A 72,089-nucleotide genomic window follows, 5' to 3' on the forward strand; every position below is an offset into this window, starting at 1 on the left:
CTTGTTGTCTCAGCTGCAGAGACAAGACAATAGATGCTATGTACTTGGTTCCATTTGTTGTAAGGTTCTTGTGGAAATTTACATCTTGGCCTTGTGAATGCTACACTTAGGAACTCTGCCTTAGACTTCACAATATAGTAAAAATTGGTTCTTCTGTTTAGGACGCATTCAGTAGAGAAATATATTCCCTCCACCAAATTCCTGATCTGGTTTGTCCATTTGTTAGAGTGTTAAACTTGAACTCATATTATTACTTATCCTTATTTTGCTTTGTAAGTTCTATTAGTTTCATTTCTATATCAATGACAAGGAGCAATGTTGAAAAAAGAGCCCTCATTGCAATTTACAATTCTGGGTGAAAATCTAGCATAGTGGAGTCACAGCATCAAAGCATGAGAGAGATGGGCACATGACATCCACAACAAAGAGCAGAGAACAATGGATGCATACATGATAGCATGCTCCACATAGCTAGCTTTCCCTGCTCTTTTGGCGTTTAGGAACCTCTGCCTCAGGAATAATCTACTCACACTGAACTAGGACTTCCTTCATTGATTAAAAATCAAGAACATCCAGCCACAGACATGTTCCATCTAATTTAATTGAAGACTTTATGAGGTGATTCTAGGTTTTCATGACTGTGAAAACTTATCAGCACATAGGACATACACACAAGAAACATTTTTTTTATTCCCATCTTCTCTTAACATATCATATTCTCCTAGCCTGAATTAAAGTGCTAAGAAATAATCACTTCTGTGGTTGACTCTTGGTTGACTTACTCTAATTGAATGAGTTTAATTGCAACATGAAAGCATTCATATACAGGAGCAATCCTTATTCTTCAATCTGCATATAAACCTCAATATATAAGACCCTATAACCTGTTTTCAGTTTCGGTTACACTGGAAGATAGAAGAGAAAGCCATAGCTATTAAAGGACCTATTGTTAAAGGAACTGATTTAGTGAATAGTTTGGAAAGGGGTTGGGTTTTCTGGAAGCTATGATTGTGTTCTGTAGATGATTAGGTGAGCTGAATCTAGAAAAATACTCCCAAAGCTGAAAGAAAGCAAAGGTGGAGGAAAAGTGAAATGTGCTTAAATGGAATGCATTTAGTAATCTTAATTTTATTTTATTTTATTTTATTTTATTTTGGTTTTATAAGACCGGGTTTCTCTGTGTAGCCCTGGCTGTAATCTTAAATCTTAAACATGCATAGTCTAAAAGATGGAACAAGGTGAGTGACAGACTGTTGTCTTCAAAGAAAGTGAATTATCATATCTTTTATTTTTTTAATCTGAATATACGTGGAACAGAAAAGGATGGTTTCTTCTTCTCAGGTCCTAGCTAAAACTCCATTCCTTATTCTGTGTTCGTATATATATATATATATATATATATATATATATATATATATATATATATGTATGTATATATATGTATGTATACATATATATATATGTATGTATACATATAAACGGCTAATATTCCAGGGTATGAAACAGAAATTTTGCTAATTCTATCTAAAAGAGGCCATGCCCTGTTCATGATATGAAGGAATATATAAACTCTTTCTGTCCTAAACAGGTAACATTTTTTTTTTTTTTGGTTCTAAGATCAAAGAATAAGCAGTTCATCATTTTAGTAAGCTTAGTGATGAGAGATGGTTTCCTTCACAAATTTTTGAATAAGAAATTGCTGAACTCTGAGGAGATGGAAAAAGCAAAATTTGAAAAGGCCATTGTTAAGGTCTTTCAGAAAGGCATGAGTTTTCTACAGGGTCATAGATATGGATCTACTTGCAGTCTTCTACACGTTGCATCCAGGTGTACCAGCATATTCATTTGTTGAAGATGCTTTCATTTTTCCATTGTATATTTTTGGTTTCTTTATTAAATCAAATATTTATAGGTGTGTTGATCTACATCTAGGTCTTTGATTAGATTCTATTGGCTAATTTGGCTCTCTGTCTACCAATTCCATGTAGTTTTTATTACAATTGTTCTGTAGGATAGCTTGAAATCAAGGATGGTGATCCCTCTGAAGGTTCTGTTATTATACAGGATTGTCTTAGCTGTTCTGGGTTTTTTGTTTTTCTATAAGGAGTTGAGTATTGTCCTTCCAAGGTCTGAGAAGAATTTATTGGAATATTGATGGATACTGAGTTGAATCTGTAAATTACTTTTAGTAAGATGGCCATTTTTACTATGTTAATTTGACAGATCTCTGAGCATGGGCAATCTTTCCATCTTCTGATATATTTTTTACCACTGAACCTAATATAAGAGAAAGTGAGGAATAGCCTTTATCACATTGGTAGAGGAAACAACATCCTATACAGAATATGGATAGCACAGATATCCAAGTGGAACAAAAATCAATAAATGGTACCTCTTGAAACTGAAATTCTCCTGTAAGACAAATGATACCATTTATAGGACAAAATAGCAGCCTAGAGAATGAGAAAAACGTCTACAAACTCTACTTCCAACACAGGGCTAATAATCAAAATATATAAAGAACTCAAAAACCAGCCAACAAAAAACTAAATAATCCAAGTAAAATAAGGTACAGATCTTAAAAGAGAATTCTCAAAAGAGAATTTCAAATACCTGAGGAACACTCAAAGGAATGTTTAACATCTGTAGCCATCAGGAAAATGTAAATCAAAACTACTCGAAGATTCATTCATATACTTGTCAATAACACAAGTGATAGCTCAAGCTGATGAGGGTTTGGAGAAAGGGGAACATTCCTCCATGAGTTTGTACTCATAAGAAAGCAAATTTATACAGCCAATATGAAAATCAATATGGCAGTTCCTCAGAATGTTGGGAATAAATCTACTTTAAAACCTGCTATACCACTCTTAGGCATATACCAAAAGGACATTCCACCCTACCACAAAGACACTTATTTAGCTTGGTTCCAAGCTTTATTCATAGTAGCCAGAAATTCAAAACAACCTTGATATCCCTCAGCCAAAGACTCTCACCTATAATTGTTCCTGTCTGAAAGAACTAAAAGGATGGAAATGGAGAGGAGCCTGAGGAAAAGAAGGTCCAGTGACAGGCCCAAAGTGAGATTCAGCTCAATGGGAAGTCCCAAGGCCTGACATTATTTCTGAGGTTATAGAGTGTTCCCAAAAAGTGACCTAGCACAACTGCACTCTGGAAAACCCAACAAGCAGCTGAAAAAGTCAGATGCAGATAGTTGCACCAAACCAATGGACAGAAGCAGCTGATCCCTGTTGGTGAATTAGGAAAGGCTGAAAGAAACTGAGGAGAAGAGTGACACTATAGGAGGACCTGCAGTCTCAATTAATCTGGACCCTCCAAGAACTCACAAACACTGGATCACCAAAAAAACAGCATATACCAGGTTATATGAGGCCCCCAACACACACAGTGGAGGACTGCCGGGTATGTGTTCATTCAGAGATGATGCACCTAACCATCAAGAAATTGGAGGCCCCAGGGAGTTTAGAGGTCAGGTGGGGTGGGGGTGGGAACATCCACATGGGGTTGGGAAGAGGTATGGGAGGGGAGGTATGCGATGTGGACAGTCACAGGGTAGATGGGGAGGGGTGGAATACAATAGAGTGTAAAAAAAAATTAATTAATTAATTAAAAAAAAGAAAATATGGTAAATTTACAAAAAGGAGTATTATGCTGCTCTTAAAGATAATAACATTATGAAATCCACTAGGTACATGGATAGAGCTAGTAAAATTATATCAAGTAAGGTAACCCAGACCTAGAAGACAAACATGTGCTCACTTATATGGGGATATTGGCTGTTAGATAGAAGATAATCATGTTATAATCCACAGACCCAGAGATGGTAAGTACCACAGAGGCACAAGATGGGACCCATAGTTCTCCAATGGAAGACGAAATAGGATAGATTTTAAGGGTGGACTGTGGATAGTTGAGGATTAAATCAGGAGATATAGGGCAATGGAATTAAAGGGAAAGAACATGAGAGATGATTGGAATTGCAGGGTATTTTGGAGGTGATGTAGAAATGGTTATCACACACACACACACACACACACATATCACTGCAATTCTAGTTATTTTGTTGCTGTCCTGTGTCATGGAGATCCTCTCAATTATTGAGGCTATTATTGTTTCTCTGTTTCTAATAATTTTTGATTCTTCTATATATTATTTTTAATGTTTCACATTATTACTCCAAACAAGGTAAACCAGTATCTGTATAGTTTGTAGGTGACTGAGAAACACTTGTTAGTCCTCTACTCTAGGGACAGCATACAATGACAGGACTGCCTGTAGTAGGCTGGGATGGAAGCATCTCAGTAGCCCAGGGCAGGTCCTTGTACAAAAGGATGGCATCTGGGAACCTGAGAAGCAGGAGACACATCCCTCCAGGGGACTCGCCATCTGAAATAAGGGTCTGCCTGCAGTAGGCCCGGATTGAGACATCTCAGTAGTCCATGGCAGCTCTATGTGAAAAACAGTTGTTTCTAGTTTTCCTAACCTTAGCCCTGGACAATGGCTATGAATACTTCATTTGTAGGTGACTGTTTTTCAGTTGTTTTTGGTGTGCATATTTATTCTATTATATCTGACTTTCTTCTTTCGCCTTCTGCTCTAGTGAATTCTGTGAAACTAGATGTTCCTTGATGTAGTGATTCTTTTTTGCTTGTTTGTTTGTTTGTTTGTTTTTTAGGGACTCAACCACCAACCAAGGAGTACACATGGTGGGACTGATTGTTCTGGCAGCATGTGTATAGTAGAGGATTGCAAAGTCAAGCATCAATGGGAGAAGAGGCCCTTGGCCCTGTGAAGGTTCTGTGCCCCAGTGTAGGGGAATGCCTATACTGTAGGAGCCAATAAGTGAGAGAGGATGAGGTGGCAAGCAGGGGGAGGGGGGAGTCAACAGGGGAACAGATGTTTGTTCTTGTTTTTGGGAGATTTTTTTGGTCTTTTTTTTTTTTTGAGGGGAAACTGGGAAAGGAGAAATCATATGACATATAACTAAAGATGTAATGATTCTTAAACAATTTAAACATTGAAGCATGGGGCAGAGCACAGCACAGACCTAATGGCCCAGGTGCATGCTGTGTGTTCTCATCTTGAAAACAATGTAATAACAACACAATGGCAGTTCCAGATTAATGCTTGACTTGCAAAGAAAGTTTGAAGAAATTATTAGAAAATGAAATAGAGCCAACATTAGGACACCAAGAAAGGAAAAACACTATTGAAGTTATGAATGAAGTTGTACAATATTTGAGAGTGATTCCTGGATAAGCAAGTATAGAATATGTAAAACCTTACATTAGTAAAACTGAGTCAAAACACTGGACTCTTAGGAGAGCCAATGTGTGCAATGTGAAGAAGCAGAAAGCTCGCAGAACTATTGAGTTAAGGGTTAACTTGATTCTTTCTGGCCACTGCCTGGCATCTTTGCCCATGTCATTTATCATTAGATTTTCACAAGAAAATGCAAGTAACTGCCCTCAGAGCTCTGAGCTCTGATGTATAATAAGTTAAAGTTTAAATAATGATAAGTTTACAATTATTATTATTTTGACTATAGGCCTGGAAATAGTGATCCTTAAAACTTTGGGGAACAACTGTAATTCTTGATTCTTTGTGGGATTTGGGTATTCTTTTTAATTTGATTTGGCAATGGTTATACATTATCTTTTTTAAAATCTGCTTTTGAAATATCAATAAAAGACTGGGGCAAGAAAAAGGTTAGAGAGCATGTACGAAGAGCAGGTAGTGAGCATGCAGAGAGGGAGTGAGGAGTGTGTGAGGTAAATATGTGGAGAGCAAACGAAGAGTGTGAGACAGAGAGCATGAGAGGAGCACATGAAGAGTGACTGAAGAGAGAATGTGAGGTGTGTATGGAGAGTGTGTGTGTGAGTGAAAGGAGAGTGCTTGTGGTGTGTGTGTGATAGATGTGTGTGAAGAGTGTGTGTGAGAGTGAAAGAGGAACACACAGAGGTGTGTATGAGAGTGAGACTTCAAGAAAAGAAAAGTGCACAGAAGAAAAGTAGAGTGTGCAGAAGAATGTAGAGTGTGTGCACCCTTGAGCAGCAAGCAAATGAGCAAGGAAGAAACAGAGCAGAGAATGAGAGAATTTTTATTAGATCTTTTCTTTATTTACATGTCAAATGATATCTCCTTTCTGGTTTCCATTCCAAAAATAAAAATAAAAAAATAAAATAAAATTTAAAAAACCCTGTTCCCTCCCCCCTCCGCCCTCCCCCTACTCAACGATCCACCCTCTCCAGCTTCCTGGCCCTAGCCGTGAAAAATTGCTTGTCAGCTTGTACCCAAAAAAGTAGTCTCTGTATATTTATTGTATGCCTTCCAGATATCCCTGCTTCCAGTTGAGAACTCTGAACCTGTGTAGAGGCTGGACCCCGGGCACCTCTAGTTTGTCTTTGCTCCTTGTTCAGGCTTCTCTTACAATCTTAAAGACATAGCAACTCTCCACTTTGATATTTTTAGGCAGTATGAGCTACAGCCTGTACAGTCTTACACACACACACACACACACACACACACACACACACACACACACACACACAGAGATACTCTGATATAATGTTTCAGATCTGGGACTACAATATGTATTAAATACTTTACTATAGTTAACAAACCTTCCTTACTTGGAATGCAACAGAGTAGACTCAAGGAATCCATTGTCAGAAGTAGATAGTCTTCAAAATATGTGATTATAAATATATTGACACTGCCTTTCATCTCCAAATGTGAAGGTGCTAGTGATGCTGCAAGCTCTCTGGGGAATACAAACAAGCAGAGATATACAGAATGGTGACTGATCAAGACTCCACATCCTTCCTAGGAGGAAAATTAGCATAATTTTACTTAGGCTGACATCTATTTGCCTATATATTGATATATTCTAAAGTATTATCTTCTAGAAAATTCAGGAGAGGTTCTAACTCATTAACTCCAGCCAATTTCATTTTTTTCTGGCATGGAGTATCATATATAGTATATGGATAGTACTAGAAATGAAGACCAAGGCATTTACTGGAGTTTTCAGTTACTAGACTTCTGGTGAGCTCTTTATGGAGCTGAAATAAAATTCCGTGTGTTTCCTATTATATTGAGCTTCCTCACTATGATGGTTTGTATATGCTTGGCTCAAAGAGTGGCACTATTAGGAGGTGTGTCCTTGGTGGAATAGGTGCATCACTGTGGGCCTGGGATTAAGAACCTCATCCTAGCTGTTTGGGAAGTCAGTATTCTGATAGCATCCTTCAGATGAAGGTATAGAACTCTCAGGTCTTCCTGCACCATGTGTGCCTGGATGCCTCAATTTTCCTTCCTTGATGATAATGGACTGAACCTCTGAACCCGTAAGCCAATCACAATTAAATGTTGTCCTTATAAGAGTTGCCTTGGTCATGGTGTCTGTTCAGAGCAGTAAAACCCTAACTAAGACACTCACCGTAAGTCTCAGTATGAATATAGTTTGAAGCCTAATACAATAGTGAGTAGTTTCAATATTTTGTTCCATGGAGGAAGGTTGTTTCATTTACAGTGAATTTGTACTTGTCTTGGAAATATTATATAGTATGTTGAAAGTTTTACTAATGACAATGAATTCTTTGAGAATGATCTGATATCATTTCTAGGATCAAGAGTTCTGTCTAGGTTCAATGCAGGACAATCATAGGCTATGTGACCATGTGAAGTTTTCCCACCCTAATTTGTCATGTGTAAAATGGCATTAACAGCACAATTCACATGCAGTCCTTCAAAGAATTATAAGACCTTGTAAAGGCCTATCCCATTGCTCAATAGCAGCAGAATCAAAACCAGTGAACTTTGCTTCCAAATCTACTGCGTTTATTGCTCTTAGTATCTGTAGGGACACAGAATCATGAGATTGCATTATAGAAAATCTAGAAAATTTGCATTATAACCCCTGTTGCAAAGATGGCAATTGATTCTCCCCTAACATCATGAACACTACAAAACTTATAATTACTCAAATGAGCTTATAAAACACATGTTTATTACAAATAAGTGCAGAGAGGATTAAAGAGGCTTTGGAGGGGCCTCATGCTCAGCAAAGCTATGAAAGCAAATGAGGTCTTCAGGGTTCCAGCCATGTGCACTGGGCAGCCACTCTTCAACACTAATGGTAATGACTGTGCATTCAAGAACAAGATCAAAGCAGGAGCAACTAACCTCATCCATCCAACCTAATTCATTCTCTGTAGTTCATAAACTCTTAGTTAACCCTAGTCAAGATATGTGTAATGTAAATGAAATCTAAACTTTTAAGAGAGAGAACAGTTAAAATAACTGCCTTAGTTACTTAATTCACAACTTCCTTAATCAAGGAAGTTTTCTTTCATAAATATGTCAGAGTTCCATTTGCAAGTAGAGCCTTCCTTTTGAAATGAATATTTTGACCTTGGGCACTGAACTCTGGGGCCAGTCCCACAGCCCCCAGAGGCTCTACTCCCAGGATCTCTAGCATGCCCAGGATCTTAGGATCAGGGGAGAGTAGAACACATCTATTCCAACAGCACCAGAGGTAAGTGTGACCAGCAGGATCCAGGGAAACAAGAACCCCACTCAACTAGCAAATTGGGTTCCTTCCCATATACCCTGGTTTACCTTAGCACAAACTTGGCAGCCGGTCCCACAACTGTCAGTGGAGGCTCCACTCCCATGCACTATAGGACACCCAGGATCACAGGATCACAGAATCACAGGATCCCAGGAGCTTGGTCATACCAGGATCTCAGGGTTTCAGAGGCAGCTTGCCTCCCAGGAACTCTGACACACCTAGAATCACAGGATCACAGAGACAGCTGGATTCTAAGGAGTTCTGATTCAAACAGGATTATAGGAAGGACAGGCTCCAGTCAGATGTAGCAATGGCAGGGAGCACTAGAGATAATCAGATGGTGGGAGACAAGCATAAGAACATAAGCATCAGAAACCAAGGTTACTTGGCATCATCAGAACCCAGTTCTTCCACCACAGCAAGCCATGGATAACCTAGCACATCAGAAAATCAAGACTCTGATTTAAAATCACATCTCATGATCATGATACAGGACTTTAAGAAGGACATAAATAACTCCCTTAAAGAAATACAGGAGAACAGAGGTAAATAGGTAGAAGCCCTTAAAGAGGAAACACAAAAGTCTCTTAAAGAATTACAGGAAAACACAACCAAAGAGGTAAAGAAAATGAACAAAGTCATACAGGATCTAAAAATAGAAATAGATACAATAAAGAAATCACAAAGGGAGACAACCTTGGAGTTAGAAAACCTAGGAAAGAGATCAGGAGTCATAGGTGCATGCACCACAAACAGAATACAAGAGATAGAAGAGAGAATCTCAGGGGAAGAAGATATTATAGAAAACATTGACACACCAGCCAAAGAAAATGCAAATTGCAAAAAGATCCTAACCCAAAATATCCAGGAAATCCAGGACACAATGAGAAGACCAAACCTAAGGATAATAGATATAGAAGAGAGTGAAGATTTCCAACTTAAAGGGCCAGTAAATACCTTCAACAAAATTATAGAAGAAAACTTCCCTAACCTACAAATAGTGATGCCCATAAACATACAAGAAGGCTATAGAACTCCAAATAAACTGGACCAGAAAAGAAATTCCTCTCATCATGTAATAGTCAAAATACCATATGCAAAAAATGGATAAAGAATATTAAAAGCAGTATGGGAAAAAGGGTCAAGTAACAAATAAGGAAGGATACTTCATACTGGTTAAAGAAAAAAAAATCTATGGAAATGAACTCTCAGCCCAGCAGTGGTGGTACATGCCTTTAATCCCAGCACTTGTGAGGTAGAGGCAGGTGGATTTCTGAGTTCAAGGACAGTCTGGTCTACAGAGTGAGTTCCAGGACATCCAGGGCTATACAGAGAAAATCTGTCTCAAAAAAAAAAAAACAAAAACACAAAACAAACAACAAAAAAAGATGACCTCTCAATTCTGAACATCTATGCTTCAAATGCAAGGACACCCACACTCATAAAAGAAACGTTACTGAAGCTCAAATCACACATCACACCCCACAAAATAATAGAGAATTTAACATACTGATCTCAATCAATGAACAGACCACGGAAAGAGAAACTTAACAGAGACACAGTGAAACTAACAGAAGTTATGAACCAAATTGATCTAACAGATATTTACAGAACATTTCTTCCTAAAGCAAAAGGATATACCTTCTTTTCAGAACCTCATGGATACCTTTTCCAAAATTGACCATATAATTGGCCACAAAACAGGCCTCAAGAGATACAAGAAGATGGAAATAATTCCTTGCATCAGATCCTACTACAAAGATTTATACCCAACTAATTTGGAAAATCTGGATGAAATGGACAATTTTTAGGCATATACAAGGTGCCAAAGTTAAAACAGGATCAGATAAACCATCTAAATAGTCCCATAATTCTTAAAGAAATAGAAACAGTCATTAATAGTCTCCAAACCAAAAAAAAAAAAAAAAGTCCAGGACAAGATGAGTTTAGTAGAGAATTCTATCAGACCTTTAAAGAAGACCTAATATCAATATTCTTTAAACTCTTCCACAAATTAGAAATAGAAGGTACACTACTTAATTCATTCTATGAAGCCACAATTACACTTAAACCTAAACCACACAAAAACCAAAGAAAGAGAACTTCAGACCTATCTCTCTTATGAACAACTGAATCCAAAAACACATCAAAATGATCATTCTCCATGATCAAGTAGGCTTCATCCCAGGGATGCAGGGGTGGTTCAATATAAGAAAAAAACCATCAATGTAATCCACTTCATAAACAAAGTAAAATAAAAAAAACCACATGAACACTTCATTAGATGCAGAAAAGGCATTTGACAAAATTCAGCATCCCTTTATGTTAAAAGTTTTGGAAGATCAGGAATTCGTGGCCCATATCTAAACATACTAAAAGCAATATACAGCAAACCAGTAGCCAACATCAAAGTGAATGGAGAGAAACATAAAGCAATCCCACAAAATCAGGGATTAGACAAAGCTGCCCACAATCTTCCTACCTATTCATCATAGTATTTGAAGTCCTAGTCAGACCAATTAGACAACAAAAAGACTTCAAAAGGATACATATTGGAAAGAAAGGAGTCAAAATATCACTATTTGCAGATGATATGATAGTATACTTAAGTGACCCCAAAACTGATAACTACTAAACTGAGAACTCCTAAAGCTAATAACCAACTTCAGCAAAGTGTCTGAATATAAAGTTAACTCAAACAAATCAGTAGCCTTCATCTACTCAAAGCATAAACAGGCCGAGAATGAAATTAGGGGAATGGCACCCTTCACAATAGTTACAAATATTACATACATTGGTGTGACTCTATCCAAGCAAGTGTAAGATCTGTGTGACAACAACTTCAAGTCTCTGAAGAAAAAAAATCAAAGATCTCAGAAGATGTAAATATACCCCATGGTCATGGACTGACAGGATTAATATCTTAAAAAATGGTCATCTTGCTGAAAGCCGCAGCTTGAGGTCAAGGATGGTGATTGAAAGCTTCGATGCAATCTCCATCAAAATTCTAACTCAATTCTTTACAGACTTGGAAAGAGCAATTTGCAAATTCATTTAGAATAACAAAAAACCCAATATTGAAAAACATTCTCAATAGTAATAACTTCTGGAGGAATCACCATCCCTGACCTCAAGCTGTATTACAGAGCAATAGTGATTAAAAACTGCATGGTATTGGTACAGAGACAGGCAGGTGGATCAATGGAATAGAACTGAAGACCCAGGAATGAACCCACACACCAATGGTCACTTGATCTTTGACAAAGGAGCTAAAACCATTCAGTGGAAAAAAGACAGCATTTTCAACAAATGGTGCTGGCTCAACTGGTGGTCAACATGTGGAAAAATGCAAATCAACTCATTCTTATCTCCTTGTACAAAGCTTAAGTACAAGTGGATCAAGGACATCCACATCAAACCAGATAAAGTGAAACTTACAAAGGAGAAAGTGGGAAGAGCCTTGAACACATAGGCACAGGGGAAAATTCCTGAAGAGAACACCAATTGTCTTATGCAGTAAGACCAAGAATCGACAAATGGGACCTCATAAAATTGCAAAGCTTCTGTAAGGCAAAAGACACTGTCAAAAGGACAAAAAGGCAACCGACATATTGGGAAAAGATCTTTACCAATTCTACATCCAATAGAGGGCTAACATCCAATGTATACAAAGAACTCAAGAAGTTAGACTCAAGAGAACCAAATAACCCTATTAAAAATGGGGTACAGACCTAAACAAAGAATTCTCAACTGAAGAATATCGAATGGCCAAGAAGCATCTAAAAAAATGTTCAGCATCCTTAGTCATCAGGGAAATGCAAATTAAAACAACCCCAAGATTCTACTTCACACCTGTCAGAATGGCTAAAATCAAAAACTCAGGTGACAGCTGATGCTGACGAGGATGTGGAGACAGAGGAACATTCCTCCAATGCTGGTGGGATTGCAAGCTGGTACAACCACTCTGGAAATCAGTTTGGAGGTTCCTCAGAAAATTGGACATAGTACTACCTGAGGATCCAGCTATACCACTCCTGGGCATAATATATACCCTGAAGATGCTACAATATGTAATAAGGACACATGCTCCACTATGTTCAAAGATGCCTTATTTATAATAGCCAGGATCTGGAAAGAACCTGTCCTTCAACAGAAGAATGGATACAGAAAACATGGTACATTTGCACAATGGAGTACTACTCAGCTACTAAAAACAATGAATTCATGAAATACTTAGGCAAATGGATAGAACTAGAAAATATCATCCTGAGTGAGGCAACCCAATCACAAAATAAGACACATGGTATACAATCACTGATAAGTAGATATTAGCCCAAAAGTTCCACATAACCAGGTTACAATTTATAGACCACATGAAGCTCAATAAGAAGGAAGACCGAAGTGTGGGTGCTTTGGTCCTTCTTAGAAGGAGAACAAAATACTCGTAGGAGCAAATATGGAAATAAAGTGTTGAGCTGAGACTGAACGAAAGGCCACTCAGAGACTGTCTCATTTGGGGATTCATCCCATATGCAGACCATACCCAGACACTCTTGTGGATGCCAAGAAGTGCATGCTGACAGGAGCCTGATAGGCTGTCTCCTGAGAGGCTCTGCCAGAGCCTTACAAATACATAGGCGGATGTTCGCAGCCAGCCATTGGACTGAGCATGGGATTCCAATAGAGTAAGAGAAAGGAGAGAAGGAGTTGAAGGGGTTTGAAACCCTATAGAAAGAACAACAATATCAACTAATCAGACCCCCAGAACTCCCAGGGACTAAGCCATCAACAAATGGCTCTAGCTGCCTACTTTCCAGAGGATGGCCTTCTCATGCATCAGTGGGAGGAGAGATCCTTGGTCCTATGAAAGCTCCATAGATGCCCCAGTTGGGGAATCAAGAGTGGGGATGTAGGAGTGGGTGGGTGGATAGAGGAATACCCTCATAGAAGCAGGGGGAGGGAGGATGTGATAGGGTGTCTCAGGGAAAGGGGATAACATTTAAAATGTAATATTGAAAATATTCAATAAAAAAGAACATCTTAACACAAAAGTACAAAATAATTTTAAATAGAAAAGAAAAGGAAAAAAGAAATGAATATTTCAAGTAGCTTCATTTAATAGATATTAAACATGCTCCTAGATAGTATTTTCCTGTTGCCAGCTTACCTGCCACATTTGTTACTTTTACCAATTTTATGACAAATAACTTAAAAGAACAAATGAAGAAACACAAAAGTTACTTTCACTCACAGTAAAGGTGGAACACAATCATCTTGGAAGGGAGGCAGGAACATCAGAACATGAGACATATTACATTCAATGTCATATTACATTCAATGTCAGAGAGCAGCAATTATTGAATTACAGCAACTCTACTTGTTACCACCCTTTTGATTTCTTCTGGGTTTCCATGAACATGATGGCTACACCTTCTCCCTGAAAAGGCATACCTTCCTTTCTCAACTAAACTACTTCTCAAACAGCTTCAAAGACACATGAAGGTCTCCTATAGTATTTAAAAAGCCAGTCAGATTAACAAGAGTATCTGCACATCCAATGTCCTTGTGGGATAAAGGAATTCTCATTGTAAGTCTCTAGTGTACTAGAGACTCTAGATTTTGCATCAAAATCTGACTTCTCTCGTTAGAATACTTTCCTTGACCTCACCCTGATATCTCATATTTTTGTCAGGTGTCCCTTCTTCATAGCCACCTGCACAGACACTGAAATCTTGAGTTCTCACTCCTCTCAGGCTAGCTGTAGAAGAGCCTCTCCTATGTGTCAAAAATCAGTATCTTTTCCAATATCCCTCATACTAGAAGCATATCAACTACTGTCCAAAATACCTGTTCTTCTTATCAAATCTTAACTTTCTATTTGTTAAATTCATGTTAATTTTCATAGTTGTCTGTGGTTTGGGTATAAAGGAAACATTTTTATTAAGCACACCTAAAAACAGAGTAAAGGGCTTCTATATCTAATCTAAGCACTTTCAGGATTTATGGAGGGCTTGGTTTGGACCTTTGCACCCTAAGATTGTGGAAAAGCAAGGTTACTTGATTTCCTTATTTCGTAGTAAACATTTACAAGGCTATCTCAAAGTGAAGAGGCTTTTTGTCTTTTGCCTGTGTCAACTTAATATAAAACTATCCAGGACAACACCCCAACTCATAATTCAAGGTGTTGTAAATTGTTTCTTTCTTCCAGTGTATACCCCAGCGTCACAACCTTCCCTTTACCACCTGACCCAGCATTGCCCAGCTTGTGTGTTGCCATGGTTTTCCCCTAATAACTGCTCAGTGGAATTGTGTTTTCTAAATCCCTGTCTTCCTTCCTAGACTAGAGTTTCTACTGTGAGTGAGAAGCCTGGGTGTCTCTCTCGAAGCTTCAGCTTTATTGTTGCAGATATAGCTTGTAACAGATAAAGCCAGAATTGAAGACCATTCCTTTCTTTTGTCAAGAATTTAAATTTAAATAAAGCTTATATTCCTTGAATATGTATGTTACAGGAAACAAAACAAAGAAGCCAAGAACTAGGCATCTAGTCACAATGGTGAGGGAAAATTCCAGAAAACAAATTATGTCTGGATGTGAATAAAAACCTCCTGGGAGGTTTTGTGTCTGCTGAGCTGGACAGACAGATTGGAATTGCTGTACTGTAGAAAGGTTGGAATTTTGTAGGTGCAGATGGTAACTACTTCATCTTAGACTAGTGTTAGCCTTATAGAACAGCCATTCCTTGTTCCACTCTATATCTGAAGTAACACCTTGCGATAATAACTTCTTAGAAACTAATAACATAGAAGAACTTGCGATTTAACCAATCAGAAAGCTAAGACTGTCATCAAGGTGATACTTTATGACTAGAGCAAAGCTTTCCCCCACATCAATGAGTCTGTTTTTTAAACTTGCTAATGCATTTTATACTTGCCTTGATTTGTATCTTGCTTTGTTCTCCAAAACTAGAAAACCTTGATGAAACTGTTTCCATGTTGGAACTTGGAATTTGGGGAAACCTAAGTCTGTGTTCTTGAGTGTTGGTCTTCAAAGAGTAAACTATTTATTACCTTTAAGGTAAGACCTATGGTTTTGTTGTTGTTTGGTTTTGTTTTTTTTATGACACAAGCAGTTCATCTTGATGTATCCTTATCGACCCTACCTACACCCTTTGACCTCTCTCCCTCAGCAGGCACCCTTGATTCTTCAAGGGCCTCCTCTTCCAGGGAAGCAAGTAGTTTGACATCAGACACACACCTCTGCTTCTGCTCCTGCGAGTCCAGTCCTGCTGTTTGTCTAACTCTGCAACGGAAGAGGAACAGAAGCTTCAGCCTACTTCTACTGTCCTGCCTCATACGCTTTTTTTCCACTACTCCTTACTTAATTCCAGCCCCCAACTCTAACACGCACCCCTGCTAGTCCAGAGGCCTCACAAGCCAGAAAACAGTATAGTGACTACAGATCTTCTCTTCTCCGTCTGTTCTCCCAGCTCTGATCCCAGAGTCTCAGGCCCGGCCCTGGAGCAGAAACACCTGTGGCAGCCTTCCCTGCCTACTCGTTCCTCTCCTGTCAATCCCACAGTTCCTCTGCCTTCTCTTCCCGGACTTGTTTGGTCACAGCTCGTTTCTTTCTTGATGACTAAGACTCACTCCCTTCCTTTCCTGAGCTCTTCCAAGGGTTGAGGAAAGATCATTTCCATGGTTGACTCCTTGCCAGACCTGAGCATTTAAACCTAAGTTTAATTAGGGAAAGAAACATGCGCACACAGCAATTGTGGTTATTTCTCAATCTGCCTTCACGCCCTGTTGGAAAGGAACTAACTATATGCTTTCGGTTTCAGAAGCTCTGCAGTGTAGAAGAGAAACGCCATGGCTGGTGAGTTTTCTCGACTATTAAAGGTGCTCATTTGGAGAGTAAGTCACTTGGAAAGGGACTTGCTTCTTTGAAAGCCCATCATTAGTTTCTGGAGTTATTTAGGTGAGCTGAATCTGGGCAAAGTGAAGACTGTAGAAGTCTGAGCAGAGGATGCTTAATCTCTGGCTAGAGTCAGAAAGGAAATGGTGCTTTACTTGTATTCTGCCATTGTTGCCATCATTTAAGCAGTCTTAACTATTAAGTGTACCTAGTCAGTCAGAGGGAACTGGATGTGTGACAGAGATGGTGGCAAAAGAAAATGATTTATGCTTCTTTAGTTCTAACAGAAAGACGTGTGTCTCACGCTATATGCTTTTGTGTAATGGTGAAGGTCAAATGTGCAGCAGAGATAGAAAAAAAACGAGCAGGGAAACAACGTATGTGAAAGGGACATTTTGCTGATTCACTCTGAAAGAGAGTATGCTATCTTTACTACATGAAAGGAACATTCAACTGTTTTCTTGACTTGAGAATTCTGTGTCTTAAACAGACAAGATCCTGAGGGGAAAGAGGAAGCAATTTATCAACTCCGTGAGTGTAGGGACAGTAAATGGATTGCTGGATGAACTTTTAGAGAAGAGAGTGCTGAGCCAGGAAGAAATGGATAAAATAAAGCTTGCAAACGTTACTGTTATGGACAAGGCACGGGACCTGTGCGATCATGTCACTAAAAAGGGGCCCCAGGCAAGCCAAATCTTTATCACTTACATTTGTAATGAAGACTGCTACCTGGCAGGAATTCTGGAGCTTCAATCAGGTAAGAGCCTGAATCTTAGACCAAGTTAGAGTCTATGTATTTGGGTAACCAACGTCTGATTGATATATTTCTTATGTGGTTTGAAGACATCCCTCTCACCTTCAACTCCAGACTCCCATTTTTGTGTCAGTGTCTCTGTTGTGTCTCATGGCTCCTTTATTCCTATTCCTTCTGCCTTGTCTCCTGTGGCACACATTGTCCTCAGTGTCACCAAGGATGACCTTGCTATGGTGAATTAATTTTCTTTGTCTCTCTTCAGGTCCATCGGCTGAAACTTTTGCTGCTACAGAAGATTCTAAGGGAGGATACCCTTCCTCCTCAGGTACACGTACTTGTAGAGGAATAATACCCGCTGGACCCTCATCTCTTTCGCCATTATCTTCAAAGGGCTGAACTGAGGTTGGGGTGCTATGAGTAACTCACATTTTCCTCTTCTTATTCTCTGTTTATCTTGCTTGAACAAAGCAGTTGTTCTGTATTCATACAAAACTTTCTGAGTCTGTGTCCAAGTCTCTCTAGTTAGGTACCAAACCTTACCATTCAAGTGCCCAATGCATATATTCCCACTTTTTCTGGACACTTTATCTGAACACCCCACAAAGATACACTTGTTATTTTTTTCCCCATGCCACTTCTTAGCAGTTTTCTTAGTCAATGCTGTCATCACTGGCAGTTTTTCAAATCTGAAACTCAAAAATGCAGTCTAGCCACTTCTTTCCCCTTCCACCTACTTTCAGTCTGTGGCTAGGTTTTAATGAGTTCCTCTTTCAAGTATTCTAACACCTTATCACACACCTGTTATCATAGCACATAGTAGCTGCCAATCATGAATCTCTACAGTTATCTACGTCAGCTATAATTTTCTTGTTCACTAGAAGAAAAATGGTTATCATATGCCAATTGTATGCCAGACATTATTCTATAGGGTGTTCAAGAATAATATGTATAGCAATATTTATTTAAAACTATCACTGAGTTAAAGCTACCAGCTTTTAAGACCTAGTAACAATAATGCAAACTCTTTATAAGATAACATTGAATGCAGTAAGAAAGTCAATATTCACATTTGTTCTTACATGTTAGAAGACTGTTTCATATTCATGATGATTATAAAATAGTCATTCTCAATGAACAAGGATCTCTCTTCCATGCCAGACATCTTCCACAACTATTTGTGGTGTGTCCCAAATGACAAAACACCTATTTAAGTGGTCTGCTCTGAAATTTCCCCTCTACATTATGGAAGCTGAGGCAGTCAGCACACACCACACCCCTTGTTAATAATGTGATTTTTGAACAGGTTCATTTATTTCTTAAAAAATAACTACAACTGTATATCACAAGAGCAGCTTTCTACCATAGTTCTGAAATAATTCATTGAGAAAACAATTCTTTCTCCCCATGTCAGAAAGTCAAGTATTTTTTTTAAATCAATTATCCAACTGGCTCTATTAATGGTGATTAATCCATGTGTTTTCTCAGATATTTCATCTGATGTGACATTCCCATTTAACTGAATACTTGACTGCATTAATTAAAAATCTCTAATGTAAATAAAATTTGCTTAGTTTGTTGTTGCTTTAGACATATTTGTGCAGAAGCAAGACATCTTTACCAACTAATAAATATTTTCACATTTTTTCCAGTGTGCTAATTCTAAGTAGTGTGTACTCTTTTCTACAACCCATTTTTGTGACTTTGTTCAACTTGCTAAATACACAACAATTTATCTAAATGCCTTTTATAATTAGTTAAAATCTGCCCATTTTGTTTGTGTAATTACTGTTCTCCAGATACCTCGGTAAATTATTTCTATTTTAAAATATATCAAGTTTATAGCAAATCATTTATAAGTCTATCACCTTGTTTGATGATACTGAACTTGGAATCCAATAAAAACCTTTAGAGCTAATAACATAAATGATTGTAAAATCACTTTTTCAGAGATAGATGCAGTCAATAATGATTGATATGAATTCTCAAAATTTGTATAATAATTTTATCACTTACCATGCTATTCTACCTCGCTTTCCTTCTAGTTCATGTATTCAATATTGTTCCTTCTTTGGTTAGTGTGCAAACACAATGGAAAGTGATGCTGGGGCTGAGGATCATCTGTAAAAAGAACTTGATGCCTACTATTGTGTATAATGTTTTACACATTAGGTAAACATATTTTTTAAATTATTACTGTAATCATATAAGAAATATTTTCTACCCACCTCCACCACTTAAAATTTTTACTAGTCTCAAATACTTTCTAAAATAAATATTAAACATTAAAAATACTCCTTGCTTTGTTTTTATCTAAAATATTTATCAAAATACTAATCCCAAGGTAGATCCCCCATCACATCACTAGGGATCTCTTTGGATTGGAATGATCTCTATCTTGTTCTACAATGGGGTAATGAGCTCATGGTTACCCTCACTCATCTTCACATGTAGCTAAGGCTGTAAGAGACTAGATTTGAGACCACTAGAGTAGAATGCACTCATGTTCATTTTTCTTCTCTTACAGAAACAATGAAAGAACAGAACAAAGAAGGTGCCACATTTTCAGGACTGAGTGGGAACCTCAAGTTTTGCCCTTTAGAAAAAGCCGAGAAATTATGGAGTGAAAATCCTTCAGAGGTACTGTGCTCTAGAATCCAGGATGCAACAAGCTGAAGAATTCTGAGGCCATCCTGGAGGGCGGTAATTCTGTGTCATAGACAAGTTCATTGCAATGTCGCAAATTTAGAGATTAGGAACCTAAGTCATGTATGGATCCATTGTTAGGTCTACAGTCAATGAAACACCCACAATAAATAAATAAATAAATAAAACAAAAAACACTCTTACAATTTAAAGGTCATAGCTACCAACTCCCCTTCATTTTTTAAAATTTAACTTTCAAAATTAAGGTCAGATGCTGAGAGTCCACCTGGGGTTTTCTAGACTCCATCAGCTCTCATGAATAAAGATTCAATTTCCTCCCTAGACTTGATCTAACTTTAACAAGGTTGGTTTCTTGAAAGGATTAAAAGAAAGGAATTAGGAACTGTTATATCCACAGAAAGTAGATAATGAATTAAACAAGGATGTTCATTCAATCTTTTCATACAGATTTATCCAATAATGAAAACAACCAATCGTACACGTCTTGCCCTCATTATCTGCAACACAGAGTTTCAACATCTTTCTCAGAGGAAAGGAGCTGATGTTGACCTCAGAGAAATGAAGTTGCTGCTGCAGGATCTGGGCTATACTGTGAAAGTGAAAGAAAATCTCACAGCTCTGGTAAAACTTCCTAAGCTATAGAAACAGTATCCATGTCTTTCTTCCCCTTAGGTAATGCTATAAAAGATGTTACAAAAGCTAAAGACTGAAGTCTTGCTAGTTCTCTACTGTGATATTCTCTGATGACTAGCCACATAATATTATACATGCCTGTCAAATGCAAACATGGTTTAGCCAAAGTCCCATGTAACATCCAATTGCAAAAAGTTTCTATCAGCTCAATAATTTCAGGATGATTTCCTATAGTTTATAGCCTTGCTTTATATAAAATTGAAAATTAGAAATTTTCATTTCCATGTCACTGATTTTTATGTATTTATTCAAGGACTCCTTTTACTGTCCCTAGAGAAGTCACAATGTAAAATCACTGGTCTTGTCTCTTACAGGAGATGATGAAAGAGGTGAAAGAATTTGCTGCCTGCCCAGAGCACAAGACTTCTGACAGTACTTTCCTTGTATTCATGTCTCATGGTATCCAAGAGGGAATATGTGGGACCACATACTCTGATGAAGTTGCAGATATTTTAAAGGTTGACACAGTCTTTCAAATGATGAACACTTTGAAGTGCCCAAGCATGAAAGACAAGCCCAAGGTGATCATTATCCAGGCATGTCGTGGAGGTGAGTGCTCATGGTTTAAAATAACAGGGCATTCCCATTGAGACTTTATCATTTATAGATAGACATTACTGTTTGGTGTTTGGGTGTTGATTCCTAAATATCAAACATCTATTTTACCACTCACATACTCTGTGGATTTTAGTTCAAATTGGTAAATATTTGCTTCATTTTCCACTAAAGAACATCATTATTAATAATCAATATACATATTGATCTTTGGGTACTGTTGGAAAAATTATTAAGGGAAAAAGGAATTGATGAGACATGTCTTATAACAAATATTTTATATACATGTGTATATTTATATTCATAAACATACATACATAGATATAAATAAAAGACTAATATGCTTAGAAATAGGGTTTCAAAGAACTTTCAAGACAGCAATAATTCCCTTGGAAATTGTTAGTAATCTGAAATCAGTTTTGATTTTCCAGAGAAACAAGGAGTGGTATTGTTAAAAGATTCAGTAGGGGACTCTGAAAAGGAATTCTTAACGGATGCAGTTTTTGAAGATGATGGCATTAAGAAGGCCCATATAGAGAAAGACTTTATTGCCTTCTGCTCTTCAACACCAGGTAAGGGTTTTTATACAGGTCATTTTTGTCTCTGTTACTGTTAGAAAGATGGACTCTATACTTAACATTATGTAAGACTTTTGAGACCACTTTTAAACTTCATATCCAGTCCCCCTTATCCACACAGACTAGACATACATGTCTGTTTCCTGAATTAGTAAACTCTTCATGCTGCATAATATATCTCTAAGAACTATGAAAGATAACATAGAATTAAATAGATGAACATCCTCCCTAAAGTTCCATAGAATCTTAAAGGTGCACATCATTGAGCTAACTCAGAACACCATTGTACACAGTCAAGTGTTTACAGAATCCTGATGATAGGGATTTAGTGACAGGAAGATTGATCACTTAACCTGAGATACTCAGAGCCTAGGAAAACCTGGACTTTCATTTGTAATCCCAGTGTTCCTATAAGTAGTTGGGAGTGTAGATGCAGGGCAATCTTTTGAAATCATACAGGCCAGTTAGCTTATGTTACATATTAGCAGACAAGTAAGTTTTAGTGTGAGAGTTTTATACATTAAAACAAATATTTGGAAGTAATACAAATATATGCTACCAGGTTAATATTCAGATTACATTCTTGCATTTGCATTTATTACATCTAGTAGTAAGTCTAATTGTTTCATCATGCTGAAATATCTTCAAATTTCTCACCAACATATAGAAATATACTGTCATTGAGGCAAGAATTGAATAAGGTGATATTTGTGAAATATTAAAGAATTCTTAAAACATTCACATTAAGTTATTCTTATTATTAAAGTTTTGGTTTGAATTCTAACTTACTATGTTAAGGATTAATTAAAACTCACTTGATCCTTTTATTTCTTGAATTTTCCATTTTTTGAGGCCTAAATTCTTTTACTCAAATATATCCTTAAGGCCTCACATCTAACTAAATAGCTTACAAATTATATTACTGACTATAGTTACACCTACCAGATATGGCCTACTCCTACACTTACTGAATTTTTTATAGCTGGCAGAATATAAAATAGAGTATAAGCTCTATAATGTGTCCACCTAGAGTGGAAAGGTTAGATCTGTATCAAGGGTTAGTTTTATCCTAAGATTTGGAATGTACTTTATTCACAGATAATGTGTCTTGGAGACATCCTGTCCGGGGCTCTCTATTCATTGAGTCACTCATCAAACACATAAAAGAATATGCCTGGTCTTGTGACTTGGAGGACATTTTCAGGAAGGTGAGGCTCTGCATTCTTTATCAATTCTACTTCCTTGGTCTTTAGCTCCTCAAACTGCTTCTAATGGAAAAGTTCTTGGCATGTTTTCTTTCAAAAGGAATATTTATTTATTTATTGGTTAGTCAACAATCCATACATGGTGTCAATGTTTTATAATCAGGAGCCTTAATAGCCTTTATAGCCATCTCCTGAGAGGCTCTGACAGTATCTGACTAACACAGATGTAGAGGCTCACAGCCATTCATCGATCTGAGTACAGGGTCCCCAGTGAAGGAATTAGAGAAAGGACCAATGGAGCTGAGGGGTTTGCAGCCCCTTAGGAGGAACAACAATATGAACTAACTAGTACCCTCGGAGCTCCCAGAGTCTCAACCACCAACCAAGGACTGCACATGGAGGGGTCTGATTGTTCAGGCAGCATGTGTATGGTAGAGGATTGCAAAGTCGATCATAAATAGGAGGAGAGGACCTCGGCCCTTTTAAGGTTCTGAGCCCCAGTGTAGGGGAATGCCAGGGCCAGAAAGTGGGAGAGGGTGGGGTGGCAGGCATGGGGAAGGGGAGGAAACAGGGATTTGGTTTTGTTGCTTTGTTTGTTTCTTTGTTTTTTGGAGGGGAAACTGGGAATGGAGAAATTCACATGTAAATAAAGAAAATATCTAAAATAAAAAAAAAGAAATGATCATATATATTAACCTATATTCTTACATTGGTAGAATATGGAGTAGTATCTAATATCCCTGGGCCCATCATATTTGTCAACTACAGAAAGAGAATTTAGTAATCTGGTGAATATTCTCATAACTTTGGTTTTTATAAATGCCATGGGTTTTTGTTTCATTATTTATTGTCATGCTAGTCAATGCAGTCTTTGTCCATCTTGAGTCAAGATCCTACTCTCTGAAAATTATGCCCATAAACCTTTCTTTTACTTCTAGGTTCGATTTTCATTCGAACAACCAGAATCTAGGCTACAGATGCCCACGACTGAAAGGGTGACCCTGACAAAACGTTTCTACCTCTTCCCCGGACATTAGACTAAGTATATCATACCAATGTCTTTATACGCTTGTGTGTGTATACATATATGTATGTGTAAATGTATGTGCATGTGTGCTTGTGTGCTTGTGTGCTTGTGAGCATGTGTGTGTATGTGTGTGTGTGTGTGTGTGTGTGTGTGTGTGTGTGTGTGTACAGTAAGAGAAATATTGGATGAAGACCACTGAAGAGTAACAAAACTGAACCTGGCCCAAGTTTCTATGTCTGGTGTAATGTGCAGAGAAAACAGGGATAGACTGAAGGGATACCATGTTTTCAGTTGTCTACAAAGCACTTTGATTCTTCTTAACATTCTCAGATTTTTGTGCTTGGTCCTTTCTCAGAGTTGGCTGTTATGAGAAAAAAATTTGAGAGGCCTATGCTCTATATGTCTATATTTTATCTCAGTAGGATCTTCTCTGTTGTCAGTGTGTATACCAACATTGCAGTGTGCTACTATGTTCTGCACAGATCTCAGCAGAATGCTTATGTTTTTGTAATTTCTCTTTCCTATAGGAATCCAGGAGTTCATTCTTATGTTCATATGCTGGGCATCATGCCAATAAGAAGCCAATAATTCCCTAAATGATGCAATAAATCTCAAAACAAAACAAAACAGAAAAGCTATCCTGTTTGTTGTTGCTGTTGCTATTTGATTTTCCTTTATTTTACTTGATTTTCAGAACACAGAAGAGTAACTTATGTCTTTATTATTGAATTTATTTATTGAAAATTTTACACATGTATAAAATGCATTCTGACTACTATAACCTCATACCCTCTCTAGTATTCTTCTATTCCTCAAGTATTCTTCTCTGTGCAATTCCTATTTCAAACACTTAGTTTGTTTTTGTTTTTGTTTTCATTTATGAGAACCACTGAGTTTAACCAGAATTCCCAGTGTAACCGTGGGAATGGAGTATCTACTGGAGCCTGGTAGATACCTTCCTGGAAACACAACTGAAGACAGTTAACTATCTCTCTCCCAGAATCCCTCAGTAACCAGATCATCAGCAGAGTTCTTAGACTTGATTCTTAAATGCAGAACTGGCTGAGCACCATTATTTCTTTAATAATATCATTTGCTTATCTTTTCTATTGTCATATAGACACCACAGGTTTCTGAATTCCAAGAATTTAGTGCTCAGCAGAAGAGATGAATAAAATATAACTGGGACAATGATAGCCACAATAATTAATGGAACCTCAAAATGGAGTATTATTTTTCTGGAAGCTTTGACCAGAACAAAACAATTTCTATGTGCTATTATGCTTCACGGATTCAAAAAATCGTGGATCAAAGAATATTGACTTAGCCCAAAAACCTTAAAATTTCACATTCTGATTGAGACTATAAAACAGTCAGTGCCACCAACAACCAGGGAACAGTTACCAGACAAGCATGACACTGAGCAGATGGGCGATAGTGGCATTGCTTTATGCATTCTGTCAGCAGTATTTGCTGAGTGCAGGAGGAACTGAAGAAGGACACTTCCACATGAGCCTTTCTAATCCTGCCTATTTAATCCAACATTCCCCAAAGCCTCAAAGTTTAACACACCACAGCGTTTGTCTTTTCCCTTCTCTAATGATTCCCCTGATATACCTCTCTCCCTAGATCACGTGATCATGCATTCATTCTATTGCAGCTGGCAACTGCTGCCCCTACGATCAGTCTTTGTTCAGAGGCTACCAGCCAGTATAATAATCAATTACTCTCAGCAAAAATGCATACATCAATTTGTCTTGCACAGTTAATGAAATGCATCCAGGGTGGACAAAAGGGTTGCTCTGAACTATGTCTAATAAAAGACTAAATCTGTAGGAATACATATAAAAAGGCTAAACTGCCCTGATCAACACACGGAAATAGAAAACAATTGCTTAATTCTCCAGTAGAAATGAATCTGTTAAATTTCATTGACTTATTACTTTTGTTTTAGAAAGCACAGGTCGAGTTACTGAGAAGCCAGAGGAGGAAAAAAAGAACTGTGTCTTAATTGCAGCCTTGAAGAATAGAAAAAATGCAAAGGCGAACACCTTTAAAAGTATTTTTTTTTTCTACTTTTGCAGCCGATGTAGTTCTGTTTGTTTGTTCCCAAGAGGAAGGACTAGAGTTCAGGAAAAGGGAGGCCAGTTTTGTGAGTTACAGGGGATTTCCCCACAGCAGTTGATAGTTTCTGAGCAGCACTGTCAACATCTCCTGGAAGTCCCCGCCTCTTTAAGCTAAGGAAATGCCCAGTAACTTTCGTTTTACTCTGAAGCTGTCTGTACAGTGTGAAAGAACTGAGGCTTTTTCTCATGGCTGGTGAGTCTGGGGGCTCTTCCTGAATAAGGATTATGACTTGTGTCCTAGATTTTAGTTTATCCATAGCTTTGGGAAAGCAGAGAATTTTTTAAAAAGTGTGGGGACAGAGCAGAGCAGTGGCATAGAAGCCCGAGTACTGCTGGGAACTACTGTGTATTTGGAATTGTGGACATGCTGATATATATATATATATATGCAACTTCATCCCTTATTTTCCTTTTTGGAAATTAAAGAGGAGGGTAAAGGTAGAAAAACACACATGAGACAACTCTAAAAGTCTGTAATGAACTCTAAAACTGTTATATTTTCCTGAGATGGTGATTGACACATATTTGAAGTCACCACCTATTTTCCAAGCCTAGAGTTACTCTCTTGTTCCATTTTAAATGATTCCATTTTTCTTGTTAGCTCTCTGCTTCTGCTAAAATCAACTGTGTTGTAACTTATTCATGAATTCCTATCATAATGTTTTGACTCATGTCTTCCTTTCCAGGTCTTAGCCTTCTGTTCTATCCTTGGCATTCCTTTCAAATCATGCACCCTTACACTCACTCGGAAGCTGAAAAGGCACAGGACTGAAAATTCACTTGGTGTTTTGGTAGCAAGTGTTCAAGTGCATCTTATCATTTCTTTGGCTTTATTCTCAAAATGTGTATGTGAGGATGGACAATTTCTGGGGTTTTTAAATGTTATAATTAATGGAGTCATTAAGAAGATTTCAGGTCACTACTCTGCCCTCACCCTGATGAGTTAAATCTTAAAAAGACTTCAGACATCTAGTGACAATTTTGCAGCTTGTTTAGAAAAGATTTATACATAGATTCCTATGTTTAGAATTTTCAGGAAATTAGTTCTCGTTCTCAGTTTTGACATTTTAGATATCTATTATTATAGTTTCTTACTCAGGAACATAGATGGTTAGCTATTTCATTCATATATATACACATATACATATATATGTGTATATATATAATATTTTCCTGAGATGGTGATATATATATATATGTATGTATATGTATATATATATTTGTGTGTGTGTGTATAAATATATGTAGATAAAGGATACACATAGAGATGTAGTATCGACATTTCAGAAGGATTTTCCTATCTGAAATGCTGCACTTGTCTATGTTTCTGTAGTTCAATTAAAACTTGATTCAGCTTCAAACAAAAACCCAAGGTCTTTATCCTGCACAGATTCTTTCTACTGTGTTTTTCTACTACTTCGATTCTCCCTGGAGTGTAGTTCTTTCCATGTGTCTCATCTTCCAGTGTTTAACTTTAAGCTGTAGGATGGCTTATCTCTCATGATGTCAGTAAGGTATTTGTTGAGGACAGGGGTTAGGTTGTTCATAGAATTTTCTTGCAGCACATAACACACACATCTTCTCACCAGAGAAAGGAAAACAGAACAGACCAAAGTAAAAATTACACCAAAATAAAATGCGTGAATTTGAGTTTTTATTGAGCTTACTTACAAGAAGCAGGGATGACTCAAATGCAGCTTGAGTCACCAAAAAGCTCATGTCATCATGGGTGATAGCTCTTGAAAGCAGCAACTCTGGATCTTTGCACTGCTTGCAGGACATTGCAGTCTGAGGAGCTCTTCTCTTTTGTTCTCCTGGGCAGATCTCTTTCCACTCCAGGAGATGTTTATTCTTACTGGAAGCCTTTGAGGATCTTCCAAGTTTCCATTCCCTCAGATATGTGACAGTTTGTTTAATCCCTTTAAAACTTCCCATTCCTTCCAGATGGAATGTTTCAATTAAGAGTAAAACTGCCATATGACAAATGGTGTAGTCACTAAGTTAAATTCACACCCATGACTGGCTGTCTCTTCAGCAGGCATGCCATCTTCTGATTGGTTATGAGATTGTAATAACAGATAATTAAATAATAGGAATGAGGAACTGAATGGTATTAGACAAAACTAAGCATAGTATTCTTATCCATATAAACATTCATAACATATTTAACATTATTATACTGCTAGGGACTAAAACTACAGACTGAATAAATTTCATCTTCTAACTTTCCCTTTTGATTTCATTATTACTGCAAACCTACCTAGCAAATAACTATTGTAGTAGCAAAATAGTCTATGATTATTGTTGTTGAAATATTTTCTATGTGACTGCTATTTAACTGTCTCTGTCTTCGTGTTCAGTTATGTGAGCACGTTTTTGTTACCACTACTGTTTTATGACTGATGAAAAGCTGTATTTGTCAGCTTAGGTCCAATCCCTTTTGGTCAGAGTAAACTTGCTCTCACATGCAGGACACCGACATTACCTTATCTTCCTGAAAAGGTCTTTTAAAAAAAATGCATGCATCTGATCATTGCTTTTTCTGCTGCTGTTGACCCATTTGTACCAAAATATCCTGTTTCTAACACCCAGCCCCTCCAGCTTCCTGTCTACACCAGACACTCTCAAAACACTTTCAACCTTACCTGAAGAGCTATTAGCTCTACACACTACTTCCTCTGAGACACTGTCTTTTAATGGATGAGAGCTTTTAAAAGTGATTTTCTTGAACACACATCTGTCATTTAGATGAATATAGTGTCTTGGTTTTTGTTTGTTTGAGTAACTATTTTTCCCTTGGCCCTATAAATTTTACTGTACAGAGATTGGTGTTCAAAATGACATTTCCAAACCTAGACAATTAGCATTTAAATTGAGATGTTCAATAAAAATTGCTGACTCAAGGGAAAGATCATCATATCTCCCTCCAATTTGACATCTTCCAATGTGCTATATTTCATGTTTAGTTTTGCCAAACCTACCTTGTTCATAAATATTCTTAAAGAGTTGATTGACTAGCATTTCTTCATGTTTAGTGATCACAGAGAATTATTGAAAACTACCATTATATCAGAAGTAATGAAGACTGGTTGATAGCCCAGGGCTTCCAGAGCATATAATCATAATTATAATTATGAAACAAAAATGCCAGATTAGGCAGAACCAGGTACCTTAGGGGGGAAATACCTTTGGGAAAGGTTGGAAGCATCAAGGAAATTTACCAAATTTAGTGTTAACTAAGCTGAAATGTAGAGAGTAAATTGAAGACAATGGGAAGCCTAGAAGAAAGGAACACTTAGGAAATTAAACATTGCACATAATTATATGTAGATTTATAGAATAAAAGAAGATTGCGTGGTTAAAAATCAGTGATCAAGACAGATGATAGTAGAAGATGAAGCTGAGTGATAGGCCTAGATTTACATTGAGAAGTTAGGGTACTCAATATCTTTGTGAAGAATACATGAGAAAGATATGGTTTTTCAAAGTCCACAAAGTAATTATGAATGGAAAGAGTTGGGTGTAAACGGGAAAAGCTAATGAGATAGATAAGTGTAAACAAATTCTAGAAATATTTAGTAGGTATAATAAAAAAAAAACATAGATTTAAGTAGAAAACAAGACATAAACCAAAGAGTTGTACTGACACCAGGTTTTGCTTCTTCTTATACTAGAGGTGGAGTATTATTTATTAGTAAGTGTATAAAGAAGGGTGATTAAAATGAACTATTTTGATTTTTACATGCAATATAATGAGATTTTGGATTATGGAAAAGAGATAGTGCATTGATTATTGACTATGTGACTCTCACTCTTGGGATCCAAGTGTGGGTGGAATCTTTGAAATAAAAATTATTTATTTATTATTTAGAGTTTATAGTTCATGCATGGAGAATATGTGGTTTACAAGAATAACCCTTGGTAAAAACATTAATTTTTTAATAATAGTTTATGTATTTTTATAATTGGCAAATAATATTATGGTTATTATATAAAATGTTTTAAAATATATATATATTGTTTAATACCTAAATATGATTAATTTATACATATGTTACTTCTTTTTTTCTTGTGTGGTGATAAACACTTTTATTCTCTAAGATATTTGCAACAATATGACACATCATTTTGAACTATAGTCACTGGTGTCTAGAGAAGCAATGGAATTTATCCTAGCTAGAGAACAGTGGCTTCTTTCAGCAGCATCTCTTCAAGCTACTTCCTATCCCACCTTTCTACTGTTTCCCTGGCTGTAACAGTTTTGGATGCTACAATTAAGTAAGATCATACTGTATTTTAGATATATGTGCATGGCTTGGTTTATTGCACCTAACGCAATGTCCTATAGTTTCATCAATCTATTCACAAAGTCAAAACTTCATTTAAAATAATAAGTTTTATAAATGCTAAAACATTATCTGTAGCTATACCTAGAGCTATATCGATATCATCCCCATCTATATCTATATCACCTGTATCTTTACCTATCTATGTCCTTTTCCTTATCCACTCACATATCCACAGTCTTAATATCATGGATAATTTTACAATGCTTCAATAAATATTCATCCACCATCCCTATTTCATACAGAAGATATAATGAGGTGTAGATTTGATTGATCCAAGGTAGTTATATATTATTTCTAAAGAATATCTGTGAATCATTTTTATTATTCTAATGGTGTACTTGTTTATACTGCCATGAATAACGTACAAAGACTCACTTCCTTAGTGTACTCTACAACACTAGCCTTGTATCTTTCTTTTAAATTTTTATTTCTCTCTTTTATAATACATCTTGACCATACCTTTTCCTTCCTCCACCCCTCCTAGTTCTCTTTACCACTTCCCCTTCCCCCTAAATAAATTCTGCCCCCATTTCTCCCCTCAGAAAAGATCAGGCCTCCCAAGGATCTCAACCAAACATGGCATAGCAAAATAGAATGAGATTAGCACAAATCTTCACATCAGCCTAATAGGTGAAAATGGGTCCTGAAAGCAGACAAAATATTCAGAGACATCCCTTCTCACACTATCAGGAATACCTCCCAAAACACAAAGCCCATAAGTGTAATATATAGAGAGGACCAAGTGCAGACCCATGAAGACTCTGATAGCTGCTTCAGTCTCTGTGAACACACATAAGCCCTGCTTAGTTGATTTTGTGGGTCATGTTCTCCCAGTGTCCTCCTTCTCCTCTAGCTCTCACAACCCTCTGCCTTTTCAAGGGGCTTCCCAAGCTCTGAAGGAAGTGAACCAATCGAGACCTTCAACCTAGGCTCTCTTTCCACCTATTGTTTCGCTATGACTCTCTGCATCTGTTCCCATCAACTGCCCGAAGTAGCCTCTCTGAAGATGAATGGACTAGGCAGAAGGTCTATGAGTATAGTTGAAAACATCATTAGGAATCATTTCATTGATTTTTGTTTCATCATGGCAGCGTGGTGCATGGGCTTCCTTTCCTGGCATGGTTCTCAAATTAGACCACTCATTTGTTGGACACTCTCACAAGTTCTGTATCAACATTGCCCCAGTAAATCTTGCAGGCTGAACAAATGGTAGCTCAAAGATTTTGTGGCTGGTTTGGTGTCCTGTTCTCATCATTGGAAGCCTTCCCTGGATATAGAAGATGGAATGTTTAGGTTCCATATACTCCATCACTAGGAGTCCTTACTAGGGTACTCTTGACTAATAGATTCCAAGAAGTTTTCACTACACTAGGTTTCCACATCACCCATGCCCAATTGCCCTCTAATACAGTCATTTCTTACTGTACTTCTACCTTCCATTACTCTAGCCCTATACCTAATCCTTTCTATTCCCATTCTTACACTCCCCTAATCTACTTGCAAAATCTATTTCCCTTTCCCAAGGAGATCAATGGATCCCCTCTAGGGACCTCCTTGTTATATATCCTCTCTGGGTTTGTGGGTTGTAGCTTGATTATCTTTTACTAAATATGCAATATCTACTTATAAATGAGTACATAACATGTTTGTCTTTCTGGGTCTGAGTGGCCTCATTCAGAATGATAGTTTCCAGTTCCACCCATTTTTGTGCAAATTTCATGATACCATCATTTTTAACTGCTGGTAATTGTATAAATTGCTGCATTTAAATGCTGCATTGTATAAATACACAATATTTTCTGTATCCATTCTTTAGTTCAGGGATATCAAAGTTATTTCCAATTTCTGGCTGTTATGAATAAAGCTGCTATGAGCATAGTTGAGCAAGTGTCCCTGTGGTAGGATTGAAAGTCCTATAGGTATATGCTCAAGAGTCATGCAGCTCGATCTTAGGTAGATCAATTCCCATTTTTCTGAGAAACCACCTTATTGATTTTTATACTGACTATACAAACTTGTGTCATTTTAATTATGCTCATTTTGTTAGACATTAGATGATATATTACTGTGGCTTTAATATTCATTTCCTGATAATTAGAATTGCTGTTTGTTTGTTTGATTGTACATACATATTGACTATCTGTGTTTTTCTGTAAAATTGTCTGTTCGGTTCCTATCACTATGTTGTTACTTGGTTTTCTTGCTATTAAGGCTATTAAGTAGGTTGGCTCTCTTACATAATTAAGGTATAAGCTTGTCAGATTGCAAATCTGTATTTAAATTCTACAAGCTCTGTATTCTTTCATTGTTCCCTTTGGTTTTAGATTCGTTGCTTGTTGTGGGAAATATTAAAAAAGAATGGCATCTTCCCATATTATACCCACCTACTCTCTGCCCCTGCAGAGTGACCATGCACTGGTGGTCAATGTTTGACCTGTTCTTATTTCATGGAGATTCTCTTAATTGGAGCTCCAAAATCTCTCCACCCAGCTTTCTAAGTTCCCACTGGTGGGTCATTACCAACCATGCCACCCCATGCTTCAAAACTCTCAGCTTAGCTGCGATGGAGGTAAAATCCTTTGGTGATGTGAGGGTCATTGAAATACAGCCTTATTACAATGAAACCCAATGTCTAAAAAATTGTTCTTATCTTGGGCTTGTACCACAGTAAGAGCCAAGATTTTAAACTCTACTAAATACAAAACAAACAAAAAGACTTTTTATATTTATGTTCTTAACTGCTTTTAAGGTCATTAGGTTAAAAATCATTACACAGAGTAATATAACTGGAAATTCTCTCTATGTTTTTCTGGTAATTTCTACATAATTACTAGTCTAAACATTAAATAGTCTAAACTTTAATTATTGAGGTACTTTTCTTTTTGTTTGGTCTGAGATATAGAACTAATGTTATAAATGTATCCATAATAATATATATTGAAGAGGTAATCTTTACAGATAACAGAGTACTTTGGTTAAAAAGTAACTAAAGCATGTCTTTGGCTAAAATTCTTCCTTATTGTGTGACTTTCATGTATGCTTCTCTGTGGGCCTCATTCCACTTTGTTTATTTTAGCTTTGTAGTTACAAAGTGTATTTTTCCTTCATGTTTAAATTTTTGAGTCAAGATTTTTTAGTTTTTTTAACTTTGATTTTGTTATTATGATAAAATTACATCGTCTTCCCATTTCCTATCCCCCAACAAACTCTCCAGTGTATCAACCCCTTCTTGTGATTTAACTCTTCTTGATCTCTCTCAAACTCATAGCCTCTTTTATTTTCATTAATTTTGGTTACATACATATATGTATTTCAAGTTTTACAGTGCAGTATGGTATGAATTTAAAGTTTTTTTCCTAATTTTATTAAAATGAGACATGATTTTTGATAGATTTCATTGAAATTATAGTCTGCTTAGGCATTGTGGGTATTTTAAACAATTTTAACACTTCTGTTCCACAAACAAAGGATATCCTTCCATTTATACATAACATTTCATTTCTTTTCTAATATGTATTAGATTTCATAGTATACATCTTTCACTTCCTTGGCCAAATTCATTCTTGTCCCAAGTTTTGTAGCTACTTTTAGTAGAATTTATTTTTTGAGTTACTTTTCAGACACTTAATATCATAGAACAGTTAGCATTTTTATGTTGAATATTTTTATATTTTTATTGAAAAATTTTCATACAATATATTCTGATCAATATTTCCACTGCTTCAGTCTCTATCTGTTCATACCTACTTAACCACCTACACAACTCCATGCTCATCTTCTCTCTCTTTCTTTCTCTCTCTTTCTCTCTCTCTCTCAATATATATATATATAAATGAAAAACAAAACAACCCCCACAAAAATGACAAGCAAAACTAAATCAAACTAGAAAAAAACAAAAAATAGAAAGAAGCACAAAAAATATATGCACACAGATATAACTAATATAAAATAAAATTAAAATTATAATATAGAATCAAAATGTAAGTAATGCAAAAAAAGTAATGGAATCAAAATGCTTAAATATATACACTTGAATTTATTTTGTCTTGGACATTTATAGCTGGGAATTTGACTACCCTTAAGTGTGGTTTGTATATCTAATGAGACTCCTTTGGAGAAAGCTAATTTTTAAGTCATATGATCTACTAGTAGAATATGTAGTTCTTTTTTATTACTATTATTTTTAGCTGTTAAGAATGTTGAAACAGTTTCTCCTAATATATCCAATGTTAGTCTTATATTTGTAGCCATCCTTCTGTCTCAGTTTTCTAAGTGTGAGAAATCTGATGCATACATCATTATACCTATTAGTTTCTATAGCTTTGGTAAAATGTTTGAAGCTCCTGTTTATAAGACCCGCTCTGTTCCCCTAGAACCATATGCTTTCACTTTTTTTTTCTGATTTCTGGAATTCTCAATATTTTATGGGACAAAAGTGTAGAGGGTAAATTTGTCTTCTGATCATAGTAAAAATTATGTTATTTGTGGCCACTGAATATGATGTTATCCATGGTGAATCACACACACACACACACACACACACACACACACACATACTTATGTATATATATATATATACATATATACATGTTGAGTAGATGCTTCAACATTACCTGTGTAATAGAACATTAACCTGTGTTCTATTTACATTATCAAACTCTGTGAGACGATGTTTATAGACTATCATCCAAGACAAACATCTCTTCATCTCTTCTATATAATAGTGACACTTTAACCACAGTTTTTTCTCTTATCTGTGTCCTGAAACATCATATTAGTATCTTGTCAAGTGTCTCTTCACCAAATGACATGGAACACCATATGCTGTTATAAAAGAATCTCTAATATGTGAGCTAATTGTTCTGTCTAATATGTTCTGTTTAATTTATAGTAATTTTATGATTTGATAAATTAAAAGCTAAGTCCTCTGTGTATAGGGTATCTTACTAATATCCTTTCACAAAAATTGTTTTTGTGACATCTTGGGAAAACATTTCTTTAAAATAATTGGTGCAGTGGCAAATCATCAAGTTTTTATTGTTATAGAGCCTATGTCATGGTTGAGTATGTATTATCTTCATTTGTATATTTTATAGTAATTTGTTAATTAACTAATATAATCTTATATTTAGTTGTGACTATCATGAAATAAGAAATACTTATTACTGCACAGGCTTAATGTGAAGGTCTGGTATATTAATAGGCACAAAAACCTTAGCCTACATATTTGTACCTCAGAGTTGTTTTGCTGTCTTTTATTGTTTTTTGGTGGGTACATGCTTCCATATTCAGTCATACGTGCACAAGTAATGTTATACCTATTGAGTTAGCTGATATTAGGTAATTTTTCATGTTTTATAATTTCTATGTGTCTTTTTTCAGAATAAATGCCCAGCAAAAGCTGAAAAGAACATACAAGACAGTAAAGAAAATAAGCACTGTGACCTGGTCTAAAGTCCGTATTTACTATGTAGATAAATATTCTTTGACTGGGCCATTTTGATGTGAAAGTTATTTTGACATTGTCATTAAGTAATTAATGTGGTAAAGTTAAGTGAGAATTACTTAAATATTCTGTCTTTCATATACTCCATGCTCGTCTTATTTTTAACACTAAAATTAAAAATGGTACTTTGATACCTCTATCTTACTACGCTATAAATATTTAATCATGCTAAATTTTACTATGCTCAAATATTTATATTCTTAATATATTAGATTCTAAATTCTGTTTATAAACAAAATGAAATAATTATGAATTTTGATGCATGTATTTGTAATTAATGTTTATTAATAAATCCATTATTGTATTTAAGCACAAAGACATGCATACAATATAAGTTTAATATAATGAGAATAAAAGGCATACTGCTTTAAGTGAACTAAACACAAAGGAGTGACTCTACAGACTAGTGAGAATTTCCTATCTTGACAAGAGCTTTGCCTTCCCCCAAGAACACAGTATCTGGGTGAATCATTGTCTCTTCAGGACCAACCAGGAGATTGGTAAAAATAAAACCAATGAATCACCCATGCTACACAAAAGGAGAAGCAGTTACTGAAAAGCCTGCATAGTCTATGCCCTAATAAGCATAGGCTGCTGCAAACTTGGAAGGTTGACCTATTTCTCCAGGTTCAAAGAAACACGCATGTTGCTTCTTGGTAAATGGGAAAAGAGAGCTTGTCTTCAGAAATGTTGTTCCATCACAAAGACCTACCTAAGGTTAGTCCAAACTTTACCTGGCTTGTAGTTGAACAAGTCTTTTGTCTCTGACAGAAAACAATCACCCTGACAAACCACTTAAGGTGTTGGAACAGCTGGGCAAAGAATTCCTTACGGAGTACCTAGAAAAACTGGTACAAAGCAATGTACTGAAATTAAAGGAGGACGAGAAACAAAAGTTTAACAATGCCGAACGCAGTGACAAGCGCTGGGTTTTTGTAGATGCCATGAAAAGGAAACACAGCAAAGTAGGAGAAATGCTTCTGCAGACATTCCTTAATGTGGACCCAGGCAGCAGTCATGGTGAAGGTAAGAGCAGGATGCACTGTGGACAGCACAGGGGGCTCTTGATCTGTTCGATTTTCAGGCCCAACACTCGCTTTGGTTTTCTAATCTTTGTGTCATCATTTTTCTCTAAAATAGATAACATTTTAGAAAGTGTGTTGACTTTCATGAGTTGGACCCAGTTTCCAACGTGGTAAAAATAAGGTAAACCCTATGTTCAAGCTATTTTGAGAAATAGCTAGTCACCTGACAATTATAGAATGGAACACTAAACCTAAAGTTTATCACATTGTGAATTCTGTGGCTCTCATCAGTCTTCGCTTCTGTAAAATGGGAGCATTCTAATACTTAATTGTATTGAATTGAATGTTCAGCAGAGAGGAGGCACAAAAGGGCACTCCCTTGAACAACCCCAGGCTTTGTCTGTTCTAGAATCTCCAGGGTGACTCCAGGACGGCATGAAACCATTGGTCCAGTACACAGGGGAAAAGGATATTAGAATAGGTCTAGGCTCTGGCTAGTCATTTGCATATGGATTTAATTCTGAAGGTCAGACAAAACAGAGTGAAGGACAGGCAGAATCCAAGATATTTGTTACACTGAACTAATTTGTGCCAGGAACTTTTAGTCAGAGAGAAGCAGTTCTATTGGCCAAGGATTACATCTTTGCCTTATCTAAGAGGAATTCCTCACTTGTTATACTAATTAATAGGATTTCTTATCAGTTATAGGAGTCAAAAATTAAAAATTTATCTAAATTCTTATTGCTTTAAAATTTCTTCCCCTCCAAGACGGTAGGTAGGAGCATCTTATGCATAGTAACACACACCGAAATGGCAAAAATTCGTGATACATTTCACTGAAGAGTATAAGAGTATTACTAAAATTATTTCCTTAATTGTTTTTCCTTTTGTTTTATATGATATTAGAAAAGCTAAACTGGAATATTAGTTGAAGTAATTTTTAATAGGTAACACTCTGGTAAATGAATTATTTTGGCAAAGGTACAATTGAAATAAACAAGTATGAGGATTGAAATAAATAGAGTAAAATCATAAGAAATTTAAAGTTGTTGAGCATGGAAAAGTCTGGTTTGATCCCAAATTACATTGATGTTCTCCAGAGAATGAGCAGAATTCAGGGTCTCATTGTTGGGCTCTTCTGCGTTTTAACTCAACCAACTCCCTCTCCTCTCTTAGTTGTGTAATCTCCTGTGCTACTGACTAGCAGTCCCAACTGTTACTTATCAAACAGCCATCTGCACTTAGTTTTCCTCTAGACTGTTCTACCCAGCCAACAAATCAGGTCTCTAAATCAGACTGAAACATTTACCTAATGTGATGTATTTTACAGCTAATCTGGAAGTGGAGGAACCCGAAGAATCATTGGACACTCTCAAGCTTTGTTCCCCTGAGGACTTCACAAGGCTTTGCAGAGAACAGGCACAAGAAGTACTGTCCTTTGTTGTTGGAATAGAGACACCAAAACAGTTGTTCATATTAAACACAATTTCTTAAACCTCTGAGCCCAAGAGATGGTGATATAACTGCTATAGATTATGATTTTGATTATAAACAAAGTCAATTTGTCTTAATTCAGTGATAAAAATCATACTGCTCATTTAGTTTATTTTTTCTCTCCTATTCATGAGTTATGAAAATTTTATCTGCAGTCATGGAATCAAATTATCTATAAAACAACACAGTTGACTAGTAGTTATCTGTAGACTTATTTTAAAAAGCACACATACTGAAGGTTTATTGTTACAGTATATAGAACATAATATTGATATACTAAAACTGGCATCACAATTATATTACTAAACACAATTAATTTTATATTTTTCTTGACATGAACTGATAATATCTTTGGATTTTATAGCTAGGCTAATTCTTACATTCTAGGGAACTTTGACTAGGTACTAGTCAACTAGAGAAGAGACTAGTAGTTATACTGGTTTTTCTCAAGACTTATATGTAGTTATCTCAGCTAGAGTCTTGTTCTGTCTTTAGCCCTTGAGAAGGACACAGACAGTAGCTTTCAGTTACAGTTTGAGGGAAAAGGGAACTATATGAGACCTTAAGAAAGCAATACTTATGATAGTCTAATATGCTTTCAAAAAACTCAAGTAATCCAGTTTCATTGTATGTTGATATTATACAGATTTACCCAATAAAGGAGGTCAATGGCCGTACTCGGAAGGCTCTTATCATATGCAATACAAAGTTCAAACATCTCTCACTGAGGCATGGGGCTGAATTTGACATCACTGGCATGAAAGGCCTTCTTGAAGACTTAGGCTATGATGTGGTGGTAAAAGAGGAGCTTACAGCTGAGGTAAGAGCCACTGCAACATCCTAAACTGGGAACACTAAGAGTTTCATTCACAGATTAGCATTATAATGTTAAGGAGAAACTCAGGTGATGGTGTGCGTGTGTGTGTGTGTGTGTGTGTGTGTGTGTGTGTGTGTGTGTTTGTGTGTGTGTGTGTGTGTATGTGTGTGTGTATGTGAGAGAGAGTCAGTGAGAGGGGGGAGGGAAAGGGAAAGGGGAAGGGAAAGGGAAGGGGAAGGGAAAGGGAAAGAGAAAGAGAGAGAGATCAAAATAGTTATCTGTGCCTTTTTAAGTTTCAAATAATCCATGTACTATACAAAAAGTGCCCGGCAGTATGGGTTCATGCAGTATTTTTAATTCCAAATTGGAGCAATTGAGACTCAGTGCCAGAACATAATGATGAGCAGGCACTGAATAAGAGGCAGACAATTCACATTTTGCAATACAGTGTAGCACGGAGAATAACAACCGGCCATAAGAAAAACATAACTTCAAGAATGGTGTATGTGTTTATCTACATAACTAAAATTGAATGCATGTTAACTCAAACTGGAAGATATGAAAGGAGAGGGATGAGAGTTGTAGATAGGCTGTGCTAAAAGGCGAGGCCATCTAGAAAACCTTAGTGAAGATAATGAAGACACTGAAGCAAGGAGCTCTGAAAATGTGTGAACAGAGAGACTTTCAAGTTGAGAGGGGTGTATAAGCTACATCTAGAGTAAATGGTGCAAGAAGGCAAGTAAAGTATCTGATCCCTTTTTGTATATTTCCAATGTTGATTTTACTGAAATGAGGAGGTAAGATTTATCTTAACTGTCATCCCACTAAAGGAAATCATCAATTTTCTCCAGGGCATGGAATCAGAGATGAAAGACTTTGCTGCACTCTCAGAGCACCAGACATCAGACAGCACATTCCTGGTGCTGATGTCTCATGGCACACTGTATGGCATTTGTGGAACAATGCACAGTGAAAAAACTCCAGATGTGCTACAGTATGATACCATCTATAAGATATTCAACAATTGCCACTGTCCAGGTCTACGAAACAAACCCAAAGTCATAATTGTGCAGGCCTGCAGAGGGGGTAAGTTCTTTGGTGAAACCGTGAACTCGCAGGCTGCTAGCTATGTGGGTGCTGGCAGGGTAATACCACATAGGCTTTGTATCTAGGAGAAATAACTTTAGGCTCTGCTTAGTTTTCAGAAATTAATGGTTCCAATAGGAAATGCCATCAAATGTGCCATAACAAAAATTTGCCTGGTTAGTTGAAAGATTTTCATATAAGTTTTACCCAATATAAGTGATTAAGAACTTTTCCTGAATCCCCAAGTTAATTGAGAGAAGTATACAAATATTAGAGCAAAATGGTTTCATTTTTTAATATACTTGTAGTTTTTGTATTATCATTTTGAAATTTGTGTTTGAAAGTAGGACAATACAATTGTATCTGAGTTCAGTACCCTACTCTCACTAATGAATAGACCATAGGACCATACAGAAAGAAGGTCAGCAAAGAAACACGAGGGTTAGACTACATTATAAATCAAATGGGAGTCAATAATATCTACAGAATACTGTAATCAACATACATCTAATATACGTTTGCAATCCCAGGTCTGGGGAGAGAAGGAAAGGTACTTTTCAGGGGACGACCCTGCAGCCCAGTGGCCAGACATCACCAAGCATTTGTCAAGGTTGTGACTAGTACATAAAATGTACATATAATACATTTACTCCTCAACAAGATTATCATTCAAAATATCCTTCATACCCATATTTTTTAAGGACATAGCAAATTATACAACCAGCCTATGTTACCATCAACACATGCCTGGATAAAGAAAATGTCTTTATGCATAATTAGGTACAATAAAACCATAAAAAGAATAAATTCCTGAAATCTGAAACAAAATAAAAATGGAACTGTATATCTTCATGTTAAGCAAGATGAATCAGTCAAAGAATGATGATTGTCCAATGTTATTTTTCAGTTTCTTATGTGTGGAAACCAAATAAAAAATATAAAAATGTGATCTAAAGATGTAAGAGTGTTCATAAGTGACAAAATGAGAATTTGGAGCTGGGGAATATAGCAAGAAGGGAGTGTGAAAAGAAACAATAGAGGGAATCAAGGCAAATGAGAGCAGCATGGTCAGGGCAAATGTGTCTATGTGTGAAAGTGCACTATGTTACATTTACTGCTGCAGTCACTGCATATAAAAACCAGTATATGAAAATTCAATACTTTAGTGTGTCCACATATAATTCTGTCTTTTATTTTATCCTGTACTGATAATAGAAAATAATTGTTTCATTTTGATATTCTATATACTTATTCTTGATTTGATCAATGTATACCATACCAACCTTCAATTTCTCCATCCCTCTCTTGCTGCTCCACATCTTTTATTGAAGCATTTTCACTTCCACCTTTGTGTATCTCCTTAGTTTTTAATCTATACAAAGATTAAAACTAATCTAAGACTAGTTATAAATAAAATCATCTAAAATTGCCTTTTCCAATCTGGCTTACTTTGCTTAACATGATGACCTCAGATTTAACCCATTTGCTTTCAAATACTAAAATTTTGATCTCATTTCATTGCATAATGCTTTCTTGTCTGTATTAATCTCATTGCTCTTATACATTCATTTATTAATGTGTACCTATGCTGATGTCACAATTTGGATATGATGAATAGTAAAACAATTCATATGGGTGCATGCATATGTCTATTGCATATTTTATTTTATTTACATTGAAACGGAGTTTTGCTGTATATTTCCACCTTGTCAGGAACTCACAGTAATCTCCTGTCTCAGTCCCTTGGGAGCTAAGATTATAGATGTGTACTATCACATCCAATGTGTAGGCATCCTAATATAGATATATATAAATATAGATAGGCCTCTATGACTTTGAATTCATATAACCATAGGTCTATAAGTAATTAAAGTAGAAATAACTTTTCTATAGCCAGGTGGTATAAAATGATGCAGATCTAAAAGTCCTCTGCTGTTTTTAGTAAACATATTCTTACAACTTTTTGACTCTGCCCTTATTTTTCTTCATCATGCAACATTTCTCAATAATCCTAGAGGGAAAGAAATTCTCAGTCTCTGTCTGTCTGTCTGTCTCTGTCTGTCTGTCTGTCTCTGTGTATCTGTGTGTCTATGTGTCTGTGTGTCTGTCTGTCTGTCTGTCTCTCTCTTCTCTCTCTCTCTCTCTCTCTCTGTGTGTGTGTGTATGTGTGTGTGTGTGTGTGTGTGTGTGTGTGTGCTCTTATTTACTTATGTGTATGTATATGTGAAACTAATCTTACTCAGTGTGATCAGTGCTAGAATGTATTGTTTCTCCAGGGAACCCTGGGGAAGTGTGGATCAAAGAGTCTTCAAAACCCCAGCCATGCAGAACTGTAGATCTACCTAGGAATATGGAAGCTGATGCTGTCCGGCTGAGCCATGTGGAGAAGGACTTCATTTCCTTCTACTCTACAACCCCACGTATGTGTTTTCTCAACCATACAGCTTTACAGGTCAAAAGCCATCTTTATATAGCAATGGTCTAACACAAATTTTGAGGGTAACAATTTATGTTAAATAAATCTTATTTTTGTTTTGAGGACTTGTACTCCTTATGCAAACTTTTAAGACTAGCCTTTTATTATGATTAGGGAATTGAATAGTGAAAGATATATATATTCCAGTCCAGGGGATACCCTTCACAGCTTTTAAAATACAGTATTGATTTGATTCATTTTTTAAAATCAAATTCCTTCAATGTTCTTACATAAAAAGTTATAGATCACAGAATTATATGCTTCTTCTCAAATGTTCAGCACCAAGAACATTTTGGCCAACATCCTGTCAAATTCTAGATACACCAATTCTATGACATTGCCCACTAGGAATGGGGTATCCTGTTAAAGAAGTTGAAGAAGACACATTCACTGGTCTCAAAGTGGGGTACAGTGCTGAGTGTTTGATCTCTGTATGTGTTCCCTAAGGTGCTTTATGTCCACTTTTTGAATTTGTATATTTTTCATAGCTTCTTTTTAAAAATATTTTGTGGAGGCAAACTTGATAGCCCAAAATGGCACAGGTTTAATGTCTACACTTAATGAGTTTGAAGATATATGTGAAACCATCAGGACAGAGTATGGTATCTGCTTACCTCTCTCCTCCCAAAGTATATCAGTCTCATCTATTTTCCTTACTGAGTATATTTTGTATGAAAACATTATACATATAATCTACTGATCGCACTTTGTAGATCAGTATTATTATTTGTGAAGCATACATAATACTTGTAAATACAGCAGACCCTATGACCCATACCTGAAATATTGTTCTTTATAGTATTTTGTTAATTATATATTAATTATATGGTAAAAAGCAAAGAAACTATCAACAAAACACAATGATATAATCTATTGACAACTTAAATGTTATCAATCAATAGGAAGTGAGTTACTGTACAAAATGAGTTAGTGTAGGCATATCTATACTTCACTGTACGTTGCCAGACTCTGCTAAAATAGATAGATAGATAGATAGATAGATAGATAGATAGATAGATAGATAGAGAGATAGATAAAGCACAGAAAATCTACAAAGCAATGTATGACACTTTCTGTCTTCACAGATCACTTGTCCTACCGAGACAAAACAAGAGGCTCTTACTTCATCACCAAACTCATTTCCTGCTTCCGGAAACATGCCTGTTCTTGCCATCTCTTAGATATATTTCTGAAGGTGAATGCTTTGCAGCTCATTTATATTTTTCATAAAGACTTCACTATACTCATTTTTCACATTTCAATAATATAGTTAGACATACAAAATAAAATGGTATGTGTTTTTTTTTATTCACATGTTTAAAATACAGTTAGAAAAAGATGCCAATGTATCACAGTGAAAGTTCTAAACAGATTAGAAAAATACAAATTAGAACTTGCATATTTTGAATTACCAGATTAAATCCAAGTCTCTCTCATGATAAGTATTAGTTTTGGAAAGAAAGAAGATTAATAACATGAACAAAAGAAAAGATAGGTGAATATAAATCCAAAATTATAGAAGACATTATATATTTGTGAGAAAACAAAGACATTTTACAAGTTAGAGAAAATGAAGTCAGTTTTTTAATTGAAAATAGATTATTTCCTAAATAAAGTATCCTGATTATGATTTCTTCTTGCTCTATTCTTCCTGGTTCCTCACCCCACCTCCAAATCAGAACCATTCCTTTTTCTGTCACTTAATGGAAAACAAACAGGCTTCCAAAAGATGATAAAACAAATAAAATAAGGTAGCAAATAAATCAAATAAAATAGAATTTTGGTGGTGGTGGTGGTGGTTGTGGTAGTGGTGGTGGTTTTTATTGGTTTTTGTTTGTTTGGAGTTTTTTGTTTTGTTATTGTTGTGTTGTGGTTTGATTTGCTTTTTTGTTTGTTTTGGGGGTTAATGGTTCTTTGGTTTTTTTGGGGGGTTTGAGAAATGTAGCATATAGTTTTACTCTAGTTCTCTGCCATATCTAATCTCAATTTTAGATATGGGCCTCATTACATGGAGTAAGACTTGAATCAAATAACGTATTGGTTGGTTACTCCTCAAACTGTATGTCACTATGTACTAGCATATCTTATAGGCAGGACATTTGTTAAATAGGACAGTGTCCATTGCCATGGAGAAACTTCCCAGTTTCACAAGTTCCCATTTATTAATTGTTGACTTTAGTGCTTATTCTAATGTTATGGTGTCCTGGGCCAGTTTGTTCAAGGCTGGGTCTTCACTTTCTCTTCTCTTAGGTTCAGTGTAACCTATAGTATTATGTTGAGGTCTTTGATTTCTTTGGAGATGAGTTTTGTGCATGGTGACAAGTATGGATCTATTTGGATTCTTCTATGTTCAGTCATCCAGTTAGACAAACATTTGTTGAAGATTCTATCTTTTATCCAATATACATGTCTAGCTTCTTTATAAAATATCAAGTGTCTTATCATGGCCTCTAATTAGATTCCATTAATAATCAAGTCTGTTTTTCTTCCAGTTCCATGCAGTTTTTTCTTACTATAGCTCTGGAATACAAATTAAGCTCTGGAATACTGAAACATCTTGCAGTTCAGGATTGTTATTCAGGATTATCTAAGCTATCATGTGTTTTTTTTTGTGTTTGCAAGCTTTGTGACACTTGTCCTTTCAAGGTTAATGTTTTAGAATTTTTTTCGTAAGTGCATTAAATATGTAGATTACTTTTGTTGGATGACCATTTTCAGTACCATAATCCTACCTAGCCATGAGCATGGGAGACATTTCAATATTCTGATATCTTCTTCAAATTCTTTTAATGTTTTTAAAGTTTAGAGTTAGCCCAAGATACAGTTTTGAGACTATTGTGAAAGGTTTTGTTTCCTTGATTTCTTTCTTAGTCTGTTCTTCATTGTACCTAGGAGGCCTACTCATTTTTATAAGGAAATTGTGTATCCAGATGCTTTGCCAGAAGTGTCCATCAGCTTTAGGAATAAGCTGCTGGAAGTTTTATGATCATAACATTTGCAAATAAAGGTACTTTGATTTCTTCCTTTCCAGTTTGCATTTCTTTGGTCTCTTTCAGTTGTTTTATTGCTCTAGATAATACTTGAAGTACTATATTCAATACACAAGGAAAGAGTGGACAACCTTGTCTTGTTCCTGATTTTAGTAGAATTGTGTTTTGCTTTTTCCACTTAGATTGATTTGCCTACAGTCTTGCTGTAAACTGCCTTTATTGTGTTAATGTGTGTCCCTTGTATCCCTAATCTCTCTAGCACTTTTATCATAAAGTGCTGCTGGATTTTGTCAAAGTCTTTTCTGTACCTAGTGAGATGATCATGTAGAGAGAATCTTGTGGGTATATCTTTCAGTTTGTTTATATAGTGGATTGCATTTATCACTTTACATATAGTGAACCATCAATGCATCTTGAAATGAAGCCTACTTGATCATGGTAGATGACCGTTTTGATATGTTCTGGGATTCTGTTTGTGAAATTTTTGTTGAGAATGTTTGGACCTATGTTCAATAGGGCAACTCGTCTGAGATTCTCCTTTTTAGTTGGGCCTTTATGTTGCTTGATTTTTTTTATTAGATTTTTTAAATTTACATTTCAAATGTTATCCCTTTTCCTGGTCCCTCCCACCCCCAAAAAAACCCTTATTGAATTCTTCTCCCCCTGCTTCTATGAGGGTGTTCCCCCACCCACCCACTTTGCTTCCCTGCCCTCCGATTCCCCTACACTGGGACATCCAGCCTTCACAGGATCAGGCACCTCTTCTCCAATTAATACCAGACAAGGCCATCCTCTTCTACATATGCAACTGAAGCCATAGGTCCTTCCATATGTACTCCTTGGTTGATGGTTTAGTCCCTGGGAGCTCTGGGGCATCTAGTTGGTTGATATTGTTCTTCCCATAGGGTTGCAAACCCCTTCAGCTCCTTTGGTCCTTTCTCTAACTCCTTCACTGGGGAACCTGTGCTCAGTCCTAAGTAACTGTGGCGTTGTAAAATGGATAAGGTGATGTTCCTTCTGTTTTGTGGAATAATTCAAGAAGTATTCATATTAACTCTTCTTTGAAAGTCTGGTAGAATTCTTTGATACAACCATCTGGCTCTTGGGTATTTTAGTTGGAAGAATTTAAGTACTGTATTACTGTATTAGTCTTCTATGGTGAATAGGATGTGATCGGTCAGTGCAAGGGAAACAAAAGACACACAGGCTGGGCCTAGGTCTCTCTTATGTACTTAGCAGATGTGGAGCTTGGTCTTCATGTGGGTCCTGAACAACTGAAGTAGGGGCTATTCCAAGAGCTGTGGCCTATATGTCGGGTATCTTCTTCTACCTAGGCTGCCTTGGCTGACCTCACTGGTAGAAGAAGCATCTAGCCTCTCAGAGACTTGAAGTGCCAGAGTGAAGGAATATCCAATGAGGAGAAGGGGGGATATGGAGGAAAAACTGTGAAAAGGGTAAACGGAAATGAGTGGGATATGAAGTAAATAAGTAAAAATTAAAATTAAATTAAGAAAAAGAAGAAGTCGCTGAAATTTTAATTTACTTCAGTGAAGGCTCATTCTGGCCAGGGCTTAAAATAGGCCATCTTCCAAATTGAGTTCTCTTGAAAACAAGGAAAAGAGAGTGAAGATTCGAGGGTCTCAGATTAGATATGCTCATTTCTATGTAGAGTAATCTTATAAGGCCCAACCAACCCTGCTTACAAATAAACTTCATTTTGTGCTAGACTAGGGGCTAAATTCCAATTCCAGAAAAAAAATCACAAAGTCCATCTGAGCAAACATCCTATGAAAACCCCCATCCCCTGAACAGATACAGCCCAGATACAACAGCAGGATCAAGGTACATAGAGATAACCTAAGACATGCTTCAGAGAGTAGATACCCTGACCATCTTATTTGTCATGTGGTTCTGCCCTGGTGTTCAGTTCCTGCAGTTTTTAAAATATTAACTTGATGACCTACATGGAAATTCCCGAAGCTTGCTCCAACCATTATAAAAACTTATATCCCTAGATTCAAGGCTTTCACTCTGACCCACTGAAATGGTGAGAGTCTGAGAAACCTTGCTCCCAATCTAATCTCTTAATTAAAGACCTGTTATGCTTTGCATATGCTCAGCTCAGGGAGTGGCACTACTAGAAGTGTGGTCTTGTTGGAGGAAGTGTGTCACTGTGAGGGTGGGCTTGGAGACACTCCTCCTAGCTGCCAGAGGATGCTCAGTCTGTTCCTAGCTTCCTTTGGATCAAGATATAGAACTCTTAGCTCCTCATGCATCATGTCTCCTGAATGTTGTCATGTTCCTGCCTTGAGGATAATGGACTGAATCTCTAAACCTGTAAGCCAGTCCCAATTAAATATTGTCATTTATAAGATTTGCCTTGGTCATGGTGTCTGTTCACAGCAGTAACACCCTAACTAAGAATGAAGTTGGTATCAGGTAGTGGGGTATTGCTGTGATAGGTCTGACCATGCTTTTGTTTGGAAGACTGGATTTTGGCACTTTGAATTTGAAAAGCAGTGGAATGCTTTAAATGAGGCTTAGTGGGCTATCCCAGTAAGAATATGGAATACTTTGCTACTGAGAATGATCTGAATTGTGCAGGCCTGGCCCAAGAGGTTTCAGTGGAGAATTTCAATATGTGGCTTACAGACTGCTTTTGTGTTATTTTGGTGAAAAAGTGGCTACTTTTTGCCCTTGTCTAAAGAGTCTGCCTGAGGCTAAGGTGAAGTGACTCAGATTAATTGCATTGACAAAGGAAGTCGCAGAGACTTTTTTCCACTGGTAAGTCTTCTGAAGAGCATTTTGAGCAAGTGTAGCAAGCTTAGAAAGGAAAAATTTGCAATACATGGTTTGAGTATTAAAGCAGCACCAGGAAGTGAAATAGAGTTGAATCCTATGTTCTAGAAGATAGCGGATTAAGGGAGTGGGACTTTGAGGCAAAAGCCTACATAACTGAATTTAAATCCAGGGATGGTGATCCCACACCTTTAGTCCCAGGAGATTACATACAGATATCTAAACTCAAGATCAATTTACAGATCAAGATCCAGGACAGCCAATTTAGGGAGTGAAGGAATTGGAAAACAGGAAGAAATAATGTAATAGAATAAGGGATGCCATGTTCTAGCCTCAGCAAGCAGCAGAACTCAACAGTTTTGTCCACATGGTTCTGGCTTTAGAGTCCAGAAGAGAAGGGACTAATGGGACAACTGATGCTGGTTAGCTGGAGCTAAGAAATTAGTGGTGATTAAGAAGATACCAGCATCATTGAGATGAAACTGTCTGGCAAGTGTTTTCTGAGAGCACAAAGAACCTGTGTTCCAGAGATAGCCAAGGTTATAGCTCGTGCTGCAGCTGTACTCCATAATGTCCCCTAGGTGGTACAAGTTTTGAAGTCTCGAAAGTGTCATGAAGAACAGCTGAGACTTGACACTGTGAGGGGCTGTGGAAGGCCATTGGTGAAAGTACAGCCCTAGTTGCAGTTGACAGCCCAGGACTGAAAGAAGTTGAGGTTTGGCCCCAAGAAGAGAGCCTGTAAGAGGCTATTGGTGAAGCCTAGTTATAGTGGAAGACCCCAGTGTATTAGAGATGCCAGTACCATAGGATCACCAAGAACAGTGGAAGTAGAGTGGATCAACTTGAGCTTTGAGTGCTACAGAGGGGAGAGTTGGAGAAGTGACACTAGCCCTTTGGAGTAATCGAGAAGATCATGTGTGGATCCCAGAAACAAGAAGCTGTACCACTGAAGTTGCCTTGGAGACTCCAGGATGTTCAAGATGCCAGGGTCATGGTCTATCTGCTGAGAAAAACTTCTAATAGGGAGTGGAAACTGCCCAAGTGAAAGAAGTTTATTGCAACCAACAAAGATTAAAAAGAAAAAAGGGAAATGGAGATCTGAAGACCATATTGACACCAGACATAGAGATACAGAATTTGGAGTTTGTCCAGCTGGTTTCCTATCTTGCTTTGGGGATTATAGTTAAGTTATTGGATGAATCTCAGAAGAGACCTTGAATTTTGGACTTTTAACACTATTGAAACTGCTGTAGACTATGGGGACTTTTGAAGTTGGACTAAATGTATTTTGCATTATGCTATGTTTAGGCATGGCCCCCATAAACTCATGTTTGGACAAGTTTATGGTAGTCAGGGAGTGGAATGTGATAGTTTGCATAGGCTCAGCTCAGGGAATGGCAATATTAGAAGTGTGGCCTTGTTGGAGGAAGTGTGTCACTGTGGAGGTGGGCTTGGAGACACTCCTCCTAGCTGCCAGAGAACGCTCAGTCTGTTCCTAGCTTCCTTTGGATAAAGATATAGAACTCTCAGCTCCTTGTGCATCATGTATCCCTGAATGTTGCCATGCTCCTGCTTTGAGGATAATGGACTGAATCTCTAAACCTGTAAGCCAGTCCCAATCAAATATTGACATTTATAAGACTTGCCTTGGCCATGGTGTCTGTTCATAGCAGTAAAACCCTTAAACAAGACCCTTGTGTGTTTACATCAGAACTGGCTCCTTGGTGGTCTTTGGGCTCCCTGTGACTTGGGCATAACAATCTTACATTAGGTAGGGTAGTAATGTTGAGATAGAGTTTCCATAGGACTTATTCCCACACTCCTAAATTCTATTCATCCCTACAATTTTCTGAACTTCAATGAAGCATGTTTTCTGTGAATATGAAGCTTGTATACTACACCTCTTAATTTTGGTTTTAGGTGCAACAATCCTTTGAAAAGCCAAGTATTAATTCCCAGATGCCCACCATTGATCGAGCAACCTTGACAAGATATTTCTACCTCTTTCCTGGCAACTAAGAACAGTAAGTAGATTTCCTATCAGAGACCTGAATATTTGGATGACCAAGATGGTCTCTTGATTGGCCTAGGACATTGATTACTGGCACATTTTTGTTATACTTTTATACATTTAGACTCCACTTATCAACTCAAACAATCAAACAAATGATAAAGGTTATAGAAAAAACAAAGGTAAAACTAAAAAAAGCAACAATGAATGGTGGAAGATTTGACAGTTATTGAAGTAAGTTAGATTATGTCCATATATTTATTAGTGTTTATATCATTTCTATCTTGAGGTGTATCTTTTTAATCTCCTGTATAAACTATAGAGAGTCCAAGTGGATGTCAAGGAGGAATAAATAACAAGAACATGGTTGGCAGTAAGGGAATGAATTCCCTTTTGGATAAATATATTTACCATCTATGTATTCTTTGTCTCCTCTGCAGATGCAACAAGCAACTGAAGCTCGCTTCTTCAGCTTGAAGAATTGATCTTGGCCAAGGATCACATTCTATACCTGCAATTCCAGAACTAGGGAAACTGAGGAAAGAATAATTATGAATTCAAGACCAGTCCAAGCAATACAGTGGGATTCTGTCACATAAACAAGCAAACAAGCAAAAACAAAACAAAACAAAAAACTATACCAAAAAAGAACATGTATTTATTTGTGTATATTAATAAAAATTATTATTGTGTTAAGTTGGGTTCTTTAATGGAGAATGTTACTTAAATTAAAATGGGAGTAAATCAAAGTGATAGGGAATATCAAGCTGTAGTTTCAAACTTTAGGGCTCATATTATGTCCACATTACTAGGGAAAAAAAGGGAATTAAGCTCTGGTGATAGGATGAAAGAAAGCTGTAGTTGTAGTTAGTGGTCAGCTTTTAATACCCAACTTGACAGAATCTGGAGTATCTTAGAGACAAGACTCTGACCAAGCCAGTAAAGCATTATTGATTAGGTCAAGTGATAGAGGAAAACCTAGCCTAATACAGGGAAGGATCACATCCGAAGTTTAACCTTGGAAAGCTGTACATCGGAACCCATCGCTCTCTTCTTGATTATGAGCACTAATCCGTAAGTTCCTGGAAACTTAATGTTCAGAGTTTGTAGCCACAAAGCTCTGAAGCACAGTAAATCCACTTTTTCTTCAGTTGCATTTGTTGTATCATTTTCAAAATAAGAGTGGTAGTAAGTAAGAGAGTATATAAATGACATGATATGCCTTGGACACATTAAGATATTATTTAAACATATATCAGAAAGGCTGCTGAGATGACTCAATGAGTCAATACTCTTGCCAATACCCTTTATGACAAGACTGAAACCTTCAGACTGATCCTTGGGTCTCATGGTAAAAGGAGAAAAGTGACTCATTCCACAAGTTGTCTTCTGGCCTCCATACAGGAGTGGCATATGGAAACACACACACACACACACACACACACACACACACACACACCACAGGCAAATAAATGTTCTAAAAATCTTAATAGCATGTATTAGCAATGAAGTGTTTTAATCAGAATCCTGTTGCACTATTGGCTGTGGTGTATTGTTTTATAGCCAATATGGCATACTAATATGGTATTTATGAATTTCAGGGACCAATCTGTATATTTAAACAAAATGATTAAAAACATCACATCAAAGAAATATTTTAATATTTTTATTCATTGCATTAATATTCACAATACTTAAAACATGATAACAAACCAAAAGCAAATGGAGAAGCAGAATGAAATGGCATTTCATTCAATCTGCAAATATGAATGTTATTCATGTTTAAAACCAAGAGTATTCTGCTTACGGCAATGTGGGTAGTTACTGTGGACATGACACCATGCAATGAGAAAGAGAGAGTACATAATTGCTCCATATACCTAAGATAGTCAGACTCATAGACAGAGACAAACAGCAATGGCAGACACTACAAAAGGAAGAAAGGGATATTGTTTAGTTTTGGGTTGTTCTTTTCTTTTAACTTGTATTATGAGGATAGGAGCTTGGCAGTGGTCTTTAAAGAATAAAGTGATTCTTTGCTTAGTGGTTCTGGTAGAAATAGGGATGAAGCATCATCATGGTAGATAACTTATCTATATCACAACATGGAGGAAGCACTGGAAGGGAAGTATCTGAACACATAATGGATCAAGCATGTTTGATAAAAACAAAGCATACCTGATTTATCAAACCAGAAACCAATAGCAGCACCTCCTAAGGGTGGCAGCCCAGTGGCGGAACTTGTAACTGTGGACTTTATTTTGTAATCATTTGTCTGTATAAAACCCAGCATTATGTAAAAAATTATTCCAGCACATGAATATTGACATGTTGAAACAATAGCAGATGGTAAATATTTAGTTGGTATAGTGCTTTAGTTTTAAAAATAAAAAAAAAAAAAACCAACCAACCAAACAAATCAAAATCTAGGAGTCAATGCCGACAGGAGCAAAATGCTGTCATAAGCAGGTTTGAACTGCACTGTAGTCCAAAAGGTGTTCAAGATGGTAAATTTGTTTTGTTTTGTTTTTTGCCACAATAAAAATATGAATATCAAAATAAAGTATTATTATTAGGAAAATGAAGAATGGATCTCAACTAACTTACACAGATGAAAGTGAAGCCATTTGTTAATACTATAACATAAAAAGGAGGGTTAAGTGTGTTTTCAGGTCAGTGTGATTGTACAGCCTGCAACCTCAGCACTCATGAGACTGAGGCAAAAAGACCATGTCTTTGCAATCAGCCTGGGTCTATGAAACTGTTTTCAAAAATAATTCATGATACTTGGTGGAAAAAAAAGTCATTAAAAGCCATGGTATCAGCAACAAGAAGGAGATGAGGCTAGCTACAGTTTGCTTTTATACGAAATAGTCAATGACAGGAAATATATAAATTAAACATCCTAAAATATTTGGAAGAAGGACAGTTGTGCAGCAAAATGATATCTTCTGGTCATAAAAAAGCTGCTGCCCTCATGAATTCAGGGCAGCTCTGGCTACCTCACAGGAACTCACTGTGTCTCTGCCTATCTCACAGGAAGTCATTGTGGCTCTGGCTATCTCTAGGAAGTCACTGTGGCTTTGGCTGTCTTAAAGGATGATGACCTCCCGATGAACTTACTATGGCTCTGACTATCTTCCACGGTAGCCCTACTATTAGTCCCATCAGCATTTCATCAGCTGTAGAAGAGTCTCTCCCTGGAGTACTATTGGCAGCTGAGGGAAGTTTGAAGAGTTGTTGTCAATTTCAACAGTGGAGCAACCACTGCTAAGCTTCTCGTGCTACATTAAACAACCTTCCACCTATGATCAGGAAAGGAATTAACAAATCACAATGGGACCCTCATAGAAACAATAGGGACTTGCTGGGCAATGCTCCAGCAGGAGAGAAAGAGGATAAGAGTAGTAAACAGGTAGTGAAAATAGTTTCATTTCCTTCTGAATGGAACAGTCAAGCAAAATAATTTAAGCAGTTATTACCACTATTCAAAAAGTACAAATAATGTAGTGAAGTTCTATATAGAGTATAGGAGTGAGACAAGTTTGAGGGTCTAATTTTCAGTCTAAATTTTCAACACTGTGTTCATTTATTGAATTGTGTAATGTGTTAATATGACAAACATTCAAAGTTATAGCCTGCCATACATGATAGTTCTCAACATATCATACTATATATTTTCACTATGGTATTTTCAAGGAACAAGTTGATTGATTTCTAATACAATTGTCTGACACTGGCACTGTGGTAGCCCTTTGGATGGACTAAGGGAGTCTTGTGTTGTCAGTGAGGCAAGAATGATTCTGAAGGAGTTTCTGCAAAGGACAGGCTACAGGAGGGTGGGGAGCAGGGAGCTGGCCTGGATGTGGTTTCTCTTGTACTGAGGTCTTGAAGAGGTTAAGAAACAGAAAAGGAGAATCATAGCTGAGTGCTTGCATTCTGCTCGCCGTTCTGCCGAGAAATGGGGAAGCTCTCTTCCTCTTGCTGTCAACAAATTTTCTACATGGACGTTCAGATTTCAAAGCTGGAAAAGTCCTTGTGGCTTAGTGAAGACAGGCCTGAACCTGCACCTAGTTCTTTGAAAGTGAGGTGTTAGTCCCTCCAATTAACTCCTGAGGGCAATAAGGCAAGGAAGGCTACTACAAGAAGGCAGACAGATGAAATTAGCAGCATTAGAATCATATCAAGTGTTGTATCAGGAATATGAACAATTCACAAAGAAAGCCACTAACATAAAGCATCCTGAACCATGAAAGTAAAGTATCAAAACAGCATTCTTTTGCAGTTTATAAACCTTTCCCTTATTTAACTTTTGTTACCAATATATATCCATAAGTTAGAGAGAAAGATTGTCCTGTGCATTTAACACACCACAATGTATACTGGTGTTTCCGGATAAATAATATCTAAAATTGACAAATAAACCTGCTGACTCAAAGAAATGGAAATAAAACCTGGGTTTTGAGTTGGTAGTACCAGCATCAAGGTTTGGCCTCTCAGTCAGCGTCTCTATCAGCTGAAGCTCTGCGAATTGACACATTCTGGGTTGACCAAGTATCACCTCCTGGTCTCTTGTCTGTGCAAAGGACCATAGAGGTGCTAAGAAAAGCAACTCAGAGTGCATTTCGAAATTGTGCTAATGATAGACTAGATTGAGAATGAATTGTGTGTGAATATACATTTTCAGTTAGAAAACTTTGAAAAGTCAAGGAAAAACTCTGCTTATCAAAGCGAAGCCCTGTTGACTTTCTGGGCAAAGAGCAGGAGAGTCTGGCAAGAGGGAATTCTCAGTGAGACAGCACCATCGGTATGTTTCTGGGAACGAAAGGCAGACTGTTTCTCAGATTGCTTTCAGTTTCGGTGCTTTTTATGTCCAGAAATCCTGTACAGCCATGGCGGGTGAGTCCTTCCTTTATTTATGCTTGTGTTGAGGGAGTTACATACGGATTTCTGAGAGAAGAGATAACTACTTGGAAGGGCTTCATCAGAGCAGAGTTGTTTGTAAGTCGGAGCTACGGGAGCACATGTTGAAGTAGAGTTCATACAGACACTCTCAAAGGCATTTATACTCAGCATTTACAACTGCGGGAAAGACAGGAAAAAGGATGTGTCTAGACCCTTCCTTTTAGTATTTCCTGTGTTTTAATTTAAATGTTGTCTTTGAATATTTAAATATCCAATAGGTTTAAATATTGAATATGTTTTTCCCAGCTCTGTGGGTGTTTGGTTTTGAGGATGAGAAACTTTACTACAGAACAAAACCTTGCATTTCCTCCATCTTTCTGTTCTGGATCTGAACTACTTTCAGTGCAAGCAAGCCAGCTAGTTTGATTTCTCTATTTCTACACAGAGCTCTCTAGGGGCACTGGCAGTATAAACAAAATGAGGGACAAAATAACTGTAATATGATCATATTATATTATGCTGTGTATGGAATAAAAATGTCCTTTTAAGATATTTACAAAAATGAGCAAAAGTGGAAGGCTCATGAGTGATCTGAAGAAATGTCAGACATCATGTGTCTACGGTTGAATTGCCTGATGGAGCTGTTTCTCTTCTCCGCACCTCTGTTTCCTCCTGTACTGTTGGACAATATAAATGTTCCTGTGGGTTCATAGACAATTTGTCACTCAACTGTCACCCGATTAATTATATTATGATCTCAAAAATGAAAGAAAGATTTAAAAAACAAACAAACAAACAAACAAAAAAACCAGGAAAACCCATGGTCCCATCCTAATGCAGGAAGTATAATTTCTAAGAAGCCTTACAGAGAGTTCTGTTTATTTAGCTATGTGGGTGCTTCTTGTCTGTATTTGAATTTGAAAGCTAGTAGTGTAGAAACAGATATCTAAATACCTTTCCATGTCTAAATGCTATTATTTTTACAGCAAAGAGAACACATGAAAGAGATCCAATCTACAAGTTTAAAGGTTTGGCCAAGGACATGCTGGATGGAGTTTTTGATGACCTCATGGAAAAGAATGTTTTAAATGGAGATGAGTTACTCAAAATAGGGGAAAGTGCGAGTTTCATCCTGAACAAAACTGAGAACCTGGTTGAGAACTTCTTTGAGAAAACAGACATGGCAGGAAAAATACTTGCTGGCCACATTGCCAATTCCCGGGGACAGCTGAGTTTACGTGAGTAGTTCTGGAAATAATGCCATTCATCTCCTTTTCTACTTCGTACAAAACTTCTGTGTTTACTTCTATTCTTAAGGAAATCTAACCTCCCCACATCCCTTAAACTGTTGCTTATCTATTTGTTTAACAGATGAAAAAGGCCTAGATTCATCCAAACTACTTTTCTACTCCTTAATATTTTATTTTTCCCTTAACAATTGCACCATTGATTATGTGCAAAATAAATGACATTTACATATACATTATATTATTGTCTTTCCCTGTCCTAAAACACAGGTATAAGAAAGCAAGCCTCATTGGCTGCTTTATTCATGAAACATATTGATTATGTAAGAAATCACGCATGATAGATGGCAGGTATTCATCAAATATTTAGTCATCTTGATTTTAAAAAAGCAGGGTTTTTTGTTTTGTTTTGTTTTGTATTTTATTTTTTATTAGTTATTTTATTTGTTTACATTTCAAATGTTGTTCCCTCTCCCAGTTTTCCTTCTGCAAGTCTCCCATCTTATCCCCCTCCCCCTGCCTCTATAAGGATGCTCTCCTACCTACCCACCCACACCCATCTCACTACCCTAGCATCCCCCTATGCTGGGGCATCAAGTCTTCACAGGACCAAGGGCCTCCCCTCCCATTGATGCCAGATAAGGGAATCCTCTGCTACATCTGCAGCTAAAGCCATGGGGTTCATCCATGCATAATCTTTGGTTGTTGGTTTAGTCCCTGGGAGTTCTGGGAGATCCAGTTAGTTGTTGTTCTTCCTATGGGGCTACAATCCCCTTCAGCTTCTTCAGTCCTTCCCTATCTCTTCCCTTGGGGTCCTTGTGCTCAGTCTGATGCTTGGTTGCAAGCATAATCATCTGTATTGGTCAGATTCTGGCAGTGTCCCTCCTGTAACCATTATGCTAGGTTCCTGTCAGCATGTGCTTCTTAGCATCAGCAATAGTGTCTGGGTTTAGTGTCTGCAGATGGGATAGATGCCTAGGTAGGGCAGTCTCTAGATGGCTTTACTTTCATTCTCTGCCTCCCTATTTTCAGTCTTACTATATTTTCTTTGAAGAGGAGCAATTCTGGGTTAGAATTTTTGAGAAGGATAGGTGGCCACATCCATCAACTGGGGGCTGTGCCTATCCACTGAATATGGTCACTATGAGTTCTATCTCCCCTGTGTTGGATATTTCAGCTGTCATCCCTGTTGGGTCCTGGGAACCTCTTGCTTTCCTGGCATCTGGAACTTTCTAGTGCCTACCCCAAGTCCCCCATCCCCCACTGCTACACACCTCTGTTCAATTTCCTGATCCTCTGTACCTTCTCCCCCATCTCCTCCGATACCTGTCCTTGACTCCTCTTTTCTTGTGATCTAAGCTTCTGGTCATATCATGGAGATTTTAGACTAATTCTCAGATATAGAATGTTGAATGAGGGAGAGGAGAAGGCCACTCTATTCTTTTAGATGTAGCTCAATTCCAGAGATGAAAATTTCATTGCTTTAATTTCTACTGAAAAAAAAAAAACAAAATAAACAAAGAAAAAACCCCTAAATATGAAGTTTAATGGATCAATAATTTAGCTCTAAAAGAGCAAGTATTGTAAACTTTGTGTATGTAGCTGTCTCATTCATGTCTCAGGTTTTCTATTTTGATAGCACAGCATCAATCGCTGAAGAACAGTGGGTGTTTATGTACTGAATTAAATACTTAATACAAGGTGGCAAGTGGTCCTTGGTCTGCAGGTCCACGATTCTACTCCAGCAAGTGATAAAGAAATGTGTATCTTAAATTCTTGGCATTTTTGTCTGTGTTATTTTTGCTGTATAAAGAACAACTTTAATACAGTCAAGTATATTTTCGTTCTCAGAAAAATAAATGCTATTATAAGGAAACTCTGGGTACACACTTTCTCTACATCTTTATTTATATAATAATCACAGAAAAAAATCTTGTTTCATAGAATCTGTGCCTTCAGTATTTTTTTTTTTTTTTTGGAAAAGGCTAGCATGCCTATAAACAAACCTGAAGCTTGGAAACCAGATGGAACATCCATGCTTTAAAGAGCAACATAGGCATTTATCAGTGCTTTGAGAGGGTTTTCATGTACAAAGGGCCTAGAAATGTTGTTATATTCCTTCAAAAAATTTTTCTGTTAATATTGTTTCAGAATTTTCTGGTGATGAGGATGATGAACCTCAGAAAATATGTATACCTTCTTCTCCATCAGGTAATCACCAGTATCTGACAGACAGTGTAACTATTTGATCTCTACATTTATGTCCCAGGAAAGACTCAGGGAACTGTAGTATTCTACATTTTCATTCTCAGAAGAGACAGCAGTATATAACTACTGAGTTAGGTAGAGTCACTTGACACTGGAGACAGCCAGTTTTTGTTCATATCCAGTAGATGGCCACTCAGACCTGGCAAATGGACAACAGAATTTGGATTCAGGGGTCACTAATAATACAATATATAAAAAAAACTAGGACACAACACTAGAGGAATAGGAATGGGGAAACAAGCAGGAGTTTAAAAGAGATAGTGTTAAACCTGAAAATTGTGAGAGGAAAAGACCAAATCCACAATGTTCAGTTAAGCTGTCCTTTGGGGTGCAGCATGGACTGGCCAACCAGTTACCTCACCCTAGTTAGAGAGTTGACAGGGCAGCCCCTGCCAGCCTCCTGAGATCTTTTATGTAGGAGAGATGAGGTGTTCCCAAGGAATACAATCCAAGGGAAGGAACAAAATTAGGTAAGGGCCTAAATCATGTAAATGGGGTCACAAGTTTAGTGTAGGTTGAAAAAGATTTTTTTTTTTAAATTTACATCACACCTAAGAAACAAGAAAAATATGAACTTATTTATTAACTATCTTAACTGAAAATAGAGCCCTTAGCTTACAGAGCATACTTTTCCTCTTTTGGTCCGAATAGTAGTAAAGGGCATGTTCACAATGCATGTATCAACATGTGGAACTTTATAAAAACATAAGCCAGAAAATATCTTTGAAACAGAATACTGATTATCCTTTTCTTTGTTTACTTCAGACTCTGAAAATGAAATGAAAGACAGCAAAGATGAGGCGCAAGATTTGTTAAAGCAGACATCGTCTTTATCTCTGATGAGTAATTTCACAAAACCCCCTGTTTCATGGGTCTTGTTTATCACTGGGGGGTGGGGGTCACAGGTTTCCTGAATTACTGCAGAGACCACTGCATAGGGTCTCAGAAACTCTGGGGTGTTTTCACCCTCCACCACTAGAAAGTCTTTCAAACCCTGGTTCTCAATTTCTTTTCAGAATCCAGGAGAGAAGTAGAAGATGAAGAAATGAAGATAAATGCTGGAGTGGCCCATGCATCACATCTAATGCTGACAGGTAATGTCTATCCCAGAGTTTATGGTGATATCATTTGAGAAAAAGTAAATTTTCAAAGCTTTCATGGGTTGTGGGACTAGGGTCACAGCCAAGAAGGCCATACAGCAGGACCATCACTATTGCTGACATATGCTGTAATAGCTTATGCTTTTAAATGATGTTAATAACATCTTTAAATTTATAAAATAGTAAAAGTTTCAGAAATTACTAACACAAACAGGATGTAGTTAAGCATGTGTGTATACTGTATTAAAATTTGTTATGTACTTATATAAAAATATCTAACATGGTATGAGTCACATTCTTTGTGTTCACCAAAGAAACAGATGAACTACTGGGGCTTATTAAGGAATTACACTTGTCTAGAAAGGATAGCGATAATGTTTTAGGAATGTTATATTTTCAGAATTTCTGACAAACTAAGGAAAAAAAACCTATGCATTTTTTTTATATTTGTATGCCTACACCATACACTAAGTGGAATACTGAATTTCTGTTCTCAATATTTGGTTTATATAGCAATAAGAGTGGTAGATCAAAACCCCCTCATTACCATTGAGTTTATAATTTAGTGAGTGGTGATATTTGTGTAAACACATAAGAAGTAGTGTAAATTTGTTTAACAGATAAAAGAAAGTGAACTAGACTAGGAAAGCAATTGCATATGTAAGGATGGGTTGAAGGTTGAGAATAGACAAGGAAGGGTATATGTTCAAATGTTTAGCCAATCCCACCGCCAATGAGGAGATATTGTAGAATATACTTCCAAGGTGCAAAGGAAATTTGTGCAAAACTGTATACCTGATACAGGAATGATCTTTCCATGTCACAAGTCCATATGTAAGGTTATAGTATGACAGGGAAGTAGGAAATTAAATGTGAAATAAGTAAAGCTGCTAAGTTCAAAGTCAGAGATGTGATGTGATGCCTATACCTTCTCAGTGGAAAAGGAACATACCATGGTAAATGTATATATGAATATGTGCTCATTTGTGTGCGTGCATTTGTGTGCATGACTGTGAATATGAGTATGTGCATGTGTGTGAATGTATGCATACATGTGTGCATGCATGTGCATGTGTGTGTATGGGTGCGTGTGTGTGTATATGTATGAATGTTTGCATAGGTGTGTTGTGTGCATGTGGGCATGCATATGTGCTTGGGGGCTGGGGTGTTTCTCTCAAAACTGCTTTCATTGTCATTCCTTAAAGATTTGATTAAATATAGATCTACTGATCAGTCCAGTCATCTATGAGATTTAGCCAGTACCCAACACTTGACTGTGTTCCAAGCATGTGCAAAGAGTAGGAAATCCTTTGTGTGTAAGCTGCTTGCATATCATAAATGAGCAAAAAAAAAAAAAAAAAAAAAAAAAAAAAAAGACAACAGATTTGTTGTAGAGCCAAACATTAAACTGATGTGCACTTCCTGTCTCTAGAATGTCCTGAAAGGCTATCCAAGGTTAGAAAATCAAAATATCAATTGTTTAATTCTACTAAATGTTGTTTAACTTCCTTACAAAGTTTAGATCCCTAAGTTTATGTGATTCTAATGTGTTGAACCTGAAAGACTAGACAATGTTGCAAACACCACAAAAGCACAAAACTGTCAGTAATAAACAGAAAACAAAAAAGCAAAAACATCAAGACTTTTGCTTCAGTCGTTCATATATGAATTGGTTTTGACCTTTCATTAGTTTTCTGAGGAGCACCTGTGAGCACTCAAGAATGATGAACTTGGGGCCATAACATGTGTATGACTTATAGAGCAGTGTCAGTTCTTTGGTTCTGTTTTCTCTTTCAGCTCCTCAGGGAATCCAGAGCTCAGAAGTCCAAGATACACTGAAGCTTTGTCCACGTGATCAGTTTTGTAAGATGAAGACAGAAAGGGCAAAAGAGGTGATGAGCTTTGGAAGCGGGGGATTGGAATTAGCCCTTTTAGGCTATACACACAGATTCCTTCAGATACGACAAAGAAAAGTGGACTTCATCTGACCAACTGGTGCTCTTCCTAAATTTTTCTGACTTTTAAATTTTATCTCAAAGTATGTCCTCAAGTCCACCCTACCACATAATCCAAACCATGCCACTAGACAAAATCAATACCTATTCAGACCCTAATATATGTTTTCAGTCTCACATTTCATCAGCAAAGCATAGCTCCATCAGCAACATTTCTGTTGTTCACAACAACTATTTTCATCTGCATTGTATTGATTTTAGAGGTATGGGCAGGTCCCTTTCTCAAATCTCCTGTGTTTGTTAACTGCAGATATATCCAGTGATGGAGAAAGAAGGACGAACACGTCTGGCCCTCATCATCTGCAACAAAAAGTTTGACTACCTTTTTGATCGAGATGATGCTGATACTGACATTTTGAACATGCGAGAACTACTTGAAAACCTTGGATACTCTGTGGTATTAAAAGAAAACCTTACAGCTCAGGTAATGTCCCCAGAGATAGGGGCAACCTTCCCTGTGCTTTTATCAAACTCTCTTTGGGTAGCAACAAGAACACACTATATTTGCTCCAGAACAGGATTCCTGAGTTTTGACCTTCTCCAAAGTATAGTCTCATAGAAAATATTCACAGAATGCCTTGCAATATTATTTTAACAAAACAGGAGGTATTTCTTAAGTGATAGTCTGGGTGTTTCCATTAACTGGTATTCTAAGAGAGACATAAGCTCTGAGCCTTATGAAACTTGCATGACCCAGAGAATAAACACATCAGATTTTAACAGTTTCAGAACAAAATACCTAATCACTGAGAGTTATACAAAGGTTATGATCTCAGTTCTGTCCAAAGCAGCCTGGGCAGATTATTAAAGTATGTAAAACTTGATATTGTTTGATGAGAAAAAAATTTCATATTTCCATTTTTTTCAACATAAACTTCTCTGTGGACCACTTCTTTTAATGAGAATTTTCCAAAACCTAATTGTAATAAAGTTAGTTTCAATTATAATCCATCTCTCAGTCTTTTAAAAAAGTCCGAGATTTTCCTTAAAACCATAGACATGAAAAGTGTGTTAAAAAAAAAAAAAGAAACAAAACTAATGTACCATTTTCTGATGTGATGTAAAAATATAACTTATCTTACCTTTCTACTCTGCCTAAATTACTTGATTCCTAGAAATGTTTAGTGTTTGTGAACTTCCTCTATAACTCATATACAAACTTTATTTGGAGAATGCATTGGGACTGACTCTAGAGTCTTTTTAGGAAATGGAGACAGAGTTAATGCAGTTTGCTGGCCGTCCAGAGCACCAGTCTTCCGACAGCACATTTCTGGTGTTTATGTCCCATGGCATCCTGGAAGGAATCTGTGGGGTGAAGCACAGAAGCAAACAGCCAGATGTTCTTCATGATGACACTATCTTCACAATTTTCAACAACTCTAACTGTCGGAGTCTGAGAAACAAACCCAAGATTCTCATCATGCAGGCCTGCAGAGGCAGTGAGTCAGAGTCAGGATTCTAGCATGTGGCTCTAAACTTTCTTCTATGAGTCTGGCATGCTCCAGTAGACAAGGGGGAGGGGCATTTTAGTACTACTGGTGTGTCCAGTCCAAAAGAAACTACCTTATATCCTACATCTTAAAGAAACAATGAGTATCCTGGGATAATAAGATATATTCCAGTCATTTGTTAATTGGGTAGATGTTGTATTGTTCTTGTCCGTCGGGACTTTCTATAATATATTTTTGAGGTCAGGGAGATGGCTTAGTGAGTAAGAGTGCTCACTGAGCAGGAACAAATCCCAAGAACCTATGTGAAAATGCAGGCATAGCATGTCTTCAGGTAACTCCAGGACTATAAATGGTAGAGACAGGCAGATTACTGATGCTTTGGGAGCAGGTAAGCTCCAGGTTCATTGAGAAACTCTGTCCAAAGAATAAGATGAAGAATGATAGAGGAAAACTATTGACATATTTTTTTCCTTTGGATTCTGAGTGTGCACAAGGAAATGGATGCCTTTCACTCATATATGTATTTGTTTCACACACATGGAACATGTGTACATAAGTATTTGGATTTTCAATAAAATCATATGGCAATGTACAAAATAAGATATATAATGGCATTTTTTATATTTTATGGGCTCTGCAAGAATGTTTGTGTATACATTTGTTTAAGAAGTGTCATCTCTCCTAGGACATAATGGAACTATTTGGGTATGCACAAGCAAAGGGATAGCCACTGCTGATACAGATGAAGAACGTGAGTTGAGATGTAAATGGAATAATACTATAACAAAGGCCCATGTGGAGACAGATTTCATTGCTTTCAAATCTTCTACCCCACGTAAGTGACTTCAAATGTCCCTACTCTATTAGTAGTAGTTTTTATATAATATGCTAGCATGAGAAAATATATTTGCAGTAAACAATCTATGTCTAATTATTGGGACATTTTGGTGGTAGATTGTTTGGGTTTTCATAATTAGATTTGCTTAGAAATGATTAATGTAGACAGGTAGTTTTGGGGAGTCCAAAATTCATATATTTTTACTATAAAAAAGTGAATGCTATTTCATTTTGATTTTCTTTTTAAACATGTTAGTGACATGCATAACCTATCACTTCCCAGAAATCTACCAGTAAAAAAAATCCTAGGCCTACAGCACATACTGTGGAAACTCTTAGCCTATTATTTTCATCAAATTTTAGATATTAGTTAACACTGAAATGTCTGCCATCATATTAATGTAGCCAACAAATGGTTAATGATCTCCCTAAGACAGAGAAATACAGGTGAAATACAACCCAGAAACAAAACATTCCCAGTGGCTGAATGTCAATTTAGGCAAACATCCTTTTAAACAGTCATCTATAACAGGGCTCTACCAAGAATTTAGAGAACAAGACAGCTTCTGACAAGTTTATACAAATCATGGTTCCTTGCACTAATATACTTTGAGAATAAGGTCAAATGTGTGTATGAATCATTTGGAGATTTTGATATGCAGAGTTCAGATTCTGTGTGTCTGCCGTGAGACTTGACATGCAACCTTTCTAATAAATCATGGTGATGTTTCTGCTGCTGATGCATGGCCATATGTAAGCTAAGAGAGATTAGAGCACTCTTCAAGTATTGACCATAGAAGAAAAACTGAACTAAAACTGGTGGCCCACACCTAGATAAGGCACACTTTTTTTTTTTTAATGTGTTGCAATTTTAATGAGATTTTATTGGAAAAAATTCTATACTTTTTGTTGAAACAAAAAGAAATATGTAATCTGCTAAGAACAATAAAGATTTTTTTTTTACTGGTGGAAATAAAGTATAGTACACAAAATTATTTCATTCCTATTGTTCATGTAAAATGTTGTGCTATAATTGGACAAATGAAACACATACTTCACAATAAAAGCAGATGTGGACCCTGACTACTCTGGGTCAATTCTCAGGATTATAAGGCAGACATTAACTGGAAGGAAAACACAGCATATTATAAGATAAATAGTAATAATAACTTTCACTAAGTACTGTAAAGAAATATGGGGCTCACGGCATAAAAAAGGTTACCTACTTCAAGGAAAAGAGGCCATATTCTCCATTATACAGTCAGAGTGCATGGAAGACTAGGAAAATAGAGAAACTTGGAAGAAAAGACAAAGTCCCTTAAGCACCAAATCATGAGAGAAGCCAGATAAGGGAAGTTCTTACAGGAACTTTTATGATAGTAACTTTGGAGGAATTTAAACACTGAAATGATGCAAATGAATGAAATGCAGCATAGTGAGAGTGGATGCAGCAAAGCTTGCCAGACTGCTATTGCAGGACTGAGACCCAGAGATCATAATGATATCATGGAGTGAGGCAAGTCATTAGCTCCAGTAGCTAGTACGGGAAATTAATATGACTCATTGTTTTCGTTGATTTGACTGAGAAGAGATAGGGAATATGGAGGTGATTCATTATCTAGAGTGATTACTACAGTAAAATTATTTAGGTAGGATGTTTTATTTTCCAAAGACTGTACTATATTGTTTCATGTCATGTTAAAATTCTCGTTAGCAGAAACCTATATGGAAGGAAGTACTACAAATATTCTCTGATATGTTATAGATTAAAATGTCAACAAATGTTTTTAAGTTTTTAAGTGACAATTTTAAAGTAAAGATGGGGGAGATTCTACCAGAGAGTTTGAGATGGCATTGGCATAGCTGAAAGCGAAATGATGGATAGAGTTGAGCAACTGTCAATTTCTAGAAGATATCTGCTTTAAAGGTTGAGTTTGGGGATTGCCAAGTTCCAGAATTTGATTTCTTGATGCTAATGACAGAAGGAAACAACAGAAAATTGAGAATAGTGTTAGAAAAGTTCTTGGAATGAGGTTGAAAAAAAACTCTTAAAAATGAAGTCTAAAGATGAAAAAGGTAGATAGTGTGCTTGACTTACAAACTAAAGGAAGGAAAACAAAAAATGAATGAATTTTAGAGTTACCAGTAAGGCTGTCAGAGCTACCAACAAGTTCTAATGTGAATGACAGGCCAGGTGCAGGTGAGGCTTGGTAAATGACATTGCTTTAGGGATTTGGAAATGTTGGGTTGCAAGGAGAAGGGGGCAGGGGACAGGGGGCAGGCCTGTTTTGTGACTTTCGTATAAGATCTATGAGGAGAAGCCAGATACCAGTAGAGTCTTGTGAAAAGAAACTGCCCAGGAAGGAAAGCTTTAAATGCACTCAATGCGAGTTAAGTGGCAGTTGGAGAACTGTTTCAGTGCTTTATCAAGAGAAGCTTAGTGCAAACAGCAGAGAAATGGACTTCTTAAATAGTGGAAAAGTGTGCAAAAAGTTACAGCAGAGCAGCAAGGACTGGTAACAGATGAGAGTTTCTCTTTACCATGAAGTCAGTTCTAGAAGGGCTCTGTGATCTTGCACAGGACTTGCGGGCTGTAGGCTGTAACATTGGGCTCACCTGTGGTGTTATGACAGAGGATGCTCACAGGTTCTCCATGTGTCTTTTATTGAGGTCTCTGCTTTACTCTCTCCTTTGGCTTCCTGTCTTCTGTGAAGCATCCAATCATACTTAGTTCCTAAACTGTCATGCCAGGAGTCTTCATTTTTTTCTCATTCCCATGCCTTAATTTGCAGATAATATTTCTTGGAAGTTAGGCAAGAGTGGCTCTCTCTTCATTTCCAAACTCATTGACTGCTTCAAAAAGTACTGTTGGTGTTATCATTTGGAGGAAGTTTTTCGAAAGGTAAGGGTTTGGTTTTGCTCTTTTATGTCTGCTAAAACAGTTATATGCTAAGAGCCACAAATGGTTTTATTCTAATTATATTTAACAGCCAATTTATTTAAAGAACAAATTTTTAGAATACCACATATAAGCAATACATATTTTCCTAAAACCCTCTGATTTTCAGACTCTTGAGCAGTCACTTTATAATTTCCTAAGTCATTCGGCCTGTATTATATCCAAGGAAAAGCTAAACACTGTTACCCTACACAGCCACATCCCTAATATAACAATTTTTGTTGTTGCTGCTGTTGTTTTTGTTGTTGTTGTTGTTGTTGTTATTGTCATGTAGAGGAGCAAAAGAAGTTCCCTTCTTAGGATATTTATATGGACTTTATTTGCCATTGCAGGTTCAACACTCATTTGAGGTCCCAGGTGAACTGACCCAGATGCCCACTATTGAGAGAGTATCCATGACTCGTTATTTCTACCTTTTTCCTGGGAATTAACCCAGGCAACTCTTATGCAGGTTAATGTATGTAGTGAGTGGATTTGGGAAGCCATCTACATATGTACATAAAATCTGAATAGACTAGAGAATGATGGTGACACACTAGAAATTTGTTACTGGGGATATTCCTTCATGAAGCTGAGGAAAAATCTTGGTTTTATTTGCTTTCATTGTAGTATAATAATTTCATAAGAAATTATAAGTCATCTGGTAGCCAAGTAGAAACCCTCTGAGAATTAGAGTCTTCTTTCTGGAACTTAATCAGTGAAGGAAAATACTTGATTCTGGTGCAAGCACAACCCTCTGTAATTGGAAATACCATGCACAGAAGTTATCTCTTATGAGCACTGCATGTTGCTGAAGCACATACTTTGAGCTTGTGATAAGCATGGTCTGAACCACATGTACACTGAGCAGACATTGCCCCCACTGTGCTGAGGAGGCTGAACCTGCTAACCATCTGCACCTGGGGATCGATGCAGACCACATCCTTTTTGTAGATATATTTCAAACTGCAGAGACCATTCTAGTTGTATCTTAAACTCAGTACTGTGAATGTGCTATCTTTGGAAAGAAAGTGCAAGAATTATAACAAAAGAGTTCTTTTAAGAGACCTATTTTTCCACAAAGAAGTTTTAAACCAAACTTTTTATCTGTTTACTTTCCACAAATATCAGGATCAAAAATATAATTGTAACTGGACCGATGAACAAATGTATCCTGAGACACTGAGTTTCTCATTTTATAAGATTAAATCATGCTCACTACAAAGCAAATATAAAAGTCACATTATTAAAAATAATAAATAATCACTGATACAATTTTTGAAAAAAAATCTTTTTGTAAAGATATTCACTTGGAATGAATTCTGCCTGTTATTGTTTTGTTAGAGCCTTTGATAATGGCAATGCAGTGTGTCCTACACTTTTAATTCTCATGATGTCTATGAAGAATGCACAGCATACTATTGACTCTAACTTCAGCTTTAGAGTTGTTTATTCTTTAATTCGTATACAACTTTTTAAAAAAGGGATATTTTCTTTATTTACATTTCAAATGTTATCCCATTTCCTGGTTCCACCCCCCAGTAGCTCCCATAACCATCCCCCCTCCTCCTGCTTCTATGAGGGTATTTCCCCAACTGCCTACCCACTCCCACCTCCCCAAGCTCGAATTCCCCTACACTGGGGCATCCATCCAGCCTTCACAAGAACAAGGGCCTCTCCTCCCACTGATGCCTGACAATGCCATTCTCTGATACATATGCTACATATGAGCCATGGGTTCCTCCATGTGTACTTCTTGGTTGATGGCATACTCCCTGGGAAATCTGGGGGAGTCTGGTTGGTTGATATTTTTGTTCTTCCTATGGGGTTGCAAACCCCTTCATCTTCTTCAGTTCTTTCTCTAAGTGCTTCATTGGGGACCCTGTGCTTAGGCCAATAGTTGTCTGTGAACATCGCCTCTAAATTGGTCAGGCTCTAGCAGAGCCTCTCAAGGGACAGCTATATCAGGCTTTGGGCAGGAAGCACTTCTTGGGATCCACAATAGTATCTGGATTTGATGATCCACTGGTGGGGCAGCCTCTGGATGGCCTTCCCTTCAGTCTCTGCTCCACACTTTGTGTTTGCTCCCACGAGTATTTTGTTCCCCTTTCTAAGAAGGACTAAAGCACCCACACGTTGGTCTTCCTTCTTTTTGAGCTTCATGTGGTACATGAATTGTATCTTGGGAAATCCGAGCTTTTGGGCTAATACACAGTTATCAGTGAGTATATTCCATATGTGTCCTTTTGTGTTTGAGTTGCCTCGCTCAGGATAATATTTTCTAGTTCCATCCATTTGCCTAAGAATTTCATGTATTCATTAATTTTAATAGCTGAGTAGTACTCCATTGTGTATTCATTCCTCTACTAAAGGACAACTGAGTACTTTCCAGCTTCTGGCTTGTATAAATAAGGATGCTATGAACATAATGGAGCATGTGTGCTTCTTATATGTTGGAGAATCTTTTGGGGATATGTCCAGGAGTGCTATAGCTGGGTCTCAGGTAGTACTATGTCAAATTTTCAAGTACTATTTTGAATAGATAGGAAGACTGTGGACAGCCTTGTTCAGTCCCTGATTTTAGTGGGATTGCTACCTGTTTCCATTCACTTCCATGTTGCCTACTCATTTGCTGAATATCGCTTTTACTATGTTTAGGTATGGGCCTCAAATTCCAGATCTTTCCAAGACTTTTAACATGAACTGATGTTGAATTTTGTCAAATGCTTTTTCAGCTTCTAATGAAATCATAATGTGTGTTTTTTTCCTTGAGATTGTTTATGCAGTGGATTACGTTGATAGATTTCCATATATTGAACCATCCTTGCATCACTGGGATGAAGCCTACTTGATAGTGATGTATGATCCTTTTGATGTGTTCTTTGATTCAATTTCTGAGAATTTTATTGAATATTTTTGCATTGATGTTCATAAAGTTAATTGGTCTAAACTTCTCTTTTTTGTTGGGTCTTTGTGTGGTTTAGGTATAAGTGTAATTGTGGCTTCATAGAATGATTTGGGTAGTTAGTGTTCCTTGTGTTTCTATTTTGTGGAATAGTTTGAAGAGTACTCATATTAGGTTTTCTTTGAAAGTATCATAGAATTCTGCACTAAACCCATCTGGTCCTGGACTTTCTTTGGTTGGGAGACTTTTAATTACTGCTTCTATTTCATTAGGGATTATGAGACTGTTTAGATGATTTATCTGATCTGGATTTAACTTTGGTACATGATATCTGCCTAGAAAACTGTCCTTTTCATCCAGATTTTCCAATTTGGTTCAGTATAGGCTTTTTTAATACCATTTTTTTTTTAATTTCCTTGTTTCGTGTTGCTATCGCTCCCTTTTCATTTCTGATTTTGTTAATTTGGAAACTGTTTCTGTGCCCTCTGGTTAGTCTGGCTAAGGGTTTATCTATTTTGTTGATTTTCTCGAAGAACCAGCTCCTGGTTTGGTTAATTCTTTGTATAGTTCTTTTTGTTTCTACTTGGTTGATTTCAGCCCTGAGTTTGATTATTCCCTGCTATCTACTCCTCTTGAGTATATTTGCTTCTTTTTGTTCTAGAACTTTCAGATGTGCTGTCAAATTGCTGGTATATGCTCTCTCCAGTTTCTTTTTAGAGGCATTTAGGGCTATTTTCATCTTAGCACTACTTTCATTGTGTCCTATAAGTTTTGGTATGATGTCCCTTCATTTTCATTAAACTCGAAAAGGTCTTTAATTTCTTTCTCTATTTCTTTCTTGTCCATATTATCATTGAGTAGAGCATTGTTCAGCTTCCATGTATTTGTGGGTATTCCATTGTTTTTGATGTTATTGAGGACAAACCTCAGTTCATGGTGATCTGTTATTTCAATCTTCTTGTATCTGTTGAGGCCTGTTTTGTGACCAATTACATGGTCAGTTTTGGAGAAGGTACCATGAGGTATTGAGAAGAAGGTATATTATTTTGTTTTAGGATGAAATGTTCTATAAGTATCTATTAAAACCATTTATTTAGTAACTTCTTTTCGTTTCACTGTGTCTCTGTTTAGTTTCTGTTTCCATAATCTGTCCATCACAGAGAGTGGGGTGTTGAAATCTCCCACTGTTATTGTGTGAGGTGCAATGTGTGCTTTGAGCTTTAGTAAAGTTTCTTTTATGAATGTGGGTGCTCTTGCATTTGGAGCATAGATGTTCAGAATTGAGAGTTCATCTTGGTAGATTTTTTTCTTTGATGAGTGTCTTAGTCAGGGTTTCTATTCTTGCACAAACATCTTGACCAAGAAGCAAATTGGGGAGGAAAGGGTTTATTTGGCTTACTTCCTGTTTATCACAAAGGAAGTCAGGACTGGAACTCAAGCAGGTCAGAAAGCAGGAGCTGATGCAGAGGCCATGGAGTGATGTTCCTTACTGGCTTGCCTCTCCTGGCTTGCTCAGCCTGCTCTCTTATAGAACCCAAGACTTCCAGCACAGGGATGGCACCACCCACAAGGGGCTCTACCCCCTTGATCACTAATTAAGAAAATGCCCCACAGCTGGACCTCATGGAGGCACTTCCCCAACTGAAGCTCCCTTCTCTGTGATAACTCTAGCCTATGTCAAGTTGACACACAAAACCAGCCAGTACAATGAGCATGAAGTGTCTTTCCTTGACTTTTTTCATAATTTTGGCTGAAAGTCA

The 72,089-nt window shown here is 36.9% G+C and overlaps 3 protein-coding genes across 5 annotated transcripts in view; all 3 read left to right on the top strand.

Moving 5' to 3' along the window:
- Positions 1–16,262: 16,262 nt before the first annotated feature.
- LOC116072579 (caspase-1) lies at positions 16,263–24,611 on the top strand. The gene is made up of 10 exons (XM_031344046.1): positions 16,263–16,469; positions 16,999–17,265; positions 17,525–17,587; positions 19,787–19,899; positions 20,374–20,547; positions 20,934–21,168; positions 21,606–21,746; positions 22,851–22,960; positions 23,896–23,999; positions 24,512–24,611. The coding sequence occupies exons 1-9, from the start codon at positions 16,463–16,465 to the stop codon at positions 23,992–23,994; spliced, it is 1,209 nt and encodes a 402-aa protein (XP_031199906.1). The 5' UTR covers positions 16,263–16,462; the 3' UTR covers positions 23,995–23,999; positions 24,512–24,611.
- Positions 24,612–24,737: 126 nt separating this feature from the next.
- On the top strand, positions 24,738–51,281 carry Casp4 (caspase 4). Its single transcript, XM_031344047.1, has 9 exons — positions 24,738–26,303; positions 36,737–36,991; positions 38,321–38,418; positions 39,131–39,304; positions 40,153–40,387; positions 42,664–42,807; positions 43,949–44,058; positions 50,573–50,676; positions 51,104–51,281. The coding sequence occupies exons 1-8, from the start codon at positions 26,297–26,299 to the stop codon at positions 50,669–50,671; spliced, it is 1,122 nt and encodes a 373-aa protein (XP_031199907.1). The 5' UTR covers positions 24,738–26,296; the 3' UTR covers positions 50,672–50,676; positions 51,104–51,281.
- A 4,190-nt stretch (positions 51,282–55,471) lies between these two features.
- The window catches only part of LOC116073421 (caspase-12), a 20,436-nt gene continuing 3,818 nt past the window's right edge, over positions 55,472–72,089 (top strand). The window contains exons 1-11 of one of the 3 annotated variants that reach the window (XM_031345329.1): positions 55,472–55,562; positions 56,555–56,806; positions 58,967–59,026; positions 59,849–59,926; positions 60,100–60,177; positions 61,981–62,075; positions 62,449–62,622; positions 63,403–63,637; positions 64,335–64,484; positions 67,279–67,388; positions 67,778–67,902. In XM_031345329.1, coding sequence (XP_031201189.1) covers positions 55,556–55,562; positions 56,555–56,806; positions 58,967–59,026; positions 59,849–59,926; positions 60,100–60,177; positions 61,981–62,075; positions 62,449–62,622; positions 63,403–63,637; positions 64,335–64,484; positions 67,279–67,388; positions 67,778–67,876 — 1,338 coding nt within the window. In that variant the 5' untranslated portion in view covers positions 55,472–55,555 and the 3' untranslated portion in view covers positions 67,877–67,902. Of the gene's footprint in view, positions 55,563–56,554; positions 56,807–58,966; positions 59,027–59,848; positions 59,927–60,099; positions 60,178–61,980; positions 62,076–62,448; positions 62,623–63,402; positions 63,638–64,334; positions 64,485–67,278; positions 67,389–67,777; positions 68,700–72,089 lie in introns of those variants that run through there. The other 2 variants (XM_031345330.1, XM_031345328.1) reach the window with 2 other exon arrangements.

Source organism: Mastomys coucha, unplaced genomic scaffold, assembly GCF_008632895.1.
Source record: "Mastomys coucha isolate ucsf_1 unplaced genomic scaffold, UCSF_Mcou_1 pScaffold23, whole genome shotgun sequence".
Lineage (NCBI taxonomy): Eukaryota > Metazoa > Chordata > Mammalia > Rodentia > Muridae > Mastomys > Mastomys coucha.

Bases quoted from the DNA above. Each gene is read 5' to 3' on its own strand.
- Casp4 (XM_031344047.1), top strand. The intron at 42,808-43,948 runs GTATGTGTTTTC...CTGTCTTCACAG, and splicing joins CTTCTACTCTACAACCCCAC to ATCACTTGTCCTACCGAGAC. The intron at 44,059-50,572 runs GTGAATGCTTTG...TTTTGGTTTTAG, and splicing joins TCTTAGATATATTTCTGAAG to GTGCAACAATCCTTTGAAAA.
- LOC116072579 (XM_031344046.1), top strand. The intron at 17,588-19,786 runs GTACACGTACTT...CTTCTCTTACAG, and splicing joins AGGATACCCTTCCTCCTCAG to AAACAATGAAAGAACAGAAC. The intron at 21,169-21,605 runs GTGAGTGCTCAT...TTGATTTTCCAG, and splicing joins TATCCAGGCATGTCGTGGAG to AGAAACAAGGAGTGGTATTG.